This window comes from Punica granatum, chromosome 1 (genome assembly GCF_007655135.1).
Source record: "Punica granatum isolate Tunisia-2019 chromosome 1, ASM765513v2, whole genome shotgun sequence".
Lineage (NCBI taxonomy): Eukaryota > Viridiplantae > Streptophyta > Magnoliopsida > Myrtales > Lythraceae > Punica > Punica granatum.
This window is the reverse complement of record NC_045127.1, coordinates 21221165-21293253: the sequence shown is the minus strand read 5'-3', so window position 1 is coordinate 21293253 and position 72089 is coordinate 21221165. Positions and strand designations below refer to the sequence as shown.

At 43.6% G+C, this 72089-nt stretch overlaps 1 protein-coding gene across 3 annotated transcripts; it reads left to right on the top strand.

Annotated features, from left to right (window-relative positions):
* Positions 1–33544: 33544 nt before the first annotated feature.
* LOC116208073 (pre-mRNA-processing factor 39) lies at positions 33545–42019 on the top strand. 3 transcript variants are annotated; one of them, XM_031541295.1, is made up of 11 exons: positions 33545–33735; positions 34365–34465; positions 35145–35371; positions 35715–35882; positions 36551–36917; positions 37004–37147; positions 38334–38486; positions 38575–38691; positions 39230–39310; positions 39536–39685; positions 40201–42019. In XM_031541295.1, the coding sequence occupies exons 1-11, from the start codon at positions 33672–33674 to the stop codon at positions 41674–41676; spliced, it is 3048 nt and encodes a 1015-aa protein (XP_031397155.1). In that variant the 5' UTR covers positions 33545–33671; the 3' UTR covers positions 41677–42019. The 3 variants fall into 3 exon arrangements, with proteins under 3 accessions (XP_031397155.1, XP_031397170.1, XP_031397163.1); XM_031541310.1 differs by having other exon boundaries at positions 33588–33850; XM_031541303.1 differs by having other exon boundaries at positions 33588–34045.
* Positions 42020–72089: the final 30070 nt, after the last annotated feature.

The following is a 72089-nucleotide window of genomic DNA, read 5'->3' as shown; positions in this document are numbered from 1 at the left end:
CAAGCAAATTACTCCATGAAAACCGAAAACCAAGCCAAAGATCCTTAGAGTTTAGGTCGGAATCCATCGCGGGCACTATTCCGACTTATGTTCAAAATTCTTCAAACTTCATGGACCACATGTTTCGGACCCAAGGATTCCAATTCTGAACTCAGTTTTTCAGTTAGAAGTCATTTGCTCATCGTTTTGGGTCGTTTTAGTCATTTCGGGTGAAATTCGAACTCTCGGGTGAACAGTAACCCGTCATCAGCGTCACCGAGCACACCAGCATCCGTCATCGAGCACGCCCGTGCCCGTCACCAGCGCCCGACACCATACACGCGCGCGCCCGTCTTCAGCGCCCATCACCAGCGCCCGTCATCAGCGTCACCAGCGCCCGTCACCAGTGCCCGTCATCAGCGTCACCAGCGCCCGTCACCAGCGCCACCAGCGCTCGTCATCGAGCACACCAGCGCCTGTCACCATACACACGCGCGCCTGTCTCCAGCGCCACCAGCGCCTGTCACCAGCGCCACCAGCGCCCGTCACCAGCATCACCAGCTCCTGTCACCGTGCCCGCCAACACACGTCATCGTGCCCGACGCCCGTCACCGCGTTTGACCGTGCTTGTGCACGTCCACCCTTGCACCTGAATACTTTTTCAAGGGTTCCACCGAGTCACCCGACTCTCAAACACTTCCCCGACTCTTTCCTCGTATCCCGAGGCTAGGTAAAACATTCTCGACCTAGAGGAGTTAGGACTTTTCATATTTTTGCATGGCTATGGAGTGTTATGGTGTTTCATCCATGTTTAACTTGCAAGATTTAATTTTTATGCAATTTTATGTTATATTATGCATGTGCACTACCTTATAACTTGCTAGCATGTCGGAAAAAGGTTTGGATCGTCGTAAGGAAGACTATCCTGACCCGGGAATGGCAAACTAACTCTCGGCCAAGTCTCTAAATGAGAGGGTTGAGACCTAAATTGCTCTTTTCGGGTTAAGATCGGTCTTCTCTGCCGATCCAAGTTAGTTTCCGAGCTTGTTTTGTTGTTCTTGCATGCATGAAGCCGGTGTTATTTTATCTATTCCCTAACTAACATGTTTGTGAATGTTTGTATGTTTAAATGAGTTAAGCAAATCATGATAACACCGGCTTTTTGTTAAAAAGAAGTGTTATTCATCACGGTTGATGCTTGAGCATGCGAAAAATAATTAAACCGCGGCTAGGAAATCATTTGTGACTCGAATTGAGCCATGACAACTTTCGGCCACCTTTGATAAGATGAAGCCGAGGGCTTCTTGGCCTTCCTTGGATCAAGAATGATTTCCTTATCTCGAGTTTAATTCGTTTATCGGATTGTGTGAATTTTTAATTTCAATGTCTTTACGATTCCTATGTTAAAGTATCGTTTAAAGACTCTTTTAAAATAAACGTGCAAGGATTGATGTATCGAGGACTCATTCGGATCCATTCGGTTATAAGGATATCGTCGGTTATTCAACCGAATTATCCTTGATCATCATGGATTCATTTTGGTCGTCGAATCACGAATCGTTTTCTTAATTAATGCATTCGGCAATAACCTTAAGCATTAATTCTACGAATGGGTTAATCGGGACGTTCACACGGTTAATTCATTCAATCTGATAAAATTCACACGAATTGGCCATTAACTGATAACTCGCGTCGACGAGTTGTCAAATGACGTTGGTGCCCTTTTCAAACTTAACAATTTAAAAACCCGAAACGCGCGGTCCGATGTAGCATGGACGTCTGAAAAGGGCTTCTGTGTCTCAACTTGAGTTTTTACCTGATCCAAGTAGCTCAGGTCAGGATACAGAAGATCTTTCTAGATCACTTCCGGGCAGATCGACCGGTGCTTTGGCTTTTTCGGGGTTCTTGCACAACCCTGGACGATCCAGGGATTTGGTTGACACCGGCTACAGGCCGAGGTAGCCCGCACTGCGATGTTTTCCCTTTTCTGAAAACAATTTTCAAATAAAGGGCAAAATCGTCTTTTCACAATTCAGCGACACTCTTAGGGTTAGCATGACAGAAACACTACAGTACGGGAAAAGAACGGGCTACCTGTTTAGGTGCAGGTTAATCTGCATAGCCTTTTCTTATCCAACTGATGAGTTTCTGTCATCCTAACATAGACTCGAATAACTAAAATGGTTATCTCTGTCAGAAAACATGCAAAATGCTGATTAACTTTTCACCCGACCTAACCAAACACTAGATAATGGTTATGAGGAATTCTAGATTCCAAATCTAGAGTCAAAACACGAGTTTGGCTAATTCAGTGAAAATTCAGTGTCACAATACAGAACAACTGTAAAAGCAATCCACACACATGAGATTTGACTCTCATTTTCAAGTTTCAAACCAAAGCCGAATGCTAAAACATTGGCACATGTTTGATTGTTTAACATATGGCATTTGCTTGCAAAAACACCCCTGGGTTAATAATCTGTTAATTCACGTAAACACGACAATAACAAACACTTTGTCTGTTATTAACATGTTGCGTGTTATCTTTCCACACCTGTTTGCCATGCGGGTCGAGCCTGATCCCTAGGCCGAATAATATTAGGGTTCAACGCCCTAATCATCGATCACAGGGTCCAACACCCTAATTGTGCGCACCCGAATTTCGTCTCGTCGGGGCACGCAGGCGCGCGCCTAAATGCAACGCGGCTTGGGAGTATCCACCTTCCCGGGGACGCGCAACGGACGCACGTGAGAAGGAGTCGCCACTTGCCATTTTACGACCCGAAGGTCGAGGGCTGGCAAGTTACCCGGGTCTAGGGGTACGGGGTACACCTAATTGCTAAGGCATATGGTCTGTGAAACCCGAGGTTCCGAATTCGGGGGTTCTGTTACATGCGAGCCTATATCTCGCATGCCCTATCGGTACTCTAACTTGTCTAGGCTTGCCATTTTTATTTAATTACCGCTTAATTAAGTTCCGCTCATCTCACGCGTTTTGACAGCGTAAATTCGAAGAAACACTCCGACCGTCTGCTCTCCGACCGGGATTTTTACATTAATAAACATACAACATAAATCCTCACATTGTTCTCTCAAATAAATAAAATACAAATTATAACAATTGGATCCCGGTCGGTTCGCATTTCGGTTATTATCCCACTCATGCTCACCGTGTAGTTTGAAAAGACTGAAATTGAAATTAAAATGCGCTCTCGGTGTATAAGGGCATTGGGCCCCATGATCGTCGGTTATGGGCGTTGGACCCAATGTGAATCGAGTCCTAAAGGATCGGGCTCGATCCGCAATACAATCAAGTGCAAAAGATGTAACAAGCAAGTTCAAATAAACAATCAATGGGGTTTTATTATCACCAAATTTACGTGGATTAATTGATTATTAACCGAGGAATCTTGGCATACAAATCCTACCCTAAAACAAGTAAAAGGCAAGACGGGAATGGCATGTAGCATTCAGCATCATTTACCGGACCTGACAGACTGTGTGTGTCCGTGATCAAGTCTCGAATGTGTGGGTTGATTTTAAAATGTTATGTATCGTGACACTTTGATTATGATAGGTTATTATAGAATGTGGATTTTGACACGAGAATCCTACAGCCTAGTGCCTAGCCCGCTATCCCCATTCTGTTTTCTATTAGGCCGAATATGCGATTAAGTCAAATGTTGGTATCTTAAACCGTTATTCCCGATCTAACTACCCAAGATCATGCATAGATAACAATAAATTGTAAATACGCCTTTTTTGCCTTTGTATAGAAAATTTATTTTTGAAAGAGAGAGAATACGCAATGCGGGCCACCTCGGCCTGTGACCGGCGCTGACTGATTCCCTGATTCTTCTAGGGTTATGCGAGAACCCCAAAAAGTCAAAGAAACAGTCAATCTATCCGGAAGTGATCTAAAAAGAACTTCCACACCCCGACTTGAATTACCTAAAATTAGGAGGCCTCGAGTCAAAACATGCAAGTTCTTCCCAGACGTCCATGTCACGTCGGATCACGAGTCTCAGATTTTAGTATGAAATTTGCGAATTTTGAAAAGAAGGCGTCAACACGTATTTGCAATTTATCGACGCGTATTCCCGATTAATTACCAATTCATGCAAAATTATTAAGGTCGAGTGAATTAATCAGTCAAATGAACGTCCCGTTTACCCGATTGGTGAAATCATTAAGTTTAATTAAAATCTGCTGAATGCTTTATTTTATTTTTTGGGTTTCGAGCCGTCGAAACGATCAACAATAGATCGCTCGATAAACTCTAATTTCCAGTCATCTCGAAAAATTTACATAAGGATCGAACAACATAATGTAGAATAATAAAGACTGATGAAGTAACGGAAAAATGTCTCAAGGACTAAACTGAAACAAATCAAAAAATTTGGAGAATGATTTTTCTAAATTCTATAAAATTTGGAGAATGTTCGGGAAAGTATAAAATGGGCTAGGGTTTATTTAAAATTAATTTTTTTGAAATTCAGGGCTGGTTTTAAAATGAATAAATGTTGCAGGGACTAATTGAAACAAATTGAAAAGTTTACTGGAGCGATTTTAAATTCTAAAAAAAAAAATCAGGGAACGTTCTGGAAAGAATGAAATAGCCCGGGACGCGTTTGAAAAGAATTTTGGAGCTCTGGACTGATTTTTTAAAAGGGATATATGTCACAGGGACTGAATTGAAACAAATGGAAAAACTTTTCTGAGGTGGTTTAAAATCCTGAGATAATTTGGAGGGTGTGCTAGAAATAAAGAAATAGCCCAGAGTATGTTTGAAATGAATTTTGAAATTTAGGGCTGATTTAAAAAATAATAAATGCTCCAGGGACTGAATTGAAACAAATGTAAAAGTTTTCTGGAGCAGTATTTGATTCTAAAAAAAATTATGGACGTGATGGAAATATCGAAAATGTCATGGAACTGGTTTAAAATTGATTTGGGAATTTGGGCAGGATTGAAAAAAAAGAAAATTCGTTGCAGGACTAGAATGGAACAAATCAGAAAATTAGAATAATCGGATTTGGCATAATTTTGATAATCTATGCAACCAACAAGCAATTATTTCATGTCATCATCATTCAAGCAGGCATGATATTTAATATAAAGCCCTAAACATGCCGCTAAGTTGAGATTTTTACCTAATCCGAAAGTTTGGGGACGTTTCTGTAATATAAGAAAACTGCCGGACGGACGGGTCGGGTCGGATCGGATCGGTCAGCCTATCCGAAGGAGGGAACCGCCCGAAGGGGCGTTGGGCTGGACTGGAGCAACTCGGGCCGAATAAAGGCTTGGGCCGCGAAAGGCGTTGGGCTGTGGATGACGGGCTGGGCTGGCTGGGCTGGACCTGCAATGGGAACGCAATGGGCCGAAGCCCGTTAGTGACAGATTCGTCGGACGATAACGCGGGCGGCGCCGAGCGGCTGAGGGCGGCGGTTCTGGCCGTTGGGCGCCGCAACGACGGCGCGAAGAGGAGCGGGTGAGTGTTCTGAGCGCCGCCCTGGGGACGCCGGTTCCGATCTGGGCTTCACCGGTGGCCGGAACGGTCGGAATTGCGGAGATTTCACGGTTTTCCGGCGCGGTTCCAATCGGGCTCCGATTTGCCAAATTCTCCCAATCCGAGAGGAATTTCGCGATTTTTTTCACTGGGTTCCATTGTCCCCCCGCCGAATTAGGTTTTCCCCCCTTTAATTGCCATTTTTGGTCGAGATTTCAGCCGATTTGGGGAGGAAATCGCGGAATCCGCGATTTCCTATTCTGGGCGGCCGGCCAGATCGCGGGCAGCCGGTTGCCGCTGCCCGGCCTGCCCGGACTGCCCAGAACAGAATTTTTTTTTTTTTTTTAAATTAGGGCCGGCGGGTCACGGGCAGCCAGTCAACGCTGCCCGGCCTTGCCCGGCCCTGCCCGAGATTTTTTCTTTCCTTTCCTTCTTCTTTTTTTTTTTATAATTATATATATATATTTTTTATTATTATTAATTAATTAATTAATTTTAATTAAATAGAAAAATAGAAAAATGACAATTTTACCCCCCTGGAGCCGATGGACCGAAATTGGGTGCTGACAGCTTGCCCCTCTTTGGTTGCGTGCTCGGATAGAGGATGCAGCCAAAGACTATGAGAAGCACCTCGTTTGATCCTAGCGATCGTCTGGTCTGTTGCAAAATAGTAAAAACCATAAATTAGTAAATGTAGACGCATACTTGAAGGACATTAAATGCGGACACGAAGTCTGAAAAGCAGTATATGCGGACACGAAATACGGAAAGTAGTAAATGAGGACACGAAGTCCAAAAAAAGCAGTAAATGAGGACACGTAGTGTGGAATGCAGTAGACACGGACACGAAGTCCGGAACGCAATGAATGTGGACACAAAGCCCATAAAGCAGTAAATGAGGACACGAAGTCCGGAATGTAGTAGACACGGACACGAAATCCGGAATGCAATGAATGTGGACACGAAATCCAAAATGCAGTAAGAGGCGGACGCGAAGTCCTGGACGCGAAGTCCGAAAAGCAGTAAAGTTGGACACGAAGTCCTGGACGCGAAGTCCGAAAAGCAGTAAATGTGGACACGAAGTCCTGGACATGGAGTCCGAAAAACAGTAAATGTGGACACGGAGTCCGAAAAGCAGTAAATGTGGACACGAAGTCCTGGACGCTAGGTCCGAAAAGCAGTAAATGTGGACACGAAATCCTGGACGCGAAATCCGAAAAGCGGTAAAGGTGGACACGAAGTCCTGGACGCGAAGTCCGAAAAGCGGTAAAGATGGACACGAAGTCCTGGACGCGAAGTCCGAAAAGCAGTAAATGTGGACACGAAGTCCTGGACGCGAAGTCCGAAAAGCGTTAAAGATGGACACGAAGTCCTGGACGCGAAGTCCTGAAAGCAGTAAAGGCGGACACGAAGTCCTGGACGCGAAGTCCTGAAAGCAGTAAAGGCGGACACGAAGTCCTGGACGCGAAGTCCTGAAAGCAGTAAAGGCGGACACGAAGTCCTGGACGCGAAGCCCTGAAAGCAGTAAAGGCGGACACGAAGTCCTGGACGCGAAGCCCTGAAAGCAGTAAAGGCGGACACGAAGTCCTGGACACGAAGTCCGGAAAGCAGTAAAGGCGGACACGAAGTCCTGGACACGAAGTCCGGAAAGCGATGAAGTTGGACACGAAGTCCGAAAAGCGGTAAAGGTGGACACGAAGTCCTGGAATGCAGGGGTGCTTGGCATTGGGTCATGGCTTTGTTGTGATGATGCAGTGGTGGGTGTGGCTTGCAGTTTGTCGCGTGATTGGACGCGTGCTGGGTGACTTGTGTCGCCGCTTGGCAGGAATGGTCTGATCACTGTATCCACCGAGGATGCCCCAGTCGCTTGTAAATGTTATCGTGGGGAGGCATTGTGTTTGATCTGCCGGAAGCCGACCTTGCTGCTAGATCGATTGTTTATTGCTCTTGTTGGCAACTGGTCTCGCCGCTGAAGCGATTGATTGCTGGGAATGCCCCGGTCTTGCCACTAGGAATTTTGCTTGCGAGGTTTGTTGCTCGTTGCTGGTTGGGCGGTCGTTCATTTGCTAGGGACCGACGTCTAGTGATGCGGGACTCGAGCTCTGAGAGCGCCTACGTACCCTCTTGGACCGGGGATCAGAGTCTGCCGTAGTTCTTGCATTTGTTGTACCTGTGATCTTGACATCATTAGTAAGTCATGAGATTACTAGCAATTTGCAAGCACAGGTAAAAGGAAGTGTTTGTGACGCATGCTCTTCGGTTTCGGGTCGCCTGGGCGACTCGTGAAGAGTTTTTGCTTTGGGGATGCAAATGGGGGTCCAGCTTTCTGAGGCCCCGATGCGAGGCCTCCGGGGCTCCTGTTGGCCTTACATGGGCATATCGAGACGTTCTCAAAGGTGCCCAAGCGGCTCTATCGGTTGTTCGACGCGCCTGTGAACTTAGGACCCTTCTCGTCAAGATCTCGATGGGCAGCTGCGCTTGTGACCCGCGTGGGGATTTTTTTGCCTAGATTTGATCAGACTCGGTCTGACCATTTCCAGAATACTATGACTAGACCTCAGAAAGGAATGTCTGAGATTTCGGCTTTGTGGTAGCCTGTTGAAGGGTGGCTGTGACCCGTTTGGAGTTATGCAAAGACAAAGAGGAAAGAGAAAGCTTGGGAAGCACGTTGCCCCAGGCCAAAAGGATACACGGGTTCACGCTTGCCGTGAGATGTACCCCCTTCTCTTCCGTCCTTCGGTTAGTGTTGGCTGTCTTGAACTGTTTGGATTGCGTGCTTGGTCGCCCGCTTTGCTTGAAGAAGAATCCGCCTTGGATGGTTGAGTTCGGTAGGATAGCCGATCGGGGATTGTGTTGGAGTAGATAACCTGGCCATTTCCCTTGGGGAGCCCTGATCCGCGCAGTGTGCGAAGGCCCAAGGTGACTATTTTGTTTATCTCTCGTTTTACTCTCCTTTTGCTACGGTCACCCACCTCGGGGCCGTACCTCTCAACCTAAAGGGGATGAACTCTCCTTTTGCCAAGACTGCCCGCCTCGGGATTTTCAGTCGTGCCTCTCTTTTGCCCTAACTTTTGCCTAGATCGCCCCGAGGGGTTTTCGACCTAGCAGGCTCGATTCTTTTGTCTCTCGAGTTTGCAAGGGCGAAGAGTTCGAATAATTCGACCTCCGAGTGCGTTGTGTTCTGTCTCCGTCGAGGAGTTTGCGTTTGCTGCTTCCCTTTTTGTCGGGGTTTGTTGATTCTTCTTTGAATTGGCGGTGCCGGAGTTTTATATCTCGACGGTACCTTGTTTTGTTCATTGACGGGTTTTTCCCGCGTCTTTTCTCTCTCTCTTCATTGGTGGGTTTTTCCCGCTTCTTTTCGCTCTGTGTCTTTTTTCCTTGCAGCTGGGTTTATTTTGTGCCCCGTGTATTTCTTGAAGACTCCTCGACTTTGCATTGCGTGGTCGCTTTAGTGTGCCTTGCCCCATTTTGTGAAGGTCGGCCTTTCATGGAGATTTGGCTTCAGGATATTCGGAAGCCGAACTTCGCGTTGCTTGTCCTTGCAAACTTTACAAATGATTTCCCCTATCGTCTAAGAAGAAGAATAAGATTTTCCCAGGGATGCAGGTGATTGAGGTTGCCCCGGCATGAGTGTTGAACGCGGATGCCGTTCCTGACCGTGGAGGATGCCCCTAGGAGGATAGGTGCTCTTGAAGTCGGCGTACGTGCTTTGCTTCGGGGGCCATGCTTGCTATCGACTGAGATGGTTGGGTTGACAGCATGTGGCTCACTTAGTCGTTTTTGTCTTTGGCTTTCGTTAAAAGGGGTACTTCCACATCAAGCCTCTTTCCTGTCAAAGTATAGGGAGAGTGACCCGATAGGAATTCTCGTGGAGGTGTGAACCCGTGTATCGCTCTTTGCCTGTAGCCGGCGTGCCCCTGTGAAGGATGACAAAGAAGATGATGTATTAGGTGATTATACGGTGAAATATGTGGTAAGAAATGTAAGGTGGACCCATGGGAAGTTCCCTCATCCAGCGCGCGACCCATGGGGTGCCGCGCGTGGGGGACACTCAATTTCGAGATCTAGTCATCGCCACCCCGGAGTGGGCAGACCGTTGCTAGGGGCCACATAGGTGTACTTTCCCCAATTGCTGGTTGGCATGCGCAGCCGTCCTAGGGAAGGCTCGAGAAGCTGGATCCCATGAGGACAGACGAATCGAACAATTCCGACAGAACCAACAGGGCATCTTCAGGGCTATCCTAGTGCGCCCGTGAAGGGCTCGTTCATGCCGGGAGGTTGTTTGGGAATGCACATAAATGTAAAAGAGAGTTTAGGGAAGGGTGCATGTTGTCCCAGTGGCTAGTTGATGGCCACAGTGGATGGTGGGCAGGATTCATTCTCCGATCGGAGATGTGACCGTGCTAGTGACTTTCGCGGCGGGTGGGCAGGGCCATGCTCTGTTCGTCGGAGCTGTTGCTTGTGATCTTTTGCGGTTGAAGGATTAGACTTGCTCCTCGGAGTATCGCTTGGATGAATTTGAATCCAAGTCGATTTTGGATTTCAGATGAGCCTGAAAACAGTAAACGCGAGGTGTCAAAACCTGAAAGTAGTAAATGCGGGGTCGGAGCCCAAAAGCAGCAAATGCGGGACCGAGGCCCGATGAGGGGTCGAAACCCAAAGTGGGGCCAAAGCCCAAAAGTGGGGCCGGAGCCTGATGAGGGCCGAAACCCAAAAGTAAATGCAAGGCTGGAGCCCGATGCAGGGCCGGAGCTCGATGCGGGGCCGAAGTCTAATGCAGTAAATGCGGGGCTGGAGCCCGATGCAGGGCCGGAACCCGATGCGAGGCCGTAGCCCGATGCAGTAAATGCGGGGCCGAAGCCCGATGCAATAAATGCGGGATTGATAGGAAAGTGCAAGAGATGCAAAAGTAAAGGTCAATGCTGAGGAACAGTGCAGGGCACTGCAAAGCGGTGACTCTGATTTTTCTTGCGGTCTTGCTTTGTGAAGCGAGGATGGGGACTTAGTGTTGAAATCCCAAGGAACTGGATGAGAGACGTTTGTTGTCTCAATTGCGGTCGCCCAGTATTCAGGCTGTCTTCTTGTTGAGAATTTCCTACAATGGGAAAAGAAAACAATGAAAGAGCATAAACTGTTCAAGATTTCAATGTATGAGTGTAGGGAAGCGAACTGGCCTGGTAGGTGACGCGCGAGCACACCAAGAGACATGCATTGATATGTTAAGCATGCGTGTATGAGTTGGTGTGAACGTGCTTGGACATGTGTGAGGCACGCTTAGTTGCTAGTAGATGCGCAAGGTCTTGCGGAGAGATGTGCACATGATCACGCGGTGATGCTCTTTGCGATGATTTGCACGACTTGTTGGTCATGCGGGATGAGTTGGACCCCTTCTTCGATTGGCAGCGTGATCGCGTTTAGAAGCTTCGTGGCGGGTGGGCTGGGACATGCTATGTTCGTTGGAGCTGTCGCTTGTGATCTTTCATGGAGGGAAGGTCGGTCTTGAGTGTTTGGAGTCCAAGGAGGTAGCAGAGAAGTGTTTCCAGTCTTGATTGTGGCCGTTTTGGATTCACGTTGCCTTCTTGTTGGTTATTTCCTGCAATGGGAAAAGAGGAACGATGAAAGAGCAAACTATGTTCGCAAATTTAACGCAAAAGCGTAGGGGATCGAACTAGCCTGGTAGGCGTCGTGCGAGCGTGTCGGGGTGTGTGCATGGGTAAGGTGGAGGCATGCTCGCACGACGCGGGAGGACGCACTCGGTTGTGCTTGTGGATGTGCTCAGTTGCGCGAAGAGACGTGTGCGCGATCACGCGATGACGCTTAGTTGTGTGAGATTAGTGAGAAGCTGGCTTTGCCAAGGAAGGTGCATTGGTCCTCAGGTCACGGCTTGCCTTGCCGTGAAAGTCGTGATTGGTCTACCTGCGAAGAAGGTCTTCACTCACTTGCATGGTGAGACGTTAGCTGTTATGCAAAACAGTAAATGAGTAGGATACATGCGATGCGTGAGTTTTTCAAAACTAATGCCGTCATTCAAATTGGCTCAAAAAGTTCAAAATACAATGTAAATTTTGTAAAATAAAACCCTAAGCCAATCTTCCACCACACTAGGAGTTTGAGCGAGCGCAGATTGCGTTTCTGTAGTTTGGCGTGGGTCTGAGCGAGCTCCCTCTGAAGTAGTGGTTGGCCGACCAGTTCCTCATCTTTCTCAGCAGCTTACCGACGAAGGTGATCGATCCTGTTGTTGGTGAGGTCGACTATGGTGGATGTGCCTAAAGTGAGGGATGTCCTGGCAGGTGTGCTGGTCCTGGTTTGTGGAGACTCGGTGGGACCCTCGTGTGTTGACGGACTTTGTCGAGGCACGAACAAGAGGCCGAGCAAGGCGTCTCTTACCAAGACGAAAGGAAGACTGACTTAGGACTCATCCATATGAATGACACCCTAATTTTGTAAAACAGATGATGCATGTGTGCGAAAAAAAGTAAATGCCCACTGCTTAATGTAAATTACAAGGTACATCGCTCTTGAAATAGAAAAGACTCAAGTGGCACTCAGGCCGACTCAACGGACTGTTCGTCGAAGCCGGGTTGGAGGATGGCATGGAGCTCCTGCAGAATGCATGGTTTTAGTGCTATAGGGACCGTGCTACGTAAGGATGGGGGCTCCCGACTCAAGGGTGTCAATTCCTTGAAATCGAGCGGGGATCTTTGGGGGCCTAATCAACGGTCCAACCGTGCGACGTACCCTTACTCGGAACCTCTATCTAACCTGTGTTTCCTAAGATCGGTCGTGGGACGCGACCCGTAGGTAGCTGAAGCTAGTATGATATGCAATGTGCGTACGAAAAATAAAAGTGCATAAAGTAGATAAGCGGGAAATTGCGAAAAACGATAAATAAACAAGCAAACAAAGCAAGCGGGAACGAGCCCGAACCCTCTAAGTGTCCCCAGTGGAGTCGCCAAGCTGTGCGCACCCGAATTTCGTCTCGTCGGGGCACGCAGGCGCGCGCCTAAATGCAACGCGGCTTGGGAGTATCCACCTTCCCGAGGACGCGCAACGGACGCACGTGAGAAGGAGTCGCCACTTGCCATTTTACGACCCGAAGGTCGAGGGCTGGCAAGTTACCCGGGTCTAGGGGTACGGGGTACACCTAATTGCTAAGGCATATGGTCTGTGAAACCCGAGGTTCCGAATTCGGGGGTTCTGTTACATGCGAGCCTATATCTCGCATACCCTATCGGTACTCTAACTTGTCTAGGCTTGCCATTTTTATTTAATTACAGCTTAATTAAGTTCCGCTCATCTCACGCGTTTTGACACCGTAAATTCGAAGAAACACTCCGACCGTCTGCTCTCCGACCGGGATTTTTACATTAATAAACATACAACATAAATCCTCACATTGTTCTCTCAAATAAATAAAATACAAATTATAACAATTGGATCCCGGTCGGTTCGCATTTCGGTTATTATCCCACTCATGCTCACCGTGTAGTTTGAAAAGACTGAAATTGAAATTAAAATGCGCTCTCGGTGTATAAGGGCATTGGGCCCCATGATCGTCGGTTATGGGCGTTGGACCCAATGTGAATCGAGTCCTAAAGGATCGGGCTCGATCCGCAATACAATCAAGTGCAAAAGATGTAACAAGCAAGTTCAAATAAACAATCAATGGGGTTTTATTATCACCAAATTTACGTGGATTAATTGATTATTAACCGAGGAATCTTGGCATACAAATCCTATCCTAAAACAAGTAAAAGGCAAGACGGGAATGGCATGTAGCATTCAGCATCATTTACCGGACCTGACAGACTGTGTGTGTCCGTGATCAAGTCTCGAATGTGTGGGTTGATTTTAAAATGTTATGTATCGTGACACTTTGATTATGATAGGTTATTATAGAATGTGGATTTTGACACGAGAATCCTACAGCCTAGTGCCTAGCCCGCTATCCCCATTCTGTTTTCTATTAGGCCGAATATGCGATTAAGTCAAATGTTGGTATCTTAAACCGTTATTCCCGATCTAACTACCCAAGATCATGCATAGATAACAATAAATTGTAAATACGCCTTTTTTGCCTTTGTATAGAAAATTTATTTTTGAAAGAGAGAGAATACGCAATGCGGGCCACCTCGGCCTGTGACCGGCGCTGACTGATTCCCTGATTCTTCTAGGGTTATGCGAGAACCCCAAAAAGTCAAAGAAACAGTCAATCTATCCGGAAGTGATCTAAAAAGAACTTCCACACCCCGACTTGAATTACCTAAAATTAGGAGGCCTCGAGTCAAAACATGCAAGTTCTTCCCAGACGTCCATGTCACGTCGGATCACGAGTCTCAGATTTTAGTATGAAATTTGCGAATTTTGAAAAGAAGGCGTCAACACGTATTTGCAATTTATCGACGCGTATTCCCGATTAATTACCAATTCATGCAAAATTATTAAGGTCGAGTGAATTAATCAGTCAAATGAACGTCCCGTTTACCCGATTGGTGAAATCATTAAGTTTAATTAAAATCTGCTGAATGCTTTATTTTATTTTTTGGGTTTCGAGCCGTTGAAACGATCAATAATAGATCGCTCGATAAACTCTAATTTCCAGTCATCTCGAAAAATTTACATAAGGATCGAACAACATAATGTAGAATAATAAAGACTGATGAAGTAACGGAAAAATGTCTCAAGGACTAAACTGAAACAAATCAAAAAATTTGGAGAATGATTTTTCTAAATTCTATAAAATTTGGAGAATGTTCGGGAAAGTATAAAATGGGCTAGGGTTTATTTAAAATTAATTTTTTTGAAATTCAGGGCTGGTTTTAAAATGAATAAATGTTGCAGGGACTAATTGAAACAAATTGAAAAGTTTACTGGAGCGATTTTAAATTCTAAAAAAAAAATCAGGGAACGTTCTGGAAAGAATGAAATAGCCCGGGACGCGTTTGAAAAGAATTTTGGAGCTCTGGACTGATTTTTTAAAAGGGATATATGTCACAGGGACTGAATTGAAACAAATGGAAAAACTTTTCTGAGGTGGTTTAAAATCCTGAGAAAATTTGGAGGGTGTGCTAGAAATAAAGAAATAGCCCAGAGTATGTTTGAAATGAATTTTGAAATTTAGGGCTGATTTAAAAAATAATAAATGCTCCAGGGACTGAATTGAAACAAATGTAAAGGTTTGCTGGAGCAGTATTTGATTCTAAAAAAAATTATGGACGTGATGGAAATATCGAAAATGTCATGGAACTGGTTTAAAATTGATTTGGGAATTTGGGCAGGATTGAAAAAAAAGAAAATTCGTTGCAGGACTAGAATGGAACAAATCAGAAAATTAGAATAATCGGATTTGGCATAATTTTGATAATCTATGCAACCAACAAGCAATTATTTCATGTCATCATCATTCAAGCAGGCATGATATTTAATATAAAGCCCTAAACATTCCGCTAAGTTGAGATTTTTACCTAATCCGAAAGTTTGGGGACGTTTCTGTAATATAAGAAAACTGCCGGACGGACGGGTCGGGTCGGATCGGATCGGTCAGCCTATCCGAAGGAGGGAACCGCCCGGAGGGGCGTTGGGCTGGACTGGAGCAACTCGGGCCGAATAAAGGCTTGGGCCGCGAAAGGCGTTGGGCTGTGGATGACGGGCTGGGCTGGCTGGGCTGGACCTGCAATGGGAACGCAATGGGCCGAAGCCCGTTAGTGACAGATTCGTCGGACGATAACGCGGGCGGCGCCGAGCGGCTGAGGGCGGCGGTTCTGGCCGTTGGGCGCCGCAACGACGGCGCGAAGAGGAGCGGGTGAGTGTTCTGAGCGCCGCCCTGGGGACGCCGGTTCCGATCTGGGCTTCACCGGTGGCCGGAACGGTCGGAATTGCGGAGATTTCACGGTTTTCCGGCGCGGTTCCAATCGGGCTCCGATTTGCCAAATTCTCCCAATCCGAGAGGAATTTCGCGATTTTTTTCACTGGGTTCCATTGTCCCCCCGCCGAATTAGGTTTCCCCCCTTTAATTGCCATTTTTGGTCGAGATTTCAGCCGATTTGGGGAGGAAATCGCGGAATCCGCGATTTCCTATTCTGGGCGGCCGGCCAGATCGCGGGCAGCCGGTTGCCGCTGCCCGGCCTGCCCGGACTGCCCAGAACAGAATTTTTTTTTTTTTTTTTAAATTAGGGCCGGCGGGTCACGGGCAGCCAGTCAACGCTGCCCGGCCTTGCCCGGCCCTGCCCGAGATTTTTTCTTTCCTTTCCTTCTTCTTTTTTTTTTTTTTTTAATTATATATATATATTTATTATTATTATTAATTAATTAATTAATTTTAATTAAATAGAAAAATAGAAAAATGACAATTTTACCCCCCCTGGAGCCGATGGACCGAAATTGGGTGCTGACACTAATCAACACTCACAGGGTCCAACGCCCTATTCAGTGAGAGCGTCCATTAAATTTCAGTTCTTCGGTCTTTTCCCTAAACTCACGGTGAGTTAGAGTGGAATAATAACCGAACGTGAAACGATTGGAATTCGACCCTTTTGTAATTTGTATTTATTGTTTTCGAGAGCATTGTAAGGATTTTATTTTGTACATTTATTCTGTAAGAATTCCAGTCGGTGAGCGAATGGTCCGAGAGTCGAATTAATCGAATCGGTCTAATGTTTGCCCATATACAAGTAAATCCAAGAACTCGCGGTTCTGGGTCACGCAGGGATTCAACCTCCATGGTTCGATGAACTGTAACGCAAGATTGTGAACCAACTCCCCGACATATGGGTTTACTTCTCTCTCGGCTTCTCAACCGACATCGTTTGGTTCATCGAATCTCCGGTGTCAAAACGTGCGAGCTGAGTTCAGCTTAATTCATGCGGTAAATCATAAAACCTGTAAGCCTAGCAAACCAAAGTACCGAAAGGGCGTGCGGGATATATGCCCGCACGTAACATGAACCCCCAAATACGGATTTTTCGGTTCCGCACAGATCAATGCCTTAATGACAAACTAGGTGTTCCATACCCCTAGACCCAGGGTAACTTATCCGCCCTCGACCTTTGGGTCGTAAAATGATAAGTGGCGACTCCTTCTCTCACGCGTGTCCGTCACGTGTCCCCACGGGAAGGTGGACACTCCCAAGCCGCGCGATCGAAAAGCGCGCAATGCGGGTCCCGACGAGAGTCCACATTCTGGTTCGTACAAGCGGCACGACTTAAAATCCCGCAAAGGGGGGTCGTGGCAAAAGGAGAGCATAAATCATTTCCTCGCTAGGTCGAAAACCTCTTCGAGGCGGCCTAGGCAAAAGTTAGAGAGCCCGAGGGGTGCGATCTCGCCCAAACACGGGGGATTGCAGCAAAAGGTGAGCATTCATGTGAGAAAAATCAAATAAAACACCCCGCTAGGTTATCACGCATCTTGCGGCCTAAGCAAAAGTTAGGGGACAATGTCGGCTCGACCACGAAAGAACAGCAGCACTTCTCCGTGGAGCTACACCGAGTAGTGGTTCGGCATTCTCCGACGCAAGCTCTTCGACTCTCCAGGTTCGAGACTCGCCCCGGAATGGGGTCGAATCAACGTATCCTTGATTTGGAGGATCCCATAAGATCCCTCCCATTACCTTTATGCACATAATTCTACGGGTTATCCGTCTCAGGAAAGCTGTTCTCCGATAGGGACACGGCCGCCTCCCAAATGGCCACCGATATCATGTGCCCCACACATCTTTACATAGATTCCTTTACGCGTCGTAGTCTAAACGATTTCACGTGGCTAACATCCTTTGTAGGCTTCTCTTTCCCACGTACAAGTACGATCAAGAACCGCAAGGGATGCTCCCTGCCGACGGCTTTATGTCTGACTCACGCAGCAAGCCATGTTCTCGAGGCACCGGAAATCGTCGAGGGATGCGCTACATCGCCCAAACCAACGGTGTTCAAAGGAGGACAACAATAGGAGGTCACCGTCAGTCACCGTGCATAAGGTGGTCCAGATCAAATGCCAAACAAACCACGTCGCCTGACGCTTTACGCGATCCCCGCTTTAAATTTCTGTTCAGGTCTATCCTGGCTCCTTCGGGTCCATCCCGGCTTTAAATTTCTGTTCAGGTCTATCCTGGCTCCTTCGGGTCCATCCCGGCTTTAAATTGCTGTTCAGGTCTATCCTGGCTCCTTCGGGTCCATCCCGGCTTTAAATTTCTGTTCAGGTCTATCCTGGCTCCTACGGGTCCATCTCGGCTTTAAATTCCTTGTTCAGGTTTATCCAAGCTCCTTCGGGTCCATCCCGGCTTTAAATTCCTTGTTCAGGTCTATCCTGGTTTCTTTCGGGTCCATCCCGGTCTTAATTTCCAGGGCAATATCCCCACATGTCCAAGCAAGGTACGAGCAGCCATGGGGGGAAAACAGTATCAGAGCTGTCGCCGGACCTAAAAAGGGGGTACTTATTATGGTCTTTGACTACATCCTCTAACCGAGCATGCAACCAAAGAGGGGCAAGCTGTCAGCACCCCATTTTGGCCTACCGGCTTTCTACATGAGAATCCCCGATCAAAGCCCGGGTTACTATTCATCACCTGGCAATCGAAGGCGAACGTGCGGTCACAGAGTCATGAACGACAGGAGAAGAGCTGGGTCCATTAGAAAAGCAGGAAGAGCAATCAGAAAGGCAAGCAGGCGGCAAATCTCAGAGCAACAGGAGTTGGCACTGCGGCACTATTCATCACCGAACCACTGAAGTACCGAAAGGTGCCCAATATGGGACTCTAAAAATCCCTCTCAGTGCCAAAGTGACCAATGATGCATCCGAGCGCATTTCGGAGGTGCCCTGCTTAGGCCGGGGCGTCCCCCAAACTCTCACAGACGTCTTTTCTGACGAGGCTCCGGGAGGCTCGGTCCGCTGACAAGTGAACGGCACCCGGAAACGGGCCTACAGGCACCCAGGGACCACCGGGGTCACGGAACAAGCTTCAGATGGCCTTTCGGAGCTCTACAGGGTTTCCCGAGGGACGTTTCGGTGGTCACAAATGCCTCCCGGCAAATCTCCGGGGCACATTTATGAAGAACAGAGATCACAGCGATCCCCGAACACCTCAAGAACTTCGGGGAACACTGAGAAAGCCCCAGTCACAAGTCCCTAGGTCTTCCCGGGGCAATAGTCTTCAGTCGGGGACGACGGGCCAACGATCTCCCACGAGGCAAAAAGGGTCACCGAGACGAATACTAAGATGCACAAAGAGCGATCGGGGACCGGGGGCATCCAATTCCACTCCGAACGTCCGAACGGGGCAAAACCGGCTCTCGAGGCGCCGAGTCGCCCGAACACTCGTTCGCACGACGTATGGCGATATTAGGCTCATTCCAATCCTCTTCGTTCAAGCATTCCAAATCTATAAATTAATCGGACAACGGGATCGGACGCGCGTTCAATCAAGTCTCAAGCGTTTTCTGGCTTTTCTCTTAATCGAATGGGACCCACAGCTCAGCCAAGCCAAGCCACCAAGCCACGGCTCAACCTCGAGCCACGACTCAACCCTCCAAGCCTCGGCTCGCCCACAACCAGCCACGGCTTCCTCCCATTTCCGGCGGCTCAAGGCCTTCCCCTCCACAAATTCAAATTTTCTTACACACCCATCACTTCATATCATCCATCCATCACACCCATCACTCTTACCTTTGCTTCCCCTACACTCTAAGTGACCAAACCCCATCCTAATCCCCCCTTGGAATTCGGCAGCCCTTGCTTAGGGTCCAAAACCGTGGTTAACGTCCCTTAATCGAACCGTTAGCGCTCCCTATAGGTTCCCATTCCTCATTAACCTTAATCACTTCTCCATTCTCCTTCTCTCTCAAGCCAATCTCTCTCCAAAATCCTCTCAAACTCCAGCGCACTCCCACACATTTGTTCAGCCCGTGCCAAGGCCAAAACCGGCCAAAACCATCGGAATACCTCCCGGTATTCCGGTAACCACCCGACCCGACTTAAACCAAAAATCACCAAACTCCCTACCCTACATATTTCCCATTCCCTAAGTCCATTTCCGGACTTAGATTTCTCATTTGAAGCCTCCATCAACGTGTTTTGGCCGAACGAAGAATCGGCTCCCTTGGACGCTAGACGCGTGCACCGAGCCCAACATCGTGCCATTTCGCTCCACGACTTTGCCGAGTCGTGCCATCACGTTCAAAGGGTTCCTCACGACCCTCACCCTCCCTCGTGAAGAGGTGGTCACAATCCGAGGGTCGATCCACCGTGCACAACCACCGTTTCATCGTCTTTCTCTTACCGTGTTATTTGTGTTCACACCGAACTTTCTCTTACTGTTTCGGGTTCATCTAGGGCTTGGCACGTCCGGGTCTGTCCACGGACGTCTAGATCTGCCTCTTGGGAGTCCAACGAGCCCAACCTAGCACCGTGCCGTGGCCGGAGCAAGCGTGCCGACCTCGTTCTTCCCGAGCTGCCACGTCTGTCTCCCTCTCGGATCACCCACCCGTAGCCATCAAACCGAGTCTTGCGACTCCCACGGCCGCTTCCCCGACTCTTTCCCTCGTGCATCGGGGCTAGGTAACACCCCTCTACAATTTAGAGAAGCTAAGACCTTCGATCTTTGCTTGTATGAAGTGTTTGTACGTTTTAAAGACCCGAATGCATGAAATGTTGTGTTTCCTTTAGATCCCAACATCCCCATGCATAGCATGCATCGTAGCACGTTTATTTCTCCTATCATCCACGTCCATACGTCATACTAACATGCATGCATAATACTAGAAGTGTCGGGTCCGAGAAGAAGAGATCGGCGTGGACTCGAGGAGGCCATAGAACCTCTCGGCCGAACCTCATGTAGGAGGGCCGTGAGTCTCTTCGGCCCCCTAGGGTCCATGACCCTCTCCTCCTCCCGGATTAAACCATCTCTAGGTGTGGAAAGTCTGTAATCGTGGCTAAGAAATGGTTGAACGAAAGGAAAGAACTCGGATCCGGATGGGAGAGGCTCCCTTGGCCACGGATTGAGCCATGGAACTCACGGCCTAGTCTCTAAGGAGAGACCCGTGAGCTACCTTGGCCTTTCCGGGGCCATGGCGGCGTCTCTTTTCCCGAATCGAGTCGATTCCTACGTCCCCTTACCGTTAATCACACGTGATACGTTAGCATGACGGGAAATGGTCCAAATCGGGGCCTAAGAAATTCTCCCGACTCGTGTGAGTCATGGAAGCTCACGGCCACCCTTGAGGGAATGTGGCCGAGAGCTTCCTTGGACCACACAAGTCTGGGAAACCTTCTTCCACCCCGAGACGGATCGATTCCCGTGTTTTATCCATCTCGTTATTATTTGAATCAATGTCGTCTTATCGCTTTCATTTAAATATCTTGTTCGTGCGTGCTTGTATGATTTTATATGATTATGGTCACGGCGGTATCAAGATGAGTAAAAAAATGTATTATTGACGTGCTTGACGTATTATGCATGCAAGGAATGGCCCGAACCGATGTGGGATACCACCCGTGACCCAAGGCGGGTCAAGGGGGACTCTCGGCCTAATCCTTTGAATAATGGCCGAATGCTCCTTGACCCCTCTCGAGTCTAGGGTGGTCTTCTTTGTTGTTTCGTGTTCGTTCCTTGGAATTGAGTGTATTTATATTCGTGTTCCATCACTAGACGTGTGTTAATTTCATAGTAGACAAAATGGATTTCGGACCATTACCCGTTAAACCCATGATGCTGATAATGTAAGGTCACTACCACTGAATGATTTCACAAGCGGGACAAACGAGACATATCATTGGCTAACTAAACCATTCGGACTAAATAATTGGATGAATCAATCATTAATTCGTAAACGAATCGATGGTTTACGGAACGGTGGGATTGCCTTTTTCTTAAAAGATCACAATTTCCAAAACACCGAGACACGTAACACGAGAAGAATTGATGTCTAGCGAGTACTCGCGTATTATGACTCGAGTCTGGGCCCGATTTGAGGTGGCTCGAGTCAAAACGCGTGAGTCCTCCTTAGACTCCTTCGTGTGACGCGATCTTCAATTTACATACGAACATTGCAATTTTATTACCCAAGGGCATAACCGTCATTCCGTGATTCACCGATACCCTAGGCGTTAGGGAGTTGGAAACACCTCGATCTATGAGCGGAAAAGGACACCCGTTCGGGTGCGAGTTTCATTCGCACGGCCCATTCCGTTCACTTTCGGTGTTTCTACCTTCCTATCGTAGATTCGGTGGTGAACATTTTATTTCAGTAAACATGAAGAACCGGATTAACCATACATTCGACTTAATCAAACATTAGATAATGGATAGGGGAAATACTAGATTCCAATATAGAGTCAAAATACGAGTTTGGCTAATTCGGTGAAACCGTAGTAACACCTCACTGAATGAGAGTCTTAAAACAAATACACACATGTAATTGGCTTAGAACTCTATTCTAGTCCACCATCTATGTTTGCCCAGGTTAGATACATTGTTTGTTAATCAACCCCGGTTAATAACTGATTAAACCACGTACACTCGACCTAATACACCATTTGTCTGTATTCGCTTCTATTTGTCAATTGTTGTCTGTTTTTTGTTAGTTTTATGATTTTTCTTCTGTATTCCACTTATCTTTGCTGATTTGTCGCGATTCGGGCTCGAACCCATAGATTACGTGTTGCACGGGGTCCAACGCCCCGAACCATTGAACACGAGGTCCAACGCCTCCTAATTCACTGAGCGTGTGCAACCCGAGTGCGGAATGGGATCTAGCCTCGATTCACCGTCATACTCCAAATATGGCCTATGTGGAAGGCAATTTGGATTGGATGCGTGAAACAGGTTTAGATATCACCCGGGAGCTCGATCGGTCCAACGGTTACAGTGGGAATCAACCGGTTCCCCTGCAAACCGTTGGAACGATCGGACCCGACCCTCGGCTCCTTGAGCCTGCGTTGCCTTAATTTGTTTATCGGTTATTCAAAACACACGGTGAGCCGGAGCGGAATATTGGCCCAATGCAAACCGATCGGGTTCCATTCACTTATTTAGTTACATTTTGTAATTATTCGAGAGAACATTGTGAGGACTTTATTTGTACATTCACTCATTCATTTGTAAGGATCCCCGATCGGTGAGCGAGAGGTCCGAGTGTCGAACCGGTCAAGTTGGTCTATTGTTACCAAGAGATGAGTAAGCTCGAATACTCGCGGTTTCGGTTCGCGCAGGGAATCGACCATCACGGTTCGATGAACTGTAACGCTAAGATAGTGAACCGATTCCTCGACACGCAAGCCTACTCATCTTCTGGATTCTTGGCCCAACTTGATCAATTCATCGATTTTACGGTGTCAAAACGGGCGAGTCAAGTGCAACCCTAAATCACGCGGTAAATAAACTAAACGGCAAACCTAGCAAACTAGAGTACTGAAAGGGCGTGCGGGATATAGGCCCACACGTAATAGAACCCCCGAATTCGGAATTTTCGGTTCCGCATGACCATTGCCTTAGTATTTAGGCGTACCCCGTGCCCCTAAACCCGGGCGACTCAACGGCCCTCGACCTACAGGTCATAAACAGTAAGTGGCGACTCCTTCTCACGCGTGTCCGTTGCGCGTCCCAGGGAAGGTGGACACCCCATGCCGCGTCGCAAAGGCTTCACGCATGCGTGCCCCGACGAGATTAAATTCGGATGCGCACACATAATATGTCAATTACGATAATAATGCATGTTTTAATCACATCGATACCGCCATGGTCATAGTCACATAAAATCATACAAACACGCACAAACGAAGTATTTAAACGGAAACAACAAGACGGCATCGACTCGAATGATAACGAAATGGAGAAAAAAACACGGGAATCGGCCCGTCTCAAAGCGAAAGAGAGCCCCCCGGACTTGTGTGGTCCAAGGAAGCTCTCGGCCACATCCCATCAAGGATGGTCGAGAGCTTCCGTGGCTCACACGGGTCGGGGGGATTTCTTCGGCCCCGATTCGGACCTTTTCCCGTCATGCTAACGTGCTACATGCGATTAACAGTAAAGGGACATAGGAATCAACTCGCTTCGGGAAAAGAGAGACCGCCCTAGCCCCGGGCAAGCCAAGGGAGCTCACGGGTCTCTCCCTTGAGACTAGGCCGTGAGTCCCGTGGCTCAACCGTAGCCAAGGGGTCTCTCCCTTCCGGATCCGAGCCAATTCCTATCGTGGCACACGAGCTCATACATCATACGGACACGGCATGGGCATACAAATGAATATAACGCACGTACGTTGCATGGAAATGCATGGGAAGCACGAATCCGAAAGAAAAATGCAAACTTTCATGCATTCCGACTCTTTAGACTATATTAACGTTTCATGTAAACAAATATCGAGGATCCTAGCTTCTCTAAGTCGTAAGGAGATGTTACCTAGCCTCGATGCACGAGGAAAAGAGTCGGGGAAGCGGCCTTGAGAGTCGCAAGACTCGGTTGGAGGTTACGGGTAGAGGGACCCGAGAGGTGGCAGCTTCGGGAAAACGGGTCGGCACGCTAGCTCCGGTCACGGCACGGTGCAAGATCAGGCTCGTTGGACTCCTAAGGGACGGGTCTAGACGTTCGTGGGTAGTACCGAACGTGCCAAGCCCTAGACAAGCCCGAGACAGTGAGAGAAAGTTCGGTAAAAACGTAAAGAACCCGGTAAAGGAGAAACGGATGAAACGGTGGTTGTGCACGGTTGATCGGCCCTCGGACCGTGACTACTTCTTCACGGGGGAGGGTGAGGGTTGTGAGGAAAATTTGAATTTGTGGTTGGGGGAGCTTGGAGCCGCCGGCCTTGGGTTCTAGCCGAGGCTAGTTGCGGCCAAACCGCGGCTTGGGGATCGAACCGAGGTCTAGGGTTTGAGCCACGGCTTGGTGGCTTGGCTTGGCTGAGCTGTGGGTCCCATTCGACTAAGAGAAAAGCCTGGAAAAGCTTGAGATTTGATTGAACACGCGTCCGATCTCTGATGTTCGATTAATTAATATATTTGGAATGCTTGAATGAAGAGAATTTGAATGAGCCTAATACCGCCATATGTCGTATGAACGAACGTTCGGGTGACTCGGCGCCTCGAGAGTTGGTTTTGTCCCGTTTGGGCGTTCAGAGTGGAATTAACCGTCTCTGTTCTCCGATTGCTCCTTTGTGCGTTGTAGTGCTTGTCTCGGTGAGCTTTTTGTCTTGCGCGGGATCGTTGGCTCGCCGTCCCTGACCGAAGGCCGTCAGCCGGGGGAGACCTAGGGACTTGGGACCGGGGCTTTCTTAGTGTTTCCCGAGTGTCTCAAGGTGTTCGGGGATCGCTGTGATCTCTGTTCTCCATGAATGTGCCCCGAAAATTCGCCGAGAGGCATTTGCGACCACTGAAACGTCCCTCGAGAAACCCTGTAGAATTCCGAAAGGTCATCTGAAGCTTGTTCCATGACCCCGGTGGTCCCTGGGTGCCTGTAGGCCCATTTTGGGGTGCTGTTTACTCATCAATGGATCGGGCCCTGGGAGCCCTATCAGAAAAGGCGTCCGTGAGAGATCGGGGGTGTCCCGGCTTAAGTAGGATGCCTCCGGAACGCGCTCGGACGTGTCGTTGGTCACTTTGGCACTGAGAGGGATTTTTAGAGTCCCATATTGGGCACCTTTCAGAGTTTCAATGATTCGGTGATGAATAGTGCCGCAGTGCCAGCCTTGTTGCTTCGGGACTTGTCGTCTGCTTACTTTTCCGACCGCCCTCTCGTGCTCACTTAGTGGACCCTGCTTTCTCTTGCCCTTCATGTCTCCGTGCCCGCACGTTCGTCTCTGATTGTCGGGTGATGAATAGTAACCCGGGCTTTGGCCGAGGATTCTCGTGTAGGGAGCCGGTGGACCAAAATGGGGTGCTGAAAACAGCAAAGGCCTGCCTAAAAGAAAAACTAAGGGCCGACTCAAAGACTCGACTTTGGGTCGGTTGACGGCATGAAGGTTTGTTTTGGTCCAGCATGACGGTCCTTGTTTATGCATGGTTTTAGTGTTCTACTGGAAAAACCACTAACTAGGGATGGGGGCTCCCGATTCAAGGGGATCAATTCCTTGAAATCAAGCGAGGATCTTTGGGGGGCCGGTTCGGTGGCAGAGCCTACTCGATCCGTTCCTTTACTCGGAACCTCTGACTAACCTAGCTTCCTAGATCGGTGCCCGTGGGATTTCAAGCATTTGGTACCTAAATCCACTAGAATGATGCAATGCGAGTGCAGAAAAGTAAATGTGCGCAAAATAAATGTACGGAAAGCGATAAATAAACATGTAAGCAAGCAAACGAATCGAGCCGAACCCACTAAGTGTGTTCCAGTGGAGTCGCCAAGCTGTACGGACCCGAACGTGGACTCTCGTCGGGGCCCGCATGCTCGCTTTTGGATTGCGCGGCTTGGGAGTGTCCACCTTCCCGTGGGGATGCGTGACGGACACGCGTGAGAAGGAGTCGCCACTTATCATTTTACGACCCGAAAGTCGAGAGCAGATAAGTTACCCGGGGTCTAGGGGTATGGAACACCTAGTTGTTGTTAAGGCATTAGTCTGTGCGGAACCGAAAAGTCCATGTTCGGGGGTTCATGTTATGTGCGGGCCTATATCCCGCACGCCCTTTCGGTACTCTGATTTGCTAGGCTTGCATGTTTTATTATTTACCTCATGAATTAAGCTGCACTCGGCTCGCAAGTTTTGACACTGGAGATTCGGTGAACTAAACGATGTCGGTGGAGAAGCCGAGAGAGAAGTAAACTCGTGTGTCGGGGAATTGGTTCACAATCTTGCGTTACAGTTCATCGAACCATGGAGGTTGAATCCCTGCGTGAACTAGAACCGCGAGTTATTGGATTTACTTTTCTTTAGGCAAGCATTAGACCGATTCGATTAATTCGACTCTCGGACCGTTCGCTTACCGACTGGAATTCTTACAGAATGAATGTACAGAATAAAATCCTTACAATGCTCTCGAAAACAATAAATACAAATTACAAATGGCTGAATTCCAGTCGACTCGTGTTCGGTTATTATTTCACTCTAACTCACCGTGAGTTTAGGGAAAAGACAGAAGAACTGAAATTCAATGGACGCGCATTCGAAGTTCGTGGTTTGAATTGAACGTCGAATTATCGATATACGCGAGGAAACGGATTTAATGAGTCCGAAATTGGCATTTTCCCTGAGAAATTGCCAAATATCTGTATGAGGCTCGGAAGCCGGTTTTGCTCCTTTTATGCATTCAAAGCGAGGTTATCCACTTCTAACAACATATCTTGTATCTGCATCCCACGTCGGTCATTTTGGCATAAATTGTCAAATTACGTGGACCCTTGACCCTTAAGCCGGTAAATGCAAATATGGAGCCGAAGATGTTCTAGGAGGCCGAAACTAGATTTCTCAGATTGTTTTCTGAGATTCTTGGGCGATCCGGAGATCACTGTAATCTCTGTTTGCCGAGATTAGGCTTCTAAGGATATGAAAAGTGCATCTGAGACCCTTAAAGCACTGCTCGAGGGGTCTAGATGAGTTGTGTTATTCATTCCGACAATTCCACATTGAGCCTTGAGAAGGCTAGCATTGTGTAAGGTAAGCATCTAGCGTCAAGTTTCCCCAAAGAGGACCTCCGGATATGGATTTTAACTGAAAATGGCCTTTTGTGCTCCTCGGAGGTTACTCGGGAAACCGTGAAGGGTTTTTCTGTCTGATTTGCCCAATTGCGTCTATCTGCTGGAGTTTCCAGGGCAATACAGGGTCAACCTCGTTTGCCGTTATTCCATCAGACCAGTCTCCGGTTATAGTCTTCCGAAGAGAGGTAAACCCGTTTTGTCGCTCAGAAGTCATTCAGGGTGTTTGTATGGCTTCCAAAAGACAATTTGAAGCACTGCTCGTGCTTTGTATGATTGTGGGGCATGGCCGCATCTGATATTTGGAATTAACTTTTCTCCGAGAAACCGGCATTTTTGGACTTCCACTGAAAAGTTGTCTGTATACAGAAAGTTATTCTGTATAGAGCAGATGATTTGCGAAATGCGTTTGAATACACTTTTCATCTGTTTGGCGTTGATGTGGATTTTTGAAGTCCAATATTGGCTATTTTCCAACGGTCGAGCGAACTATCGGAAAATAGGATTGTCCATATAGTACACTGGAAATGCCGGTTTTGGACATTATTGAGCTCTCTAGTCACTCTGTTACCCTTTGGTGACCCTTGGAGTCCTTCTGTCACATGTGCATGTCTTCCACTCAATTTTGCCGACTTGAGGATGAATGGTGATTTCTTGCTCTGTCGAGCCGTTTTTTGTATTCCTGCTCAAGTCATAGTCTGGACCATTGTTGATATCGTTGTTTGGAAAAGTGAGCCAAAATGGGGTGCTGACAGGTACCAAGAGGGATTTTTAGAGTCCCTTATTGAATACCTTCTGACGTTCTAGTGATCCGGCGGTGAATAGTGCCATAGTGTCGGCTTTTGCTGTTTTAGGGCTTGTTGCTCGTCTGTTCTTACGACTGCCCCTCTTGGGCCTTTCTGGTGGTCCCTGCCATTTTCTGTGATCTGTGCCCCGTAATTGCATGCTTGCTTCTACTGATCCGACTGTGAATAGTGGCCCGAGCTTCTGCTTGGTGTTCTTCTATTAAGCTTGTCGGGCTGTGATCAAGGTTACCGGTGGTGCTCTCTATTGGAGCCGGTGGGCCAAAATGGGGTGCTGACAAATACAGACAAGGTGTGTATTATGTGTCTTGTTTACGTGATTAACCAATTATGAGCCGAAGTTAATTGGCATGCAAATCCTACCCTAAACAGACAAACACAGGTAGGGTGTAAATCGATAGAGGACCGTTTCGGGAGGGTATTTCGCATTCAACGTCGTCTTCGAGGACCTAACAGACATGATGTCTGTAGTCAAGTCTCGTGTTTGTGGGTTACTTTTAGGATTGTTCTGTATTGTGATACTGTGGCTTTTACAGATTATTACATAACATGTCTTCATTGCCTAGAAAACCATAAAACCTAATAACCTAACCCACTATTGCCCTATTTATGTTTTAAGCCAAGTGCATGATTAGTCCCATATTTTTATTTTGAGCCAGAATACCCGACCTAAATACCTGAAGCTATACTAGGATAATAGAAACTCATTAGTCAAATAAAGAAAGCTATACAGATGAACTTGTGCCTAGATAGGTAGCATGTCCTTACCCTAGAACAGTAGTGTTTCTGTTATCCTAACCCTAGAGGTGTTGCTAAATCGTAAACAGACAATTTTGCCCTTATAGTGAAATTTGTTTTCATAAAAGGGGGATTACGCGATGTAGGCCATCTCGGTCTGTGGCCGGCGCCGACCGATTCCCTGGATCTTTTAGGGTTGTGTAAGAATCCTAAAAGAGCCAAAGGACTGGTCGATCTATTCGAAAGTGATTTAGAAAGAACTATCGTGCCCCGCCCTAAGCTATCTGAAATCAGGTAAGACCTCGAGTTAGGACACGCAAGTCCTTCCTAGATGTCCCTGCCACATTTGGACTACGCGTCTTGAGCTTTGCAAAATTGCGAGTTTTGAAAAGGGTACCAATGCATGTTTGTAACCCATCGACAAGTGTTACCGGTTAATTACTGATCCATGCAAAATTATTAAGGCCGAGTGAGTTAATTGGTCGCATGAACATCCCAATTACCCTATTGGTGGAATTATTGATAATGGGTTATCACTGAATGCATTAAATGTACGGGTTTTAGACAATCAAGCAAAACATGGATTAATCATCTGAATAGAGAATACCCGAAAATCTTAATTTTATGAAACGACTTGTGGCTAGGTACCTAGCCGAGTCCTCGAAAGCCGAGCGAACCCGATCAAAATGATCGAAATACCCTCGAACCCTCATGGGCCCGCAAAGGTCACCGATACACGAATCAATGCACTTTATTTGGAAAATAGCATTTTAACAAGCGTTTTAAGGCTCGATTTGGGACGATATTAAAAATGTAATTGCACACAATCCAAGAAATGGGTTTAATCGGGGTAGAGAGGCCGCTTTTGACCCGAATAAGGTCAAGAATATCTCGACCGCTTCCCATTAAGGATGGCCGTGAGTATCCTTGACCCATTTGAGGTCTTGGATGGTCTCTTTGATCCGATTCCGACTATTTCTTGCATGTTCAAGCAACAAACACGATAATAATGCCCATTTTACAAAGTTGGTGCCGCCATGATCACAACAAACACACACAAGCATACTAGCATGCACAAACAAGATATTAACGGAATCGATAAAACGGCACCGACTCATGGAAGTGGGAAACATAAAAAAAAAATACGAGAAACGACTTAAGTCCGGGCAAGGAGGCCGTCCATGCGGGGGAAAAGCCAAGAGGAGCTCTCGGCCACCTCCCTTGGGGTTAGGCCGAGAGACTCCTTTGACTAACCCGAGCCAAAGCGGTCTTCTCGACTCCGATTCAAACCTTTTCTCAACATGTTAGCATATTATACGATGAAGACATGTATAATACGACATAAAAACGCATAAAAATGACAACTTTCATGCAAATTGGGCATGGACCGCCTTACCGCCCCACAAATGCAAATAAAAAGTAGAAGACCTAACTTCTCTAAGTCGGGAATGGTTATACCTAGCCCCGGGGCTCAAGGAAAAGTCGAGGAAAGTCGAAAAACCAGTTTCTAGAAGTCGGGTCTGTCCTCTGGAGCAACAAACCTGAGTTGGTGTCGTTGACCCGACTGGCAACTTGGTGGGTAGAGTCTAAAAGTATATGCATACCCAAATGAGTCGATATAGGGATATTGAACTCATTTGTTCTGATAGACTTACCCAGTAAATAAAAAAAGAGAGATTGAGCCATACAAGGATGGCAACGACCATGACTTGGGCTCAATAAGATGCAGAGGACAAATGGATTATACTGCATGGTAACATAAGTCATAAGGTTTGTCAAGCAATTGACTTTCCGATTACTTGAGTAGCAGTAATACATTGCTAGATGTCGCTAACTGTTTGTAATATTGAAATAGAGATTTCGATATTACTTTCAACGTAATCGGGAATCTACAAGGTCATACACAACGACTAAATCGATAGGATATTTTGAGACAATGAAATCGTCTAATAGAGATTAGATGAGTTAAGCTGTGAATAAATTTAATTGGATATTTAATGAGATTAAATTTTTCAATTAATAGAATTTTGATTTATTAGATTAATTGGGCCCAATTTATACACAATGTAAACGACACACATCGGTTCGAAGTGGAGGACACTTGGCATCTCCATGAAGAGCCACAAGAGGAAAAGAGTGGCCATTTGTCACAGCCATTTTGTCATGGGAAGCCCATGTTCTTTAACATGTGGCATGTCCATGCCAATTATCAATCCCATTGCATGTGTGTGTGTATATATATATAAATATGTTGCATATGATGCATTTATGAGCCTTTGTACACGCGTGTATGTGTATTAATATTTGTATCAAAAAGTTCGATTCGAATAGGTCGGTTAATCTACTAGTTGTGAGAGTTGCACCAGTTGTTTCTTTCGAGAGTTGGTCGCTAGTACCGCCGATCTCGAAGATCCGTCGACGGAGTCGGTGTGAATACTTGTAGAAGTGTCACTCTTGGGGCGCTCGATCAACGATTTGAAAACTCCAAGTATACTTTATCTACTTCTATTCTTCTAGTAGGTCTTGAGGTCTAGTTTTACAGGTAGGAAATTTGAATTTCTCCTTCTTCTACCTTTCTATAGACCCCGTGAAACTAGCAATTAAGTGTTTAGGGAAAAAACATAGCAAATAGAAAGATGATGGATAAAATAAATTTCGTTGGGTATTTATAGAGAATTTAGCACACTGAACTCGAAGCATATCATGTATCCCGATAAGTTCTTTTCGATCATCGAGGAAACTTTTAATTTTTCAAAAATAATTTATAATATATTATTGCATGCAAATAATTTAGACAAATTTTTAACAGTCATTGAATATGACACAAATAAAATACGGTGTAAGTTCATTGAACTAAAAATGGAAGTTCAATTCACGTGGAGCTGAGGGTTATCCAATGGAGTGGTTTGAGCAATTGAAGACATCTTATCATGAGATGAGAGCTTTCAAATGGAGCTCCCACGGTTCCGCTCTTTTGCCTTTATAGATTATATATAGATACTATTACTATGATTAAATTCTAACTAAATTTATATATTACTAGGGACAAACATAGCTATAAATTATATTTTTAATAGTTAAACATATTTTTTTATTTATTGTTTGCTAGTATGCGTTTAATAAACTGTAAAGACAAAATTGAATAAATCATAATAAATGCTAATTTCTTCGTTATCATATTATCGATGTAAAAACTATATATGCTTATATTTTAGAGAGTAAAGATACTAAAAAGGTTTAAATTATTTCAAGACTAAAAAATTTTCAAGACTTTTTATATAAATTATTTTCTAGAAACCAAATTAAAGTTTATTAAACAAAATTAAAGTTTATATTATTATTATTATTATTTATTCCTTTTTTTTCTCCCTTATAGGATTAATAGGAACTAGTTGGCACTCGCACGTTGCGTGGTAAATTTTTATCAATTTTCATATAATAAAAGTTAAGCCCTGTTTGGTTTCAAAGTAAGATTTTAAAATCTTACTTTAATTTAATTATACCCACAATAAAACAAAATAACTCATACAAAGTTAAAGGGTGTGCCTCATTTATACCACTCTTTTTCAAAATCAAAATCAAAATTAAATAACTCATACAAAGTCAAAGGGTGGACTCCATACATAACCATTTATATCACTCTTTTTCAAAATCAAAATCTGATTTTAAAATGTTACTTTCAAACTAAACGCAACATAAATAATTAACATATATCATCTATAAATGGATATAGAAATAAAAAAAATTTATTTGTTAAAAAATCATATGTTTATCAAATAGGCATAATCAAAACAACAAAATATGAAAAGAACTAAATATTATCAAACTAGTATGTAATCTCGCCATATAATGACATATGTATAAAAAGTCAATGATTCTGTAATACGAACCCAAGAATTGGCCTGACTTATCCCGTTAGTTTATAGGGAATTTATTGTGGGTTGTGATGATTAGTGAGAAGGAATATGAATAATCCTCATTAGAGAAGAATATATATTGTAATATGCATTGGTGCAGTGAAAAATGAGAGATTTAGAATATTGAAAATTATTTTGAATAAAGAAAATGGTAAATTACACAAAAAACCCTAAATTTTGTAAAATATCTCAATTTTGTCCTAAATTTTGTTTAGTAACAAAAAAATAACATGTTTTGAGAATCGTCTCAGATTTGATCTCCCGTTACCATTCTGATAAGTTTGTTGTCTATTTGCCTACGTGGACTTCATGAGACCCACAAAATTTACACATCATCTGATCATCTTCTCTTTTCTTTATAAAAATAACCTAAATTTTCAGAAAAGTCTCAGTTTTATTTCAAATTTTGATTAGTAATTTAAAAAAAATAGACATTTTTAAAATTTCTCAGAAATGGTCCATAAGAGGAGATGCTAGCTAGGGCCGACTTTAGGAGCAAAAACATATGATTTTTTCATTACAAACCAAATTTATGATGAAATTGAGACTTTTTTGAAAATTCGAATTTTTTTATTTAACCTATCTTATTTGTTTATTGATTTATGTTTGAAGTTAACAGTCCTCATATGCAAAATTGACGGAATTTATAACAGATGTCATTTTTGAGACAATTTAGAAAACTTATAATTTGTTTTGTTCCAAAACAAGATTTATGATAAAACTGAGATATTTTACAAAATTTAGATTTTTTTTGTGTAATTTTTCTTGAAAAAATGATGCAAAATGATGAACTTTTGCTTCTTATTTATAGAACTGTTGGTACACCGAACTTGAAAATCACTCAAATCGAGATATTATTTAATTTTCCTAAATAATAATTATACGAACAAACAATATGGGTGGATAATCAAAATATGTTGAAATGTAGTAAAATTCAATGAATCGGAAAATGGGTTGGCTCGAGCAAACAATCACTTTTCTCAAATGAAACTCTCAGATCCAGCTGTCAATATGGATGGGATATAGATTCTACAGATTGGTCCGATCGATCTTCTTGTTAAGCGGAGCGGGAGCAACAATTGTTCCCTTGTCCGCATTGAGGTCAGGGGGCGTCCATCTTAGCGATGGAGGTGGAGCCTCAGCAGACTTCTCATCCAGTGGCAGAGTCTCACTCTCAATCCACTGAAAGTAAAAATTTCAACTCCTGTCTCTACCTGAATCTTCCTCCGTTACATTCCCAACCACAAGACTCCCTCCCTTGTTCCTTCCTGTCATCCTGTGGATGGGTCATCCCTGCCGCCGGGTGCAGCAGCAGCACTAACTTGTGTCGAATTTCTTTTCTTGAAATTCTTGACAGTCTCGGATCGAACTCAAAAACAAGTTTTTGTCTTGGGATTTTTGATTGATGTGATTGATTGCACACAGCATCAAATTTTGAGTTGTTTTGTGTCGGTGTTCATAGATTACAAAAGTTTCGGCCCCTCCCTCTGATTCTCTGGTAACAGGCAGGAACTTTATAACTTGTTTTGGGTATTTCATCTTTACGACCTCTGGCTTCGGAGACAGCTCTGAGATTGCAGATTTCATGTGGTTGTAGCTGGAGATGAACCCATATTTTCAGATGGGGAATGTGTAGCTTAAAGGGAGCCAATGAATATAGGATTTGAAATTCATTGTGGCGAATCCAAGAAAAAAAAAATTGCTATCATTTGACATTTGAGAAGTTGTTTGGCTTTTCTACTGTCGAAACTCTAAAGATGAAAGGAAAATTTTCCGCTCAGTAAATATGTAATCCACATATATTGGCTTCCCTGCAGATGGATTTGATGATAACAGACTACGCGAAGTTATTGCTAGTGGCTCGTTGGGTTTTGATGATTGGACTTCCCTCATTTCTCACATTGAAGATGTGTCTCCTGTGAGTTCTTCCATTAATTATAGTTTTGCAATGGAAGTGTCTAAAGGAATGGCACATGTCAGTCACTTCCTGCAGTGGGATGCCATGGCTTAGTGCTTTAAAGGGTGTGCAAACATGATTCATGGTTCCCTCTCTATCAACAGTTAGAATTAACAGAAGATGCCGAATCAGTTACCATTTAGCAATAGCTGCTGCATGTTATCAATACATTTCTTTCCAGCCATATGATCAATGAGTTGTATTTGACGGTCTATTTCCCTTCTTTACTCTTTGTAATTATGCTTGTATTAAGTATTTGGGGTCAACCATTTGACTTCTCGGATCAAGTGCTTAATGTAAGCTATGACGAATATCTAACCCCAGTAGTACTTTATCCTGTTGAATTCTCTGAAAATTAGATGACCTACTGTATCAGGAACTTATCTTGTGAAAGAAAAAATATATATAGATAATGGTAAAGCCCCATCTGTTACTTCCGTTGTTTTGAAAGTTTTTGCTCATTATGCGCTTTTTCTATATATCTCTTCAGTCCAGACTCGATCTTTTCATAGGTTAGGGTGTTAACGATGTCTTCCCTTTGATAACTGTTGCTTGCTCTATATTTGAGTTATTCATGATCGGTGCATATCATTTTGCTATAGACAAGTAAAAGGTTTCCTTTTTCATCGGTAATCTGCAGGACATAGAGAGACTATGCTTAGTGTATGACTCTTTCTTGACCAAGTTTCCTCTGTGCCATGTTTACTGGAGGAAGTATACTGATCACAAGATGAGACTATGTGGTACTGACAAGGTTGTCGAAGTATTTGAGCGAGGTGTGCTCGCAGTGACTTATTCTGTTGGCCTCTGGGTTAACTACTGTCAATTTGCTTCGTCAGTTTTTGAGGATCCCGATGATGTCCGTAGGTAATTCCAAATCTCAGTTCTGGAGATTTGATTGTCACATTAGTCTTGGATTTGCCTTTGCCGTTAACAAAACTGATGGCATCTTTGGTATGAGAAATGGATATGGAATAAATAAAAACTTTCCACATAGAATGATCCAATTCTATATGGTGATCCCTTTTCACCTCGTATCCATTCCTCTCTACCAAAGGTAGCCTCAGTTCTTTCCTCTTGCTTTTCTCGTTTCTTAAGCTATTTAACGTGTTCATTGATCAACTAAATTCCTGACCTTTTTTGCTTGGAGTCTGGAAATATATTTATAAAAATTGTAGTGATTCTTGTATATCATTCCTTGTTCATACAGATTGTTTAAGAGGGCCATATCGTTTGTCGGAAAGGATTACTCATGCCATTCCTTGTGGGATTTGCATATTGAGTTTGAGTTTTCTCAGCAGCACTGGAGTTCCCTGGCCCACATTTTTATCCAAACTCTGAGGTTTCCCACCAAAAGGTTGCACCATTATTATGAAAGGTACTCCGTATCTCATGCCTCCTTGGTTCAAATGAACAGTATGAACTTGAGAACCTGATGGCTTTAAATAAAGAACTGACTCTTCCTTGAAACCCTGCTCTTCCAATCTACAGTCCAGCAGCAAAATGACACCCCTTTCGCATGTTTCTCTTCTAATAGCCAACATCACTCAGATGCAAATACAAGTGAAAGATTTGAATAGAACTATCTTAACATTAATATATCATAAATTGCAAGTTAATAGTTTGAAGACTTGAGTGCACTTGTCAGGTGGACTGCTTTTACCATAATCTCTAACTTTAAATATTTCCTGCTCTGCTAAGCAATATATGTGAAAGAACCTTTTAAATCAGATGGTTCTAGTGCAGAACCAACTAGTTCAGGTTGATTCACTCAGTGAGCTGGGTAGTTTATGCTCAGGAACCATGAGGCCTTGGTTCAACTCCGGAAAGCCATGAACTTAAAGTTCTGGTTCTGGAAACTAATGGTCCTGCTAGTGCTCTCATGCTGCTAACTGACATGTATTCTCCAGATCTAATCTATGATATTTTATATCGATAGAAGGATTAGCGTAAGTTTTGTTGTTCAGGATTGCAGGCTCTTCTTGTTTGAAATATGATGCTAAAATATCGATCCATATCATGCATTGTGTGATTTTCCCCTTTCAGTTTCCAGAAGTTGGTTACCATTTGGGAAGAAGAGATGGAAACCCAAAAAATTTCTGCCGTTGGACCCAAGCCAGAGGCTGATCTCGATAATGTGGCGCAAGCATCATATGGTGATGAGGAAATCTGTGATGTCATTAGCAAATTATTGCATTCTTCTGATGGTCATACAATGTCAAGGGAACTACAGAAATATAAAGCTATAGGAGAACGGTTATATAAGAATTCGTGTCTCTTGGATGAGAAAATTGTCTGCTTTGAGTCTAATATCCACAGATCTTATTTCCATGTGAAGCCATTAGACACCAGTCAGTTGGAGAACTGGCATAAGTATCTGGATTTCGTCGAGGCGCAAAAGGATTTCGACTGGGTATTTCCTTTTTTTCCTTTTCTTGTGGCATAATGCAAGTACAATGCGTGGAATCTTTTCATGTATTTTATGTATTTTAATTGCAGGTAGTTAAACTTTATGAGCGATGTTTAATTCCTGCCGCAAATTATTGTGAGTTCTGGATGCGGTATGTGGCCTACATGGAAAGTAAAGGAGGGAGAGAGATAGCAAACTTTGCATTGGACCGAGCAACAGAGATCTTTCTGAAGGTATATTTTCCTCCACGACCTAGATTCATATTCTTTCATGAAAATTGCAGGGGGTTTGTCTTGAAGGTTGGAAAAAAAAATGAAAAAAAGAAGAAATTGCTTTGGCTCTGTCAAATTCTTTGACACTACTGTATGTGGTACGCAGAATTAACAGAAAGTGTAGTAATAAAGTTCCTCATTCTTTACTAGTTGGTGTCAATGCTCTAAATGCTTCATTCCTATAACTAACATGAAGTTGTATGTTGAAATTTTTCATCATATATATCCACTTAAAGTAAACGGATCCCGATCGGTTTGCATTGGGCCAATATTCCGCTCCGGCTCACCGTGAGATTTTTGAATGACCAACAAATAAATTAAAGCAACGCGGGCTCAAGGAGCCGGGGGTCGGGTCCGACCGGACCAACGGGCGACACGAGAATCGATCGATTCTCACGATAACCATCGGACTGTTCAAGCTCCCGGGTGATGTCTAATCGCGATTCACACACCCGATTCGAGTCGTCTTCCACATAGACATTACTCGGAGTAGAGTGGTGATTTGGGGATAGACCCCATTCCGCTTTCCTTTCCTGCTCTGTTTCTCATTCATTTATTTGTGAAACAGGGCTTTTTTTAAAAAACAAAAAATTCATTTTAGTATTTTGTAAATATAATTCTTGCAAATGTCTTTTCATTTATTAACTTGTTATCTATGTTGCTAATGTATTTCCAAAAGCATTTTTGAAGAAGCCAAGGACATTTTAAGTTGTTTAAAATTGTAGTTTAAAGGAAGAGCAGTTTAGTCTTTTATTTATTTATTTATTTAATTTTATTTTTTTGTTGTAAATCTTATAATTTCACTTTCTCTATATGCTACTCACATCAGTTGAAGTATTGGTAACTTTCTCACTATTCAGTTCCAGCAAAATAAGTGACGCTTTCATTGAATTGAGATAACCTTATAATACTGATTGATCCGTCTTCAGTCCTTATGTATATATATACATATATAAATATATAATACATAAAAGCTAACAGAAATGATTATGCAAATGTGATTAAATAAAATCTTTTCCACTATTACTTTGTCTTTCAAGTACTATTGTAATTAGTACCTTTCTTTCTTCTTTCTTCCTTTATCCTTCAACTGGTTGCTTGTCTATTTCGTATGATATCTGATGTCCCTCATACAATGTTCTTACAGGATATTCCCATAATCCATGTATACAATTCCAGGTTTAAGGAGGCCAGCGGGGACATAATGGGTGCCCGGGCTGCCATGCTTCGCCATAAGACTGAATCAGATGAGAACTTTGTGGACAATGCCATAATAAAAGCTAGCATGGAGAAACGCTTGGTGAAGGATTAAATCTAGTGTCATTACCCCTAAATATGAGAACTTCTGTTGGTTTATTGATGAATGTTTGAATATTCATCTTTTCCAGGGAAACCTTACAGCAGCTTCCAACATATACTGTGAAGCCATTGATAGGGCCATATCGAAGGAGGAGCTGAATTTGCTTCCTACTTTATATGTGCATTACTCTCAGCACCTATCTGTGGTATGTTCGGCCAATATACTTCACCTTTGCATTGGGATAAATTGGAGATTCTAATATACCTAGACTAGCCTAGATTTGAGTGTTTCTGGGGTCTTAAAGAGCCTAGTTTGGCTCTTGAGAGAATTTCCAGGTCGAGCAAATAACATGAAACAAAACGAGAATGATTACTTGCTTGAAATTTTTTCGAATGCACATTTTTGCTTTGGCAACTCATATCTGGAAAGGTTGTCTAAAGCGACAATTGACCCACAAAAAACTTAAATGGGCAGATGGAAGTTTAATCTTCAAACTATTAATTCCCTTCACATATCTGGGCTGGAAGAATGATTGGGTACAGTCACTGGAGCAAGATAAATGGGAGGTAAACGATTATCCAAAGCTTGGTCCTGGGATCTACTCTGATATCATGTTAACAGCCACTACCAGCCCATTTTTAAGCAAAAGCTGGTAAAATAGAAGCATATTTCATATTTACTGTCTAATCAATCATTATTCATGTTGTCAACTATAGTTAACTGTCATTAATTGTCATTTACAGACGACTAACTCTGCAGTTGCAGCAAGAGACATCCTGATAAACGGTATCAAACATATGCCTAGTTGCAAATTCCTGTACGAGGTATTTTATATAAGTTTTCTGTTATTAGTTCCATAATCTTTGGTTAACATAATTTTTAAATGGGTGTGGGTAAATTTTTTCCTATTAGAGGTGGCTTGGCCCCTAGAGCTTTGACTAAATGGGAGTAGTTCCTTCCACGAGCTGTTATCATATCAAAGGAGGCTGATGATTTGATTATTGTTCCTTATATTTAGTTTATAATGTTTCTAATTAATCATTATGCAGGAATTGATAAAATTTGCAACAACGCATGGGGGGCAAGAGCACATTGATGTAGTTGGAAGCATCGTAGCTGCTGCTTTGTCCACAATTCCCGGTGAATCCCAAGTCCTAGATTCAACAGATCAGAAGGATATATCAAACCTATATTTAAAGGTCAGACACTTCATGAAACTGTGTCAAAAATGATTGTCATTTTAAATTTTTAGCCACATAGGTACGTCGATGTTCCAACTGAGATTATACTGTTAAAAAGGAATTTTTCTTTTTCCTTTTTGGTGTCACACACTTTTTTTGAACAATTTACATATTTTGTTGGTGAAAGGTTGGTAACACTCTCTCTCTCTCTCTCTCTCTCTCTCTTTTGGGTTCTCTGTAAAGACTAGGAAAACTGGGATAACTGTGTCTGAGTTACCATTCCTAAAACGTCTTATGACCCAATATATCTGTTAAGATGCAATTCAACCGGCTATCTCTGTCTTTCCCTTTAAATGAACAAGGGGAAGCTGAAAAGGAATTTTCAGAATTTCCAAACCAATCAGAATTTGTTACTTTTTCTTCCATAAGGTGGTACTTATGCATCCCTGTTGTGAAGCTTGAATTGGTTGCTCTTTTCTTTATTTCAATTTATTGATGTACTTGCACTTAGTTTCATATATTGCTATTGGCAGTTTGTTGATCATTGTGGAACAATTTATGACATAAGGAAAGCATGGAGTCGGCATGTGAAAATATTTCCTTGCTTGCTACGAGTGCCATATGAAAGCCCACCAACAGGGATAAAAAGTTGGAAATCTTTACTGGAAGGGAAACATAAAACTTATGCTGACAAGCCTTCTGAGTCAATAAGCATACAACCGGAGGAAACATCATTGCCTGAACATGCTGCTTTTCGGCCCAAGTTAGGATCAGTAGGTAATGCTTCATCTGAGAGACGTCACCAGGCATCAAATATGTCATCAGAGCAATCAATGGAAAATGAGGCCGAGTCAGTTCAAGTGCCTCAAAAGTGTATGGAAGGAGACAATACTGGATCAAATCATGACTGTTTGGTCAATCAGTCCCATTTGCCGGTTGCACTCAAAACACCTTTCCTAGATCCTCCAAAAGGTGGACCTTCTCGTTCAGTATCAGATGGTTCTCATGAAGGCGAAGATCCTGAAGAGATTTCCGTGTCTAATCGGGTTGTATCGAGTGAGAACATTGCTGAGATTCATGCCTCTGATCAAGCTGAAGGTCAAAGAACAGTTAGTCCTCCCCCATACTCATCAAGTCAACAAAATCAAAACCATAGTTCTTTTGAATCACGATCACGATGGCATCGGATGAATCACTCTGACCGATCTCGTCAGGACTCGAGATTTGGGTTCCGTGGACAATTACGGAGAAGACCACATCACCACCAGCAGTTGTATCCCCCTCAACCAGAGTCTCCTCTTACAGAGACGGGACACACTTCATTTCCTCCCCAGAATCAACAAATTCATTTAGGAAATAATAATGGCAATCAGCTTCAAGCCTGGCCCACCCTAAATTACAACTTTGCTCCGGGGTATCGGGGCCAAGTGTTTGCACAAAATGTGACATATCCTCAAGTTCAATTCCCGAACTATCCTGCCTTGCAAGGTAGCGAGCAGAGTGGGGCAGAGTTAGAGAGCAATCAAGCACATTACAATCAGATGTGGCAATACTATTACTATTACCAGCAGCAGCAACTCTTCATTCAGCAGCAGATGCAGCAGCTAGAGCTGACACAAGCTCAACTTCAACAGCAACAGCAGAGTCCCGAGTACCAACACGTCTTGCAGCAGCTTAATCAACTGCAGCACCAGCAACAGCAACTTTATCAGCTGCAGCAGCAGCTCTATCAGCAGCTGCAGACGCAGCAGCAGCTTGTACCGCAGCAGCAGTCACATCAAGGCATGCAAGTTTCGCAGCAGGATCAGCTTTTCTACATGCCGCTGCAGCAGCAACTTTCACAGCAGCAAGAATCGTTCCTGCAGCAGCAGTTCAGCCAGTCGGATCAGCTGCAAGTTCAGCAAAATCAGGAGTCAAATCTACAGCTGCAGCGGCAAAGAGTTGAAGAGGAAGGTCTAAAGGAGGAAGAGGAAGCCAAAAAAGTGCACCAGCCCCAAAGTACACCATGAGATGAGATTCTAAGCTAGGCTGGATTTAGGAAGGTTCTTTTCGATCAAACTATTCAAAGCTCAGAGCTCCCATGACAGTGTGATTGAACTAGGTTAAGAGTATACTTCATTGTATTTAGCTTCGATCTTCCCTCTAGAAGAATTTTAGTAAGATAGAAACCTGTCAATATTTCTATGAATGTTGTACTCGAATTTAGTACTCAGGGGTGCATATCTGATGTCTGTCTCATGCAAGTCTCGTAAATTAGGATGCAAAGACCTGACTAAACTATGTCACCTTTTCGATACTGTGCAGACGTTGAATCCGCACATAAGAATGTATGGGTCATTTTCTGGTCGGTAAGTTGCACGGGTCTAGAAAGGGACATGCTACTACCTCCTAGATTCATTAAGGTCGTGGTCTGCGGAATTAAAGAATTCCGAGCTCGGGGGTTTGATAATTTCCCCGATTGCCCAATAATTGGTAATCGGCCTAATTGATTGCTAAATCTCAATGGATTGTCGAGTTGATTAAAGGTTTATTCGCTTCCTCGCATGTGCCCATTGAAATTCGTGAAGTGGATCGGATTAATTTAATCGGACTGGGCATGTGAAATGGACTTCATCACCTCCTCGGCCTTCAATGGACCTATTCTCATCCATCTCACATGACCAAGCCCAATTACCTTAACCCAATCCACGAGTACTCTCCTTTGATTTCAAAATGGAACTCAATTGTGCCGAAATTCTCCATTTTTTCACTTTCGAGTTTTGAAAGGGAAAAGGTAACCTCAATTCAACCCACGGAGCCCAAACGAAGCCCAATGGGCTTTGTTGGGCTCGCGGGCCTTGGAGGGCTTGTGGTTGGGCTAGCCCATCCTGGCCTGGCCTACCTGACCCGAGTGGCTTCTCGGGTCTGGAGGCTTCTCGGGTTTGGAGGCCTCTCGGGTTAAGTCAAGGACAATCGGGTTGGCCCACATTCCCTTCTAGCTCAGATTGGATTCTTTTGAAATTCGATACACTCTCTTCAGTTCTCGTGTTGTGACGATTCGGGCTCAAACCGCAATATAATTGAACTTTCATTGAACTGTCTTTAAATGACTTAGATGATTTATGTGATTCTTGGTTCATACAAACAAATAATATCACTTCTTGTCATCCTATTCAAGATCAAACCACCACGAACACTTAATTCCATTACATGTCCATCCAAACGGATCACCCAAAATCTCAAGAACACATCAAGAACACGAAGAATATTATGATTTTTCCCGAACACAAGCCAACCATGTGAGTGTCATGCAATCATCCAAATTGACTTCCTAACATGATACTAACTCGAACTAGCATGCAAATCACAAAGTCAAGCTCCTTAGCCCAAGTTACCATTTCAGACGAGTACAGGGGAGGGGGACCCGAGCCTCCCTTAGTCGAGTTTCATGCTTGTGAGTCAGTTTCTAGCTTGACATAGTTCATTTAAGCCGAATATGAGTTAGTCCCAGTTCGTGTGGGCTCATTCTAGGACAGTCAAGCTCGATTTTAGTGGTTCAAGTCGGGATTAAATCCATTTTCATGTTCAAGAAGGGTGACCAAACATAGATCTACACATCTCATCAATACATCTCAATCACCAAGAACACCGATTCATGATTTTCTAAACTTGAAGAGTATTACCACGGAAAACAACAGACCTAGGTGGCCTTTAAGTCAGAATCGATCAAAGTCTAGATCGAGCTCCTCATTGTCTTCAAAACAAGGAGGGAGCCGCAACTGTGGTGGGCTAGATACATCCTTGGAGTCCTCGGATCGTCGAATGGACACCAAGAATGCGAAGAACTCGAAAAATGGAGTGGGGAGGGCCAAGGAGGTGCTTGCTGGTCGCCGGCCATACGGGTGGCGGAGGGCGGCTCCGGCGGCCACATGAGGTGGCTGGTGGTCAGCAGCAGCGACAGGAGGTTGCCGGCAGTGGTCGCTTGTGGCGGAGGGCCGACGGTTGTGGTGGATGGCAGGGCAAAGGTGTTAGAAAACCAAGCACATGCGCAGCGGAAAAGTTAAATAACGTAAAAATCAAAATTTTTTATCGCGTGCTCGTTTAGTCAAAACTTTAAGATCACATCTTGACTAAGAATCGCCTTTAAACAAATAGATAACATCACATAATAAATCCACAAGAAAAGTTACAAACTTTTCACTAACCTTATCGATTCGGGTCAATCAAATTAGCCGTCCAAGTGTCCGGCCTCTAGCTCGTCCACATGAGCACGTTTCCACCGAGATTAGACTCCTCTCGACCCGTACACTCTGATCTAGGTCACCAATCTCGAACGGAATCGTCACGGAATGAAAGGATCTATTCATGGACGTCAAGGACAATACCGAAACACCGAATTGGAGTTGAGGAAGACTCCGAATTGCCTCGGAAATAATGTGGCTGAGCTGCTGTAATTTTTTAGCTGAAGCCTCCTCTCTTTCTCTCTAATATATTAGGTCTTATTGATAGATCGTGCTCTAGGGTTTTCTGTAATAATATATCTATATATATCTTTACCCAAGGGACTAAAATGTACTTATTAATTAATCCATATTAATTAATAAATTACAAATGAGTCCTCACACTTAAGTCATCCAATGACTTGCCCTTGCTGTAAGAAAGAAAGATTAAATAAGTTCTTGACACGAGTTTCCATCAATAGACGATCTATTTACAGAAACTCTACAAATAAGGAAACTATCGTATTTCCTTAATTATATTTATCCTTGATATTGAACTCGACTTCAGGATGTGCTAGCACCCTTGCAACCACATTGCAAGCCTCGTTCGATAATTAATTTCTTACTAACTTCCTTAATTAGAATTAATTCTTTTCTCGGTTTAGACATGCTCAATGTGTGTGACTAGGTTCATCATCAAATGGCAATGAGATTATAGTATCAACTTATTTGATACTACCAGAAACTTTTTATGTAACCAAAAGCATAATTGCCAAAATGCCATTGGTTCTCAAAGTTCACGAGTGACACTTAGCAGCATATCGTGACAATCCAAATTATGACGAATGTATAATTGAAACACTCTAATGAACCTCTGATCGTATATACCATGCATTGAGTCCTTTTACTACAAGATCCAAATTTAGCCAGAGTTACGGTAAATGCCAAACTCTATAGCCGATCACATGGACTTTCTAATTTCATTCTTAGATCTGTAGTACTTAAACAGAAACTCTTTTCTATTCGAGTCTATCTACCTCGGCTGAGGATTTCTCGATCCAGAACAAAACTAATATCCATAGGACATTTTCCCTGTTTACTCAGGTTAGCGAATTCCATATTAATCGGACACCTAACTTCAAGTATAACTAACTAGGACCACTATCTGCTGAGTAATCATGCTAAGCACAAATATATTAGCAGTAGGAAATCCTAATCACCTATACTTGAGATAGTGTTCCTGATGAGGATCATGGGCATGACAATGAGGCTGATGCACACGAGCTTGGAAGTCGGACTCGTGAAGAGGGAGCTGAAGTACAAGATCTTGGAGGCTTGCATGTTCCAAGTGGGCCAATCACACGGGCAAATGCCAAACAAATCCAACAAGCTATGGAGAGCTTGCTGATGGGCTTTTTGGGCCAAGAGGAGTCTAATTCAATTGGGCCTCCAAAAGCCTTTATTCAACTGACTTACCATGAGATGCTGAAGATGGAATAAAAGACTGCCAACTATTCTAGATAGTCTTTATTTAGTTTCCTTTGTTATTTCTGGTTTTAGGACACTAAGGTTATTCCAGTTGCCTAGTATATTAGTTTCTAGTTTCTCCTAGGCTTATATAAAGGAGGCTGAGTAGCTGATCATAGGTAGACTATTCTGGTATTCTGGTGAGATTTTCTCATTTGTTCTTCATTGAACTACTTCAGATGAATAAGTGTGACAGCTTGTAATTGTTCGGTACACTTTGATATTATTGGTTCTTGTTTCTTCATAAACAACGGGTCAATAATCCTTGTCTTGATATTGTTGGATCTTGTTTCTCTATAAACAACGAGTCAATAATCCTCTTTATCTAAATCTATGTTTGGAGATCTGGGAATCAATTCAAGTTGGTTGTCGGGTTTCACAATCCTTCGTGAAGTCCGCATCATTTTGGTATCAGAGCATTAGACTCCAAATCAGGTTTATCCTATCCTTTACATTTCAATTTGTTGAATTTCATTCCATCTTGCTTGTTCGTTTTGGATTGATTAGTAGCAAAAAAAAAAACAGAGAGAAAAAAAATTATGGCCAAAAAAAATAAAGCTGAAAAAAAAAGATAGAAAGAAAAGAAAGAAGCCGTCGGTGTCAATATGATCCGGATTCTTTGCTTCAGATCATTCTAAAGTTGTTATTTACCTTGTTGTTGATCCTCGTTGATTTTGCTCCCATAATTACCCAATACCTGATCTTCCATATTCCCTTCCCTATATCATCCTCCATATCTTTCCAGCCATATATTACTATGATATATTCCTTTCTTCATTCCTAAAATCTTTCCTTGGTTAACTTTCCTTTAACCATTTATTTCCCTGTTAGTTTATGTCCAAGTTAGGGCCAATATATTAATTGTTGTTTTGAATTATTACAAGCTAGTTGCTTTTGATTTGTAAGTTGCTGAGTTCTTTAAAGAACTTTGGGGAGGAAATTAGAGTGGAAAGAGGCAAGAGTGGTGAGTGTATCAAAGGGAAAAAGCCATTGAACTGAGCGAAATACGAGTGTTGAGTGACGATAATTTGAGGGCAAACACGTGAGCGAGTGGTTGTGAGGTCCTAGCACCAATTTTATTTTCGTAGTGCAAACATGAGCTTCGCAAGAAAAGGCAATGAATTTACAATCGGGGATGGAAGTAATGCCGGCCAGCAAGATGTTGCTTTTACTTTGAAAGCCATGCAGCAACAATCAGAGGGATTGGAAGTTGTTTTTGGAGATATCCGTGATAGAATGGACCGGCAAGATCAACGAATTGATCAAATGCAGAGGGAGCAACCCAGGCAGCATGTGAAAGTTCCCAATGCAAGAAGACTAATCCGCTAGCCGGCGAATCCTCACGATGAAGAAGGTGAAGATTATGAGGAAGATGATGAAATTGCAATCGTGGGAAGTGTGAGGAGGGCCAGAGGAGTTAGGAATGAGGGGTGAAGACATGGTAGGCGAGATCAAGCAATTAGAGATGGAGTAGATAGGAATATTGGGAGTATTAAAATGACGATACCACCTTTTCAAGGGAGGAATGACCCTGACGCTTTTATCGAATGGGAGAGAAAGGTGGAGCTTGTATTTGATTGCCATAATTACTCGGAAGAGAAGAAAGTGAAGCTTGCAGCGGTGGAATTCACTGATTATGCCATCGTTTGGTGCGACAAATTGGTTAAGGAAAGAAGAAGAAACCATGAAAGACCTATTGAGACCTGGGAGGAGATGAAGACTGTCATGCGGAGGCGATTTGTTCCCTCGTATTACTATCGGGACTTGCATTTAAAATTGCAAATTCTAAGGCAAAGGACGAGGAGCATGAAAGACTACCACAAGGAGATGGAAATAGCTTTGATTCGGGCAAACATTGAAGAAGATGAAGAGGCAACTATGGCCAGGTTTTTATGTGGTTTGAACCGAGAAATTGCTAATGTGGTGGAGTTGCAACATTATGTGGAGATAGAAGAGATGGTTAGCATGGCCATGAAAGTAGAACGACAACTCAAGAGAGGGAGACCAGCCAAGCATGAGGGTGGTTCTTATTCGGGATCTTCAAATTGGAAGTCGAAATGGGGTGCCAGTTCAAGACCAGTAGAGAAACCCAAATCGAATGCTGAAAGGAGCATGAGCAAGAGCCAAGGGGACAACAAGGAGAGAGGTAACTCTACATCCCAACCTCAAAAGAATAGAGATATCAAATGTTTTCGGTGTTTGGGGTCTGGGCATATTGCTTCTCAATGTCCAAATAAAAGGGCAATGATCATGCTGGATAGTGGGGAAATTGAAACTAAAGAGGAGGAAAGTGATTCAATGCCAACACAAGATGATTCTAGTAGTGATTATGAATATGCTGCTGAGGGGAATGTCTTAGTAATCATGCGAGCACTTAATGTACAAATTAAGGAAGAAGAGAGAGATGATGTGCAAAGGGAAAATATATTCCACACTAGATGCCGGGTGAAGGATCGGCTATGTAGTTTGATCATTGACGAGGGTATCTATGTGAATGTGGCTAGTAAGTTACTTGTTGACAAGTTGGGATTGCGTACATTGAAGCATCATAGGCCATATAAGCTGCAATGGTTGAATGAAAGTGGAGAAGTGAAGGTGAACAAGCAAGTTCTGATTTCCTTTACAATTGGGAAATACAAGGATAAAGTTCTTTGTGATGTAGTGCCCATGTAGGCCAGTCATATGTTGCTTGGGAGGCCATGGCAGTTCGATAGACAGGCAATACATGATGGGTATAAGAATCGATACTCTTTTGTCAAGGATGGTAGAAAGGTGACACTTGTTCCATTGACACCTTATCAGGTGTATGAGGATCAGCTCCGAATCAAGAGATCAATTTGTGAGAAAAGTGAGGTAGAAGCTAAGATTGAAAGAAAAAAAGAGAGTGAGCAAGTGAAAGAGGAAATTGGTAAGACTATAGAGGAAGAAATTCGGGAGAGTAAAAAGAAAGAGAGTTCAGCTATAGATGAGAGGAAAGAGTTAGTTGAGAGAAAAGAGAAAAAAATGAGTTTCTATGCAAAAGAAAGAGAGATCAAGAGTGCATTCAAAGCTAATCACCCAATGATCTTGTTTGTTTACAAGGAGGCTTATTTCTCTGACCTTAATTCTTCTTTGCCAAGTTGTATTACCTCTCTTTTACAGGAGTTTGGAGATGTCTTTCCCACGGAATTACCCAATCGTTTGCCACTGATAAGGGGAATAGAGCATCAAATCGATTTTGTGCCAAGAGCCGCAATTCCGAACCGGCCAGCATATCGAAGTAATCCGGTGGAGACAAAGAAACTTCAAAGGCAAGTGGATGAGCTTTTAGCTAAAGGGCATGTGCGTGAGAGCATGAATCCTTGTGCGGTCCCGGTGTTGCCGGTGCCAAAGAAATATGGTACTTGGCGAATGTGTGTTGATTGTCGCGCTGTAAACAAAATCACGGTAAAGTATCAACATCCCATTCCTCGATTAGATGATATGTTGGATGAATTGCATGGATCCACTTTATTTACAAAAATAGACTTGAAAAGCGGATACCATCAAATTAGGATGAAAGAGGGTGATGAGTGGAAAACGGCTTTCAAAACAAAACATGGCTTGTATGAGTGGTTAGTTATGCCCTTCGGATTAACTAATGCGCCTAATACTTTCATGAGGCTCATGAATCATGTTTTGCGCGCTTTCATTGGAAAATTCGTGGTTGTCTATTTTCATGATATCTTGGTGTATAGTAAGAGCTTGAAGGATCATATCCATCATTTGCGATGCGTGCTTCAAGCATTGAGATATGAAAAATTATACGCTAACTTGAAGAAATGTACATTTTGCATGAATCGAGTTGTATTTTTGGGATTTGTTGTTAGTTCCAAGGGTATTCAGGTTGATGAGGAAAAGGTGAAAGCAATTAAGGATTGGCCGACGCCGAAATCCGTAATCGAGGTAAGATGTTTTCATGGTCTAGCCAGTTTTTATAGGCGATTTGTACGGGATTTTAGTACCTTGGCTGCTCCATTGACGGAAGTGGTTAAGAAAGATATATGTTTCAAATGGGAAGTAGAGCAAGAGCAAGCATTTAATTTGATTAAGAAAATGTTTTGTACTGCACCTTTATTGGTTTTACCTAATTTTTTGAAAATTTTCGAGATTGAATGTGATGCTTCCGGGATTGGTATAGGTGCTGTTTTGATGCAGGAAAAACGACCGATTGCCTACTTTAGTGAGAAGCTAAGTGGACCCGCTTTGAATTATTCTACATATGACAAGGAACTCTATGCTTTGGTCCGCGCTTTGGAGACGTGGCTGCACTACTTGTGGTCGAAGGAATTTGTCATACACACGGACCACGAATCATTGAAGCATTTGAAAGGGAAAAACAAGCTGAATCGGAGACATGCCAAATGGGTCGAATTTATAGAGATGTTTCCATACGTGATTAAGTACAAGCAAGGAAAGGAAAACGTGGTAGCTGATGCATTATCACGGAGGTATGTACTTATCTCTACTCTAAATGCTAAATTTCTTGGGTTTGAACATCTTAAGGAGTTGTACATGCAAGATTCTGACTTTGGTGCTATATATAGTGCATGTGAAAAGGGTGCATTTGGTAAGTTCTATAAGCATGACGAATTCTTATTTAGGGAAAATAAGCTATGCATTCCTAATTCTTCTATGTGTGAATTACTTGTGCTTGAGTTGCATGGGGGAGGTCTTATGGGTCATTTCGGGGTAGTTAAGACTCTGGATATTTTGAGAGAACATTTTTTTTGGCCGCATATGAAGAGAGATTTGGAGAGAATTTGCTCTAAATGTATTACTTATAAGAAGGTGAAATCAACAGTCAAACCCTATTGAATGTAAATGCCTTTACCTGTTCCTAATGAGCCTTGGACTGATATATTTATGGATTTCATCCTAGGATTGCCTGGGTCTAATAAAGGACGAGATTCCATTTTTGTAGTTGTGGATCGATTTTCTAAGATGGCTCATTTTATTCCATGCCGCAAAACTGATGATGCTACACATATTGCTAATTTGTTCTTTAGGGAGGTAGTGCGATTGCATGGGATACCTAAGACCATAGTTAGTGATCGGGATGCTAAGTTCTTAAGTCATTTTTGGCGCGTCTTGTGGGGAAAGTTAGGAACTAAATTGTTGTTTTCAACTACTTGTCATCCCCAAACGGATGGGCAAACCTAGGTGGTTAATAGGACATTGTCCACTCTTCTTCGTACAGTCATAAAAAGGAATTTGAAGTCTTGGGAAGATTGCATACTGTTTATTGAGTTTGTTTATAATCGTACAGTACATTCTTCTACTAACTTCTCACCATTTCAGATTGTGTATGGTTTTAATCCATTAACACCTTTGAATCTAATCCATTTGCCTATGAGTGAGATTTATAGTCTTGACGGAAAGAAAGAGACAGATATGGTGAAAATGATTCATGAAGAAGCGAGGCAACATATCTTGAAGAAGAATAAACAAGATGCTGAACGTGCCAACAAGGGACAGAAGAAAGTGATTTTTGAACCAGGATATTGGGTGTGGGTTCATATGAGGAAGGAAAGATTTCCAAACCAACGGAAATCCAAATTGAGTCCACGAGGAATTGGACCATTTCAAGTCGTAGCCAAAATAAATGATAATGCCTACAAAATATATTTACCCGGTGAGTATAATGTTAGCCCAACTTTTAATGTCTCTGATCTTTCTCCGATTGATGTAGGTTTCGATTCGAGAACGAATCCGTTTGAAGAGTGGGAGAATGATGAGGATCATGGGCATGACAATGAGGTTGATGCACACGAGCTTGGAAGTCGGACTCGTGAAGAGGGAGCTGAAGCACAAGATCTTGGAGGCTTGCATGTTCCAAGTGGGCCAATCACACGGGCGAAGGCCAAACAAATCCAACAAGCTATGGAGAGCTTGCTGATGGGCTTTTTGGGCCAAGAGGAGTCTAATTCAATTGGGTCTCCAAAGGCCTTTATTCAACTGACTTGCCATGAGATGCTGAAGATGGAATAAAAGACTGCCAACTATTTTAGATAGCCTTTATTTAGTTTCCTTTGTTATTTCTGGATTTAGGAAACTAAAGGTTATTCCAGTTGCCTAGTATATTAGTTTCCAGTTTCTCCTAGGCTTATATAAAGGAGGCTGAGTAGCTGATCATAGGTAGACTATTCTAGTATTTTGGTGAGATTTTCTCCTTTGTTCTTCATTGAACTCCTTCGGACGAACAAGTGTGACAGCTTGTGATTGCTCGGTACACTTTGATATTATTGGTTCTTGTTTCTTCATAAACAACGGGTCAATAATCCTTGTCTTGATATTGTTGGTTCTTGTTTCTCTATAAACAACGGGTCAATAATCATCTTTCTCTAAATCTGTGTTTGGCGATCTAGAAATCGATTCAAGTTGGTCGTCGGGTTTCACAATCGTTCGTGAGGTCCGCATCAGTTCCATCTCAGGTCTAAGGACTATATGCACTAATACGATCCGGATGACATTCATTGACATTAGTAATTTACCGTATAAATATTATCTGCACATCACGTTCGACTACTTATCATATAAGTATCCACATATCTATCATGATAACAGTTATCAAATAGCATGAGACTCACTACTGCAGCTTCATTAGTATCTATATACTAATCATGGAAATAGACAGAGGTGACGATCTATCAAGAGAAATAATGTCCAGTTAAGTCTCCTACGATCGTGAACAGTTTAAAGATATTCTTACCGAATTACTTCGTCACTCATATTCTTAACTCTTAAGAATGAAGCATTCAAAATATCTTAAGGATTTTATTCTAATAAACATAGACAATATACGAATAATAGAATAAACTTTATTGCCATAAAAGGAATTATCCAAATACATAAATCAAACTCTAGGGCATATCACTAACAAAAGGGAAGGTAGCTCAAGAGGGGTTTGGGTTATTCATTGTTCTTCCTAATTTTTGGAGAGGTTTTTTCTTGGAAGATGACTTACGTAGATACAATGGGTATGTGATGAACGTTATGCATGGTGATTAGGGGTGTGTACGGATACCAGGTATACCCGGAACCGGTCGAATCTACCCGTTAGGGTATGGTCCGGATAGCTCGTATTAAAAATAGGGTAGGGTCCGGGTATTAAAATAAGGAACCGGTGTAAATCGATTTCGGTTTCAGTTCTGGCATATATGGTACTCAAAACCGAAACCGAAACCGAAATCGATACCCGGAATCGGATAATAGTTAGTAATTAAAAAAAACAGTTATGTGGCGTTTGATTTGGTAACAGAGTGAATTCACTCTTATTTCGTTTTATTACAAACATTTTAAAAATTTCAAAATGACCCACAAATTTTTATTTTTTAAAAATTTCAAAACGACCCATAAGTTTTTATTTTTTAAAAAATGTCCTGCCCTCTCTCTCTTTCCACTCTAACTCTCTCTTCTCTTATGTCGTTCATCTTCCCCATGTTTGTTTGCCAGCTCAATCCATCCATCTTCGTTTCCCCATCTCCTTCCTTCCTCAATTCATCCATCTTTCTCCTATCACCACGATGAATCGAGCCCTCTCGTGGGAGAGAAATAAGCCCGGGTCGAGCCCTCCCCTTTGCTTTTCTACGACTGATTCGAAGCCATATCCTCATCGTACATCTCGATCTACACAAGCCAGTGGTGGACGGCAAGGAAGCCGGGCTAGGCGTGGGGGTGTGGTAGGGATCCGGAGGGCGGATTTGGTGATCTTTAAGGGGCAATTGAGGGATTTGAGGTGAATTGGGAGGTTGTCCTCCATTTTAGGGTTGGGCAATCAAGCTGAGAGATGATGAAGTCGACGATGGAGGTACTGTCCTTGTTGGAAAGGAGAGTGGTCTTGATAAGGAGAGGGAATAAGTGAAGACGATAAGGGCTAAGATGAGAAGAGAAGACGAAGCTGGGGATGAGGGAAGACAATGAATAGTACAAGCTGGGGTTGAGGTGAGGAAGACGATGAATAGTACAAGGATGGGCATGTTTCTAAAAATAAAAAAATTGTGGGGCTATTATTCAATTTTAAAAAATTTACAGGTTTCAACATGGTACCCGAAACCTGTGGTATAATACAAGTTTCAAGTAGGTTTCAACTCGAGGATTCAACCGGATGGATCCGGTTTGCAACCTGTCCCTTACAAGGTAGGGTTCGGGTTTCGTGAAAAATACAGAGTATCTGAACTCGATCACCCCTAATGAGAGTAAACTGGCAATTTTGTCCCCGACTTACGCAAATTGCATTATCTGGGTCCCTGAAAAAAATGTTACATCGAATTCGTCCCTGGTCACATCGAAGTCGTCCCTGGTCACATAGAAGTCGTCCCTGGTCACATTAAATTCGTCCATGGGCACATCAAATTTGTCCCTGGTCACATCAATTCGGTCCTCTGTCACATCAGTTTGGTCATTGGTAATATCAAATCCATCCCATGGTCCTTTGCTGTTATAACTCCATGAGAGGCTCAGATTGATGTGTATCAAAAAGGTCATTATGTATCAAAAAGGTCCTTATGTTATGAACCAGAGACGAGAGGGAGTGATAAAAGAGGGGACAAAAAAGAGAGAATAAATTGAACAGTTACATAGAAGGACGATATTGATGGATACGATATTTTCCGTTCAGTGTTAACGATAGATTTGACGGACGGATGGATTTGATGTTACCGAGTACCAAATTGATGTGATCAGGGACGAACTCGATGTGCCTAGGAACGAACTTGATGTGACCAGGGACGAACTTGATGTTACCAGGAACGAATTCGATGTGTCCAAGAACGAATTTGATGTGGCCATGGACGAATTTGATGTGACGAGGGACGAACTTGATGTTACTAGGGATGAATTCGATGTGACCAGGGATGACTTCGATGTGACTAGGGACGAATTCGATGTAATATTTTTTTCAGGGACCCAGATGATGCAATTTGCGTAAGTCAGAGACGAAATTGCCAATGTACTCCCCCTAATGATGATGATGGATGGGGATGTCGACGATGTGAGCTTCTTAGATGGTTCACCTGCGGGCGAATTTCCCTTATTTACAAGATTATTATTCTGAGATCTAGATATTTTCAGATGAAAGTGGCATGTGTCATGAACATGTGTGCAAAATTTAGCACGATTTTGACATTGGTAAGTGCGCCATACAATTCCTCCTGTGAAATAGGGCGTTTCCAAACTGTTCTAGGTTTCACGAAAATTCTGGGAGACTTCAGCTGCATGATACCTCCATTTTTCAATATTCTCGAAATTCTATGAGTCTGGAACTTGTGGGAGTTGGCCTTGCACAAAAACTTAATCGGACGAATTTTAAATGGATTATTCCGTCCGACATCCCGAATCTATCTACTGTTTACTATAGCGCGCATAATTCATTTTAAATTCTCATTCTCCCTCCTCGAGTTGAATTTCAGAACCACTGACCCATCAAATCGATCATAACCCGATTACGTACGTCGTAGGATGCGAGTTCAAACCCGCAGCTGAGGTTCCTCGGATTCCCTGTTTAGACACTCCGATTTTAGGAAATTTTATTTTGCAGCTCCGATAAGCATTCAGAGTGATTCTTGTGCCTAGATGGCACCGACTCATCGAACTTCGAGAATAAAATATGTTTGGTGTTGATTGTTCCCGCTAAGTAGGTCAATTCTGTCGAAATCCACAGCACAGACACACAGTATTTTCTGTTCCTTCCTCCTTTCACCCAAAATTTCGGGAATTCATATCTTTGGGCTCCGGGGTGAGCCACGGGTGCAATGAAATCCTAGAATGCATGTCTTGATGAACTCTATCCACTGTACAATCGCCATGTCACTAAGGGGTACCTGATGTTGCCAATTGATCAACCGGTTGCTCTTTGTAATTGATCATTATCAAGGTTTGACCAATATTGACCGCAATTGATTTGATTTGTTCAATTGAAACCTTGACCATCCTTGAACCAATCTGAGGAAGGTCAAACGCCGAAACAGTATACAACGCGAGTCTTGGCTAGTCTAGTTGTAGCCGGTGGTTGATACTCTCGGTTACCCATGTTGATATCAACTTTGACCAAGTTTGACTTTGAAAAATGTTGATCAATTTTGACCAATTTTAATCTCAGCAAAATTTGACCGGCTTGATCGTTCTTGACCCAAACCGAGGAAAGGTCAAATGTCAGAACAGTCCACACCATGAGTCCTGATTAGTTCAATCGTAGTCGATGGTCCACACTTTCAATCATCAATGTTGACCAAGTTTGACTTTGACCAATGTAATTACCACTCGATTCTTACTCTCTTCGCGTGCAGCCTATGATGATCAACCTCACCACTATCCACTGGGGTCGATTGCAGATAGTTTTTCTTGGGTCATTCAAGGTTGACTTTCGTTGACCGTGGACGATTTTGCCCCAGCCTCCTCCTTTAGTCTTGTTGAAACCGAGAGAGAAGATGATAGGACCGGAAAAGAGAGAGGTGCAGCAATGTCTGCAAATCCTCGATTAAATTTCATTTACCAGGGAAATCCCTTATATGAGCAAAATACATTCAGCTGTAAGAAGAAAGTTCTAGACATATAGAGAAAGGCAGGATATCTAGCCTAAAATAAAGATGCTATACAAAAATACGAGATACTCAAAATATTAAGATACTAAACTAGTAATGTACAACTGTAATACCCCCCTTCAAGTTGGTGCGTGAGGATTACGAACACCCAACTTGCCGAGAAGGAACAGAAAACGATCCCGTCCCAATGCCTTAGTGAACAAGTCTGCCAATTGATGTTTTGTGGAGACGTGTGCAGTAGTGATGACATTGTTCTTAATATGGTCACGAATGAAATGGCAATCAATCTCAATGTGCTTCGTACGTTCATGAAAGACTGGATTGGCAGCAATGTGAAGTGTTGCCTGATTATCGCAAAACAGTTGAGTAGGTCGAGGAAAAGTGACACCAAGAGACGATAATAAGTTACGTAGCCAGATGATCTCGCTAACAGTAGCAGCCATGGCCCTATATTCTGCTTCAGCAGAAGAGCGCGAAATAGTGGTTTGCTTCTTTGCTTTCCAAGAGATGGGACTACCTCCAATAGTTATAAAGTAGCCAATGATAGAACGCCGGGTCATAGGGCAACTAGCCCAATCAGAATCACAGAATGCAGCTAGTTCCAATGACTTTGGATGAATAAAGATTCCTTGCCCTGGTGATTGTTTTATGTAACGAAGCACACGAGTAGCTGCTTCCCAATGATCTTGACGAGGTGTCTGCATAAACTGCGATAGAATCTGGACAGAGTAGGTGATTTCTGGCCTCGTGATAGTGAGATAGAGAAGACGCCTAACAAGTCGACGATACTGTCCTAGATCAGCAAGCAGGGCACCGGAATCGGAGGAAAGTCGATGATTCTGCTCCATAGGGAAACTAGAAGGACGAGAATCAAGCATTCCACACTCAGATAAAATGTCAATGGCATACTTCCGACAAAGAAACAACCCTGAATCCATACGAGACACTTCTATGCCAAGGAAATACCGTAAAGTGCCTAAGTCCTTAATGCGAAAGCAAGAACTGAGGTACCTTTTGAACGAGATACAATGAGCAGGTGAATTCCCAGCGACTAATAAATCATCCACATAGACGAGTACGGCAATGAAGATAGTGTCTCTTAGAGTAAGTAAAAAGAGAATGATCAACTCCGGACTGCTTAAATCCATATGCAGATAAGGCGTCTGCTAATTTGGAAAACCAATTCCTGGAAGCCAGTCGTAAGCCATAGAGAGATTTAAGAAGCCGACATACTTGTCCTGGTCGAGTAGTAGAGAGACCAGGTGGAAGTGACATATAAACTTCCTCGTGCAAATCACCATGAAGGAAGGCATTATGCACATCCATCTGATGGATTTCCCATTTCTTCATAACAGCAACAGCAAGAAAGCATCTAACTGTCACAAGTTTGGCAACAGGAGCAAAAGTCTCACTAAAATCAACCCCTTCTACTTGCGTGAATCCTTTAGCTACGAGACGGGCTTTATATCTCTCAATAGACCCATCAGCATGACGCTTGATTTTGTAGACCCATTTACAATCAACAGGTTTCTTTCCCGGGGGTAAATTACTCATAGTCGCTTGCCATCGCGGGTCACGAGCAGCCTCTCTATATGAACGAGGTTCGACATCTAAATCTAAAGTGGCAAGGAACGATATGTATTTATCGGTAGCACCCGTATATGATAAATAGTTACGGAGAGGATACGGTGTACCCGAAAAATTATGAGATTCGGTTAAGCCAAGAGAAGAAGACTCGATCATTGCCGTATGACATACATAGTCCTTTAGGAATAAAGGCGGCCTACGTATAAGATTGGATCGTCGTAAGATGGAAGCATCCTCTGAAATTATGTCTGATGGTGATCTTGGATTTATGTCGAGCTCCCCTGTGAAGCCCGGTGATGGAGGAAATTGAGCAGAGTTCCTGTCTGCATTCAATGGAGAATGGGCCGGCTTCTGAATTGAGCTTGGGCCGAATTCCTGCAGCGGATTGGTCTTCCCGGACGAAGAGGAGACGCCACCAGGAGAAGCTGGACCCGGAATTATGTGACCCACTGGACTGTCAACTGGCCTTATTGGGCTCTCTTCTGGGCCTCCCACACCGACTTCATATAATGGACTGTGGATTTCATCATGCTGGCCCGCATTGTCTTCTTCTTCCCAGTGCAGTGGTGTGCCCATTTCCGTTCCATTTGTTCCTGAGGCTTCGAAAGGGAAACGTATTCTCGTAAAAACTGACATCTCTTGAGACGAAAAATTCTTTGGTCTTTAAATCATAGACACGCCATCCCTTCTTGCCATGGGGATATCCCATAAAAATACATCTCCGTGCTCGTTCCTTGAACTTATCCGTAGGTGGTGGTCTTATTTGCGCATAACAAAGAGAGCCAAACACTCTCAAGTGTGAATAGATAGGAACCTTGCCAAATAATACTTCGTGTGGACTTTTCCCGGATAATATTGGAGTAGGAGTGATGTTGATCAAATAAGCCGCCGATAAAATACACTCCCCCCAAAATTTTCCCGGTAGAGAGGCTTGAATAAGTAATGCCCGTGCAACATTTAGGAGATGCCGATGCTTTCGCTCAACTCGCCCATTTTGTTGAGGAGTGTCAACACATGAAGTTTGATGAATAATTCCCTTCTGTGAATAGTATTTTTGCATGTCTCGAGACAGAAACTTCGACCCATTGTCACTTCGAATTATCTTCACATTTGTATCAAATTGATTTTGCACGAGATTGCAAAAATTCATTAAATATCGTTTCGCCTCTGACTTGTCTCACCCACAAGCCTCTACTGAAGTCATCGACTATAGTTAAAAAATAATATGCACCCGAATGAGAACGAACTCTATAAGCACCCCATATATCAACATGCACCAATTGAAAAATAGAGCTCGCTTTATTAAAACTACTCGGGAATTTAGATCGAGTTTGCTTGGCTTTATGGCAAACCTCACAATCCTTATTCATATCATTCTTCAACAATAAATCGGGAATAACGATACGGGGAGATGGATGTCCCAATCTTTTGTGCCACACATCATTCTCTCTTACTACCGCCACCTTATTAACTTCACGAGTTTGAGCAATATACCGCAAAAGATAGACTCCCCCATGGAGCTCACCGACTCCAATCATCTTCCTCGACACGCGGTCCTGAATAATGCATAAGTCAGAGGAAAATATTATATGGCAATTCATTTCTTCTGAAAGCCGCGCAACAGATATGAGATTGCAATTGAAATCTGGAACAAGCAGGACTTTAGATAATACGAAATTGCCTCCAATGTGCACATTGCCAGTATGTGTAGCCTGAACTGATTTTCCGTTTGGAATAAAAACGGGTGAATCATCTCGCAAAAATGATGAGCCAAATAAGAAACGAGAACAACCAGTCATATGTCTAGAGGCTCCGGTGTCAATAATCCACGTCTCATTGCAAGATACGAAATTAAATCGATTACCGGTCTGGTTTTCACCCTCTTCATCAGGCCCGACTAGACTGAGCAGCCGTTGAATTTGTTCTTCAGAAAATGGCAACGTTGGAGACGACTGAGTCACTGTTTGTACTGCATTTGCTTGATTGAAACCACCTCCAGACCTTTTCCCTTGAAAACCGTGATGCTTCTTGCCGAAACCCCCTTTCGATCCTTTCGAATTTCCTGCTTTATACTGACTGTCCCAGCCACCAGAATTTCGATGTCCATCCGAGTTCGTTGGGCGCCCATTCAGTTTATAACAGGTGCTCCTTGTATGCCCAATTCGATTGCAGTAGTCGCAATGAGGTCGGTTTCCACCTTGCTGCGTTAGAGGTCTGCCATCATCTACTGCCTTTACGGCAAATGCAGTAGCTTCCTATCTTTGTGTCTCCTGGGAACGAACTATGGTCCTTTGTCGCTCATCCTGACAGACCATCTGATAAACACGATTAAGGTTAGGAAAAGGATCCATGCTAAGTATGTTGGAACGAACCGTAGCAAACTCGAGATTTAATCCCATGAGAAACTGATGAGCTTTCTCCCTTTCTCTCAGCCCCAGTCGATTATGTGCTGCTCCACAAACACACACACAGGAGCAGGTCATAGACTCGAGGAGATTGTCTAGTTCATCCCAAAGCCCCTTAAGAGACCCATAGTACTCGGCCACCAATTTCCCTTCCTGTCGATATGTATATATCTCGCTCTTCAGTTGGTAAATCCGTGTCTCGTTTCCCTGAGCAAAACGTTGCCTCAAATCTTCCCAGAGGATCCGAGTATTCTCAATGCATGCTATGCTCGGTTGCAAGTCCTTTTCCAATGATTTTATCATCCATGTAACTACCAGAGAATTCCCCATCAACCATAATGGCTTGTTGAGGTCACCATCTGCAGGCTTAGGTAAAGTTCCATCGATAAACCCTACCTTGTTCTTTGCACGGAGAGCCATCCGCATCAGTCGAGACCACGTAAGATAGTTTTCTCCATTCAGTTTGCACTCAGTGAGTCGCAAAACTGATCCATCAGCTGAAGTTACGGTGTATGGAGACACCAATGTTGCTGCAGGCACTGCTGGAAGTGGTGCAGCTTCGACCTAAACGGTTCCTGCAGGAGGGAGAGCAGCTGTAATTGTATTTCCTCCAGACATGGTTGATTAAGGAGTCGGCTTACTGATTTGCCGAGATTGAGAATGTGATTGTAATTCAACCACACGGCCCTTAGGCTTCACTTCTCTGATACCATGTTGAAACTGAGAGAGAAGATGATAGGACCGGAAAAGAGAGAGGTGCAGCAATGTCTGCAAATCCTCGATTAAATTTCATTTACCAGGGAAATCCCTTATATGAGCAAAATACATTCAGCGGTAAGAAGAAAGTTCTAGACATATAGAGAAAGGTAGGATATCTAGCCTAAAATAAAGATGCTAAACAAAAATACGGGATACTCAAAATATTAACATACTAAACTAGTAATGTACAACTGTAATAAGTCTTGATGGTCTTGTATTCAGCGATGGGCTGAAATTAGGTGTCTATAGAGATAATGTATTCCATTCCAGCCGAAGAGAATTCTGCATGTCTATTCAAGAATTCTACAATTACTTTTTACTTATCAATCTCTACTGAAGATTTTCGGACTTGAACTAACCAAAAACTTAGGGGATCTCAATTTTTGTCATTTGTTTCCTACTGTGAATAGTTGTAACGGAATGATCTCAGTGATAACTGATTCGGCTTACATCAGAAGTTCAGTCTAATTTGATGGAAAGCGAGATTTCCATGAAACGTTACAGCCAAGAGCGATACATTGACTGGCGCAAGGTCACAGCAAGTCCTGAACCAGCAAGTGAAGAAATGGGTTTGATCAAGCAGGGGTTTTGCTGACGTAATTTTTTTTCCCTTGCCTTTTTCGGTATAATGAAAGTTAAAGGACCTTGAAGGAGATGGGAGAGGGGGAAAGAAAAAAGAGTGAGAAACCCATTATTAAATTTCCATGTGTTTATACTGGCCCGGACCCATTTTCACTTAAAAATTCAAGTGATAAGTGGTAGTACTCAAGCATATATTAACTTATGAATTTTCCTTTTCTTTTTCGATTTGGGATTTATCCCATTTTACTCCTCAACACCCGCCTTCACGTGCAACGTGTGATCTATTTCTGACTACACATTGTCACGTGCCCTTAAACACCGGCCCTCAACAATTGACCTCGAGCCGGGCTCATCTTCCATGCTTGGACGAGAGGGGACACTAATATGAAACGCACTCTCGGCTGCACTCGGACATAATGGGCATGACGTGGTGTGGGTGTGCACACGTGCGTGGGTGCGCATAAGCGTAACCTTGGCGATGATACCATATTAAATTTTCATTGGGTTTATACGAATTTTGGAAATTTTTCATTTAAAAGCTCAAGCTGTTAAGTGACGGTATCTAAGTTTCATATAAACTCATGATTATTGTTTCACTTTTTTTTTCATGTAAGATTATAATTCCCCACACCCATGGATGGGATTTGTACTCGGAACCTCATGTTGCTGCACTGGGATATGGTATCAATCGCATCGAAACCTATTTCTCCAGCAAACATATATAGTATATACACTCCGGCTTGTTTGGCGTATACAATTTATGCAGGAGAAAGTTCCCCGAGTTTTCCAATGTTTATTTATTTAAAGGCATGACGAGAATTGAAATTTTCCAATTGGGGAAATCCTTAATTTTTTTCCCGGAAGTGGCTGATAATTTTCACATGTGTAAGTCGTTTTCTGAAGGTTATATGCGAGCACTTGAGTGTCTTTCCCTTTGCCATGGTCAGTGACAGCAAAGACTGCCGCAAGGAAACCGATCGAGCAGGAGTCAGTGTTTACCTTTGAGATCTTGACTTGGGGTCAAGGTAGCCAGTGTTAGTGATTGCCCTAGACCTTGATTTATGTTTTGGATAATTCCTTTTACGGCAATAAAATTTATTCTATTATTCGTATATTATCTATGTTTATTAGAATAAAGTCCCTAAGATATTTTGAATGCTTCATTCTTAAGAGTTAAGAATATGAGTAACGAATTAATTCGGTAAGAATATCTTTAAACTGTTCACGATCGTAGGAGACTTAACTGGACATTATTTCTCCAGATAGATCGTCACATCTGTCTATTTCAATGATTAGTATACAGATACTAATGAAGATGGAGTAGTGAGCCTCATGCTATCTGATAACTATTATCATGACAGATATGTGGATACATATATGATAAGTAGTCGAATGTGACGTGCATATAATATTCATACAGTAATTTACTAATGTCAATGAATGTTATCTGGATCGTATTAGTGCATATAGTCCTTAGACCTGAGATGGAACGCTATCTCAAGTATAGGTGATTAGAACTTGCTACTGCTAATATATTTGTGCTTAGCATGAGTATTCGGCAAATAGTGGTCCTAGTTAGTTATACTTGGAGTTAGGTGTCCGATCAAGACGTGATTCACTAACCTGAGTTAGTAGGGAAAATGTCCTATGGAAATGAGTTTTGTTCTGGATCGAGAAATCCTCGGCCAGGGTAGATAGACTCGAATAGAAAAGAGTTTTTGTTCAAGTACTACAGATCTAAGAATGAAATTAGAGAGTCTATATAATTGGTTATAGAGTTTGACATTTACCGTAGTTCTGGCTAGATCGGGATCTTGTAGTGAAGGGATTCAATACATGGCATATATGATCAGAGGTTCATCAAAATGTATCAATTATACATTCGTCATTATTTGGATTGTCACGAAATGCTACTAGGTGTCACTCGTGAACTTTGGGAACCAAGGGCATTTTGGGAATTATGCTTTTGGTTACAGAAAGAGTTTATGGTAGTGTCAAATGAGTTGATACTATAATCTCATTGCCATTTGATGATGAACCTAGTTAGTCACACACATTGAGCGTGTTTAAACCGAGAAAAGAATTAATTCTAATTAAGGAAGTTAATTAGGAATTAATTATCAAATGAGACTTGCAATGTGGTTGCAAGGGTGCTCGCACATCCTGAAGCCCAGTTCAATATCAAGGATAAATCTAATCAAGGAAATACGATAATTTCCTTGTTTGGAGAGTTTTTATAAATAGATTATTTATTGATGGAAACTCGTGTCAAGGACTTATTTGATCTTTCTTTCTTACAATAAGGGCAAGTCACTGGATGACTTAAGTGTGAGGACTCATTTGTGATTTATTAATTAATGTGGATTAATTAATAATTACATTTTAGTCCCTAGGGTAAATGTATATATAGATATGTTCTTACAGATAACCCTAGAACGCAATCGATCATCAACCGATATTAGAGAGAAAGAGAGAAACAGAAACTCAGCCACACACATCCCAAGGCTGATCGGAGTTCTTTTCGATTCCGGTCGGCGTTTTGGTGTTGTCCTTGACGTCCTTGAAGAGATCCTTTCATTCCGTGACGATTCCGTTCGAGATCGGTGACCTAGATCGGAGTGTACGGGACTGTCAGCACCCCTTTTTGGCTCACCCTTCCAAACGATGATATTAGCAATGGTCCAAGCCACAACTTGAGCAGAATACAAAAAAAAAAAACGACGTAATAGAGCAGAAATCACTATTCATCCTCAAGTGGGTAAAATTGAGCAAAAGACATGCACATATGACAGAAGGACTCCATGAGTCACCAAAGGGTAACAGAGTGACTAGAGAGCTCAACAACGTCCAAAATCGGCATTTCCAGTGTACCCATGGACAGTCCTATTTTCCGATAGTTCGCTCGAACGTCGGAAGATAGCCAACATTGGACTTCAAAAATCCACATCGATGCGAAACAGATGAAAAGTGTCTTCAAACGCATTTCGCAAATCATCTGCTCTATATAGAACAACTTTCTGTATACAGATAACATTTCAGTGGAAGTCCAAAAATGCTGGTTTCCCAGATAAGAGTTAATTCCAAATGTCAGATTTGGCCATGCCCCACAAGCACACAGAGCATGAACAATGCTTCAGATTGTCTCTTTGAAGCCATACAGACATTCCAAATGACTTTCGAGCGGCAAAACAAGCATACCCCTCTTCGGAAGAGCATAGCCGGAAACTGGTCTGATGGAATTACAGCAAACGAAGTTCGTACTGCATAGCCCTGAAAACTCTAGGAGACATTCACAATTGGGCAAAACAGACAGCAGAACCCTTCTCAGTTTCCCGAGTAACCTCCGAGGAGCAGAAATAGCCATTTTCAGTGGAAAGGCATATCTAGAGGTCCTTTTTACGGAAACTTGACATCGGAAGACTGCGCTACACAGTGGTACACACTCCAAGGCTTAATGTGAAATCGTCGGATTGAACTGCACAATGTGTCTAGGCCTCCTGAGCATCGCTTTAAAGGTCTCAGATACACTTTTCAAGTCCTTAGAGATCCAGTCTTGACAAACAGAGATCACATTGATTTCCAGAGCGCCCAAGCAACTCAGAAAGCAATCTGAGAAATCCAACTTCGGACTCCTAGGACATCTCCGGCTTCACATTTGCATTATCGGCTGAAGGGTCAATTGCTCACGTTGTCTGACAATTCAGGTCAAAATGACCAACGTGGGATGCAGATACAAGATATGATGTTAGAAGCGGTTAACTTCGCTCGGGTCACCCGGAATGGGCAAAAACGGCTTCCGAGCCTCGTACGCACCCGAAGCATTCTTCCACGAAAATTGACAATCTTAGGCTTATCGGGATCGTTTTCTCGCGCACATTGTCGATACAACGTTCTTTCAAGTCACGGAACTCGAACACGTAACCGATCGACATCCGAGCATTCCCGATTCACCTCCAATCCCGTGTGGGACCCACGGAACCTTCTTCCCCTTGCCAAAGACAAGAAGAACCACCCCTCTCTTGTCATCTTCTTCTTCAAGCCAAGAAGACAACTTGCCTTTGTCTTCCTTTTGCAAAATATCTAAGTGTTTCAATTCAACACTCCAACTTCCCATCCAAGCCATCAACGCTCTTATCTCTTCTCCATTAATGCAATGGATGAGGATTGAGCTTGATATTTCCTTAAGAAATTCGGATTCCACTAATCCTTGGCCCTATTTGCACTTTTCTTCACTAATCTTGCATTTAAGCTTTCCTATATATTGTCCAAATGTCATTAACTTAATCACACACCTTCAAGCAATCTCTCTCTAGCATTTCTCACTCAAACAAAAGCTCTCAAACTCCAAGGAGTTCAGCAAAATTGCAGCTCAGTAAGAACAAGCAAAACCAAGCAAAACCGGGCAAAGTCTTAAGCCGGAATCTATTCCGGCTTAAATCCAAACTTTACCAAACTTCATATCACACATGTTTTTAATCCCCTCTATCCATTTTTGAGCTTATATTTTAAGTTTGAAGCCTCTAAGCCAGAGAACCAGCCTTGAACAAAATATGGACAGATTTGGTCCTTCTCGGGTCAAAAATGACAAACCGGGTTTCAAGCCTTTCCAAGTCGGTTTGAGCTACCAAAACCCATCAAACACCTCCCCACACAATCCTAGGGTGTCAAGGAGTCAAGAAATCCAAGAAAAAACCGTTGATTTAACCCCAGGAAGAAGAAACAGCCCGACTGCCCAGTCGGGTCGAAATTTCTGACTGTTTGTACGATTTTCTTGTAGATTGGGTCGATCCAGGACTCTTTTCGAAAAACGACCACCACAGCCACCTCCGAAGATGAGTTAGCAGTCGGGAGCCGTTGGCCTTGCTCAAACATTCCATCGGGAGCCTCCGTGGCGACGTCCGACCCGACTTGTGCCAGTCGGGTCCGAAATTCCAGACGTGCTCTGTTTGGGTGATTTTTGCAGGATTGTATGGGTCGACCCGACAACTCTGGGAACAAACGACCACCACGGTCACCTAGAGGGGTCCCTTGGCTACCCAAGGCCGCCGACCTTGCCTCAAAATTCCATCAGGAGCCTCCGTGGCGACGTTCGACCCGACTTGTGCCAGTCGGGTCTGTCCAGTATTCCAGCTGGGTCTGTTTGGTGCCATTCGGGTCTGTTCAACGGAAAACAGCCTAAACCCGACCCATCAACGGTCCAACCCGACTCTTGAAATCCCGCATCTCGGGACTAGGTATGACAATTCCCGACTTAGAGGAGCTAGGACTTTTACATTCTCGTTGCGTTTATGGAGTTATAAGGGGTTTTATGTATGTTTTATTTTCAAGTTTTAATCTTTATGCATTTTCCATGTAATATCATGCATATTTATCCTTGATTTATATGCTAGCATGTCGGGAAACACTTGGATCGTAGTCGAGAAGAACATCCCGATCCGAGAAAGGCAAAGGGCTCACGGGGTTTCCCTCCAAGAGAGGTGACCGAATGCTCTCTTGCTCCTTTTGGGCAAGGAACGACCTTCCTGACCCGATCCAAGTTCGATTCCCGAGTTTCATCGTATTTTCTCACGTGCATGAAGTCGGTATTGTTTTATCGATTCCTTAAATAACTTGTTTGTGCATGTTTCCATGTTCAAATGCGTTATTCAAATCATGGCAATACCGACTTTCGGTTAATCGTGTCATTTATAATGTTTGTAGTTTAAGCATGCGAGAAATGATTCGAAACGAGACGGGGAAACCTCGTGGAACCCCATTCAGGCCATGGGACCTCTCGGCTATCTCCAAGGAGAAGTAACCGAGAGCCTCTTAGACTCGTATAGGTTGCATGAGGCTTCCTCTTCCCGTTTTGAGTCTGTTCTCGGCTTTCGTGTAATTTACAATTTATATTATCGTCGCAATATCGCATGAAAATGTCTTTTCAAAACAAAGCATGCATGAATTCGGGTATTCGATGACTCATTCGGGTCCATTTGGTTACGAGGGTAGTTTCGGTCATTGGACCAAATTATCCTCGATCCTTATGGAATCGTCTTGGTCGCCGAGTCATGAATCGTTTTCATAATTAATGCATTCGGTACAACCCTTAAGCATTAATTCCACAAACGGGTTAATCGGGACGCTCACATGATTAAACCCACTTCACACTAATAAAGTTTACACGGATTGACCATTAACTGATAACTCGCGTCGATGAGTTGTCAAATGACGTTGGTGCCCTTTTCAAACTTATCAATTTCAAAACTCGAAACGCGCGGTCCGATGTAGCATGGACGTCTAAAAAGCGCTTCTGTGTCTCAACTTGAGTTTTTACCTGATTCCAAGTACCCCAAGTCAGGATACAGAAGTTCTTTCTAGATCACTTCCGGGCAGATCGATCGGCTCTTTGGCTTTTTCGAGGTTCTTGCACAACCCTGGACGATCCAGGGATTTGGTTGACACCGGCTACAGGCCGAGATGGCCCGCATTACGATATTTCCCCTTTTCTGAAAACAATTTTCAAATAAAGGGTAAAATCGTCTTTTCACAATTCAGCGACACCCCTAGGGTTAGCATGACAAGAACACTACAGTACGGGATAAGAACGGGCTACCTGTTCAGGTGCAGGTTCATCTGCATAGCCTTTTCTTATCTAACTGATGAGTTTCTGTCATCCTAACATAGACTCGGGTAACTAGAACGGTTATCTCTGTCAGAAAACATGCAAAATGCTGATTAACCTTTCACTCGACCTAACCAAACACTAGATAATGGTTAGGAGGAATTCTAGATTCCAAATCTAGAGTCAAAACACGAGTTTGGCTAATTCAGTGGAAATTCAGTGTCACAATACAGAACAACTGTAAAAGCAATCCACACACATGAGATTTGACTCTCTTTTTCAAGTTTCTAATAAAAGCCGAATGCTAAAACATTGGCACGTGTTTGATTGCTTAGCATATGGCATTTGCTCGCAAAAACACCCTTGGGTTAATAATCTGTTAATTCACGTAAACACGACAATAACAAACACCTTGTCTGTTATTAACATGTTGCGCGTTATCTTTCTGCACCTGTTTGCCATACGGGTTGAGCCTGATTCCTAGGCCGGATAATATTAGGGTTCAAAGCCCTAATCATCGATCACAGGGTCCAACGCCCTAATCAACACTCACAGGGTTCAACGCCTTATTCAGTGAGAGCGTACATTGAATTTCAGTTTTTCGGTTTTTCCCTAAACTCATGGTGAGTTAGAGCAGAATAATAACCGAACGCGAATCGATTGAAATTCGATCATTTGTAATTTATATTTTATTGTATTTCTGATAGCATTGTAAGGATTTTATTTTGTACATTCATTCTGTAAGAATTCCAGTCGGTGAGCGAACGGTCCGAGAGTCGAATTAATCGAATCGGTCTAATGCTTTCCCAAAGAAAAGTAAATCCAATAACTCGCGGTTCTGGTTCACGCGGGGATTCAACCTCCATGGTTCGATGAACTGTAACATAAGATTGTGAACCAATTCCCCGACACACGGGTTTACTTCTCTCTCGGCTTCTCCACCGACATCGTTTAGTTCACCGAATCTCCGGTATCAAAACGTGTGAGCCGAGTGTAGCTTAATTCATGCGGTAAATCATAAAACATGCAAGCCTAGCAAACCAGAGTACCGAAAGGGCGTACAGGATATAGGCCCGCACGTAACATGAACCCCCGAACACGGATTTTCCGGTTCCGCACAGATCAATGCCTAAACGACAAACTAGGTGTTCCATACCCCTAGACCCCGGGTAACTTATCCGCCCTTGACCTTCGGGTCGTAAAATGATAAGTGGCGACTCCTTCTCTCACGCGTGTTCGTCACGCGTCCCCACGGGAAGGTGGACAATCCCAAGCCGCGCGATCCAAAAGAGCGTAATGCGGGCCCCGACGAGAGTCCACATTCGGGTCCGTACAGCTTGGCGACTCCATTGGGGACATACTTAGTGGGTTAAGGCTCGATCCGTTTGCTTGCTTGCATGTTTATTTATCACTTTCCGTACATTTATTTTGCGCACATTTACTTTTCTGCACTCACATTGCATCATTCTAGTAGATTTAGGTACCACGCTTGAAATCCCACGAGCGGCAATCTAGGAATCTAGGTTAGACAGGGGTTCGAAGTAGAGGTACGGCACGCGGTTCGACTGTCGCTTAGGCCTTGAAAAGAATCTTGCCCGATTTCAAGGAATTGACACCCTTGAATCAGGAGCCCCCATCCCTAGTTAGTGGTTTTCCCAGTAGAACACTGAAACCATGCATAAACATGGACCGTCATGCTGAACTAAAACAAACCTCATGCCTCCAACCGACCCAAAGTCCAGTCTTTGAGTCGGCTCGTAGTTTTTCTTTTAGGCGGGCCTTTTGTTGTTTTTCTATAATGAGCGATGTACGTTGTAACAGATACAGTTATACTTTACTTTTCTGCACTGCATGCATGTTTTCAAACAAACTAGGACATTGCATTGGTTTATTGCTTAAGTTCCCTTTTTCAAATGAACCATCTTTGTAAATCTGGGAACTTGAATTAAATCAATGCAACGGCATTAGCTTTTGAAAATTCATACATTGCCTGCATCTGATGTTTGCACAGCAACTACCATGTTCTCGCACGACAGGCGAGTTGTGCTAACCTTCGCGGGTAGACCACCCGCGGTCTTCACTTCTCCATAGCGAGACGTGCTATGACCAGAAGCCGTCCATCCTGGCCACCCACCCCGCACGACAGGCGAGTCGTGCCCACTTTCGCGGGCAGGCCACTCGCGGCCTTCACCCTTCCTCCACGGCAAAACGAGCTCTGGCCTGAGGGCCGATCAACCTTCCCAGGCGAAGTTAACTAACACTAACTTCTTCATAACAGAGAGTGTTATCGCGTGATCAGACGCACATCCCTCCGCGTGACCCCACGCATCTACCAATGATCAAGCGTGCCTCACACATGTCCAAACATGTTCACACCAACTCATACATGCCTGCTCAACGTATCAATGCATGTCTCTCGGTGTGCTCGCACGACACCTACCAGGCCAGTTCGCTTCCCTACACTCTTGCATTGAAATCCTGAACAGTTCATACTCCTTCATTGTTTTCTTTTCCCATTGCAGGAAATTCTCAATAAGAAGACAGCCTGAATACTGAGCGACCACAATTGAGACAACAAACGTCTCTCATCCAGCTCCTTGGGATTTCAACACTAAGTCCCCATCCTTGCTCCACAGAGCAATACCGCAAGCAAATCAGCGTCACCGCCTTGCAGCGCCTTGCGCTGTTCCCCAGCATTGACCTTTGTTTTTGCATCTCTTGCACTTTCTTATCGAGCATGCATTTACTGCATTGGGCTTCAGCCCTGCATCGGGCTCCAGCCCCGCATTTACTGCATTGGGCTTCGGCCCCGCATCGGGTTCCGGCCTTGCATCGGGCTCCGGCCCTGCATTTACTGCATTGGGCTTCGGCCCCACATCGGGCTCTGACCCAGCATCGGGCTCCCGTCCCGCATTTACTGCATTAGGCTTCGGCCTCACATCGGGCTCTGGCCCTTCATCGGGCTTCGGCCCCACTTTTGGGCTTCGGCCCAGCGTCGGGCCTCGATCCTGCATTTACTGCTTTCGGGCCCCGGCCCAGCATTCACTGCTTTTGGGCTCCGGCCCCGCATTTACTGCTTTCAGGTTTTGACACCTTGCATTTACTGCTTTCAGGCTCATCTGAAATCCAAAATCGACTTGGATTCAAATTCATCCAAGCGATACTTCAAGGAGCAAGTCTAATCCTTCCACTGCAAAGACCGAAAGTGACAGCTCCACAAACAGAGCATGACCCAACTCTCGATCGCAGACCAGCACGGTCATGCCTCCGATCAAAGAATGGATCTCATCCACCTCCGTTGTGGTCGCCGACTAAACACTGGGGCAACACGCGCAGTTTTTTTTAGACTCTCTTTTGCTTTAATTTAAATCCATTCCTACCAATGGGTTCCCGACATGAATAAATCCTTCAAACAGGACATTAGGACAGTCTTTTCGACGCCCTATTAGTTCTGTTGGACCTGTTCGACTCGCCTGTCCTCATGGGACACGGCTCCTCGAGCCTTCCCTAGGACGGTTGCGCATGCCTACTCGCAATTAGGGAAAACATGCTTATATGACCTCAGTCATGGTCTAACCACTCCAGAGTGGTGATGACTAGATTCCCGGAAACAAATGTTATCCACACGCGACACCCTATGGGTCGCGTGCGGGACAAAAGGGATTTTCCCATGGGTCCACCTCATATTTCTTACCACATATCTCCCGCACAGTCGCCTAACACACCATCTTCTTTGTCATCTTTTACAGGGACACGCCGGTCACAGGCGAAGAGTGACGCACAGGCTCACGCCTTTCCGAGAACTCCTCTCGAGCCTCCTCCCTTGTACTTTCACAGGGAAGGGGCTCGGCACAGAGGTACCCCCTACAAAGCTAAAGACAAAAACAACTGAGCGAGTCATATGCCATCAACGCAACCATTTCAGTTGACATTGACAACATGAGACGGTTAGGGGCGACAGTTGCACAAATCGCCCACCACGAGTCACATCGACGATAAAGACTGAGGCATTCGCGTTCAACGGTTGCACCGAGACCACCTCGGACATCATCCACCCACGATAAGCATTTCCAAATGACATACACTAGGGCATTCCCGGTTGAAGTTCGTGCCAACACAACCTCGATAATCGACATACACTGGGGCCTCCCTGGTTGAAGTTCACCCCGAGGTCGCCATAGTGGGTCACTCCAACAAGTGACG

Excerpts from the sequence above, each read along its gene's own strand:
- LOC116208073 (XM_031541295.1), top strand. The coding sequence starts at position 33,672 with ATGGAGGTGGAGCCTCAGCAGACTTCTCATCCAGTGGCAGAGTCTCAC. Across the intron at positions 37,148-38,333 it reads CAACAGAGATCTTTCTGAAG|GATATTCCCATAATCCATGT; the intron begins GTATATTTTCCT and ends ATGTTCTTACAG. Across the intron at positions 38,692-39,229 it reads ACTCTCAGCACCTATCTGTG|ACGACTAACTCTGCAGTTGC; the intron begins GTATGTTCGGCC and ends TGTCATTTACAG.